General features: G+C 45.6%; 1 protein-coding gene and 1 long non-coding RNA gene across 2 annotated transcripts in view; both read left to right on the forward strand.

Moving 5' to 3' along the window:
- Positions 1–6884: 6884 nt before the first annotated feature.
- On the forward strand, positions 6885–40455 carry LOC118905697. The gene is made up of 4 exons (XR_005022323.1): positions 6885–6954; positions 35047–35160; positions 39921–39989; positions 40379–40455. It is a non-coding gene; the product is annotated as an uncharacterized LOC118905697 (long non-coding RNA).
- A 4881-nt stretch (positions 40456–45336) lies between these two features.
- Positions 45337–72089, forward strand: part of TBC1D8 (TBC1 domain family member 8) — a 134389-nt gene continuing 107636 nt past the window's right edge. Inside the window, 1 exon segment of the mRNA XM_036872412.1 lies at positions 45337–45642. Coding sequence (XP_036728307.1) covers positions 45516–45642 — 127 coding nt within the window. The 5' untranslated portion in view covers positions 45337–45515.

A 72089-nucleotide genomic window follows, 5' to 3' on the forward strand; every position in this document is an offset into this window, starting at 1 on the left:
ATAGAATAGAATAAAATAAATAAAATAAAATAAAAATTGTGGTACAGTTGATGTACCTTCCATTTCCTCTTAAAAATTTTACACAGTAAAAAACTTTTATTTTTACCAGCCGTTTACAATGTTTAAAAACATGAATACGTTTTCTTTTTACAGCCCTCTTTTTGATTTTTTAAAACATTAGTTAGGGGCTTCCCTGGTGGCGCAGTTGTTAAGAATCCACCTGCCAATGCAGGGGACAGGGGTTCGAGCCCTGGTCCGGGAAGATCCCACATGCCAAGGAGCAACTAAGCCCGTGCGCCACAACTACTGAGCCTGCGCTCTAGAGCCCACGAGCCACAACTATTGAAGCCCACGTGCCTAGAGCCCATGCTCCGCAACAAGAGAAGCCACCGCAATGAGAAGCCCGCGCGCAGCAACAAAGAGTAGCCCCCGCTTGCTGCAACTAGAGAAAGCCCACGTGCAGCAACAAAGATCCAACACAGCCAGAAATAAAATAAATAAATTTTAAAAAAACCCCAAAACATTAGTTACCTTTCATTTTACCAAACTGGTAGTTGCACAAGAGGCCTGACAGTTCTAACAGGCTCATGGTGAAGGACAGCAGTCTCTGGTTGGCTCCTTCCCACAGGTTCTTCCCAGAAACAACCACGTTCAACTCTTTTAGCTGTTCCTTCTGGTATTCGGTAACCTCTTATCTTTCTAGATAATACATTTACACTGCCCCTTTTGGATTTATTACTTTTGGTAATAAATGCGAGGTGCCTGGTTGGCAATGTTCCGTGTGTTGCCACACACAGGTGTGAGGGGAAGCGAGCGTTCGCACGGCTCCAGAAGCAGAGACGACTGCAAGCTTGCACCCGCTGTCTCCTGGACACGGCCCTCGGTGCCTCTTTCCTTGGCTGACTTTAATCTGTACCCTCTCTCTGTAACAAACCATAACTGTGAGCAGAACAGCTTTTCTGAGTTCTATGAGTCCTTCTAGCAAACCACTGAACCGGAGAGTGGTCTTGGAGACCTCTGAATTGCAATTCTTCTTGTAGGTTAAAATTTAATAAAGGCAGAATAACCACCTTTAGTAGACAATGAACATGTGTCTAACTGCTACTTATAGAAATAGCTTTGAACATGATACCCTTTAGAGAAATCTGATGAACAAGCCTCAGTTTTTTAGATATGTGAAAGAATGTTGCTGGTATTCAAGGCTTACAGATCATTTACTACCTTCCTTCAGAGCCCAGTAGCTTCCTTTTTTTTTTTTTAAAGAAATCTCCATTTTAATTTTTATTTATTTATTTATTTATTTATGACTGTGTTGGGTGTTCGTTTCTGTGCGAGGGCTTTCTCTAGTTGCGGCAAGCGGGGGCCACTCTTCATCGCGGTGCGCGGGCCTCTCACTATCGCGGCCTCTCTTGTTGCGGAGCACAGGCTCCAGATGCGCAGGCTCAGTAGTTGTGCCTCACGGGCCTAGTTGCTCCGCGGCATGTGGGATCTTCCCAGACCAGGGCTCAAAGCCGTGTCCCCTGCATTGGCAGGCGGATTCTCAACCACTGCGCCACCAGGGAAGCCCAAAGCCCAGTAGCTTCTTGGTGCAGTTGGAATAAAACCCCAACTCGTTTCCCTAGTTTCCAAAGTCCAGCTTTGGGACCTGACCTGGCATCACTTGGCCCTCTCTCCGCCCCCCATGCTCTGTTCACCTCAGCCTTTCCTCTGTTCTTTAGAGAGACCAAACTCACTCCAACCGCAGGGCCTTTGCACTAGCTCCTTCTTGGCCTTTCATCCTCAGCTTCTCCCCAGAGATTTCTCTGGCCCCGAGGAAAGCAGCCGCCCCACCAGTTTCCATACCGTCAACCTCTTTTAATTCTGTGCGTAGTACTTATCATTCCTGATAGCGTTCTTCACTGTTTATTTATTGATTCATGCCTTTCTCCTCTCAAGAGAGTATACGTTCCACGAGAACAGGGATTTTGATTAAGTCTTAATTACGTTACTTTCCTAGGACCTAGAAGATTATCTGGCATATAATATGTGCTCAATAAATATTTGCTGAGTGACAGAAGGAAGGAATGAACAGTACTTGTCAGTACAGCCCTCGAGGAGTTAAACGTTTCTCTCATTCATTTTAGGTTGGTGGTTCTCAATCTTGGCTTTGCACTAGAATCACCCGAGGAGCTTTTAAAAAGTCCTGATGCCCAAGCCGCACCCAAGACCCAATCAAGTCAGAATCTCTGGGGGTGGGGCCCAGGCATCAGTATTTTTTTAAAAAGTTCGTGGAGTGTTTCCAAGGCTGTCAGCGCTGCTCCCAAAGCAGTCATGACTGAAGCAGTACATGTCATTTCCGCTAGATGGCATCAGAAACCGTTCAGAGGTCACCAACCAAGCCCCAAAGCCCAGGCCCTTTGCTAGATGAACCCATTATTTCACTTCCTTTTATTTTAAAATGAAGCAAACCCAGAAGACCCGCTGCAATTAAGAGTTACGGAATTACTCCCAATATAAACACCAACCCCAGTCTGATGAAACAAATATAAATCTATGGTATGTAAAATTATTTTTCTGAATGAATTTTAACTATTTCTCATCACTTTCCCTTAAAAAAATAAAACACTTCAGGCATACAAAGAATTATACAACATTACCATATTATGTATCTATATGCCTGTCACCCAGGCTAAGAAATCAGAAATAAATACAATTATCACCCCCAGGGTATGTTTCTTCTTTCCCTACCTCACCTCTCCTATTCATGCTAAATTTATGAATAAGCTCATATATCCATAGGATCTCTCAGTGCCATAGACACAGCAAAAAAATGTAAGCCTATATCTGGGTTTTGAAAGAATCTCTCTTCTCTTTTTACTAAACTGACTTGATTTTTTAAAAAATGGTATTGAAGTATAATTGATGTACAATATTATGTAAGTTACAGGTGTACAATGTAGCAATTCACAATTTTTTGAGGTTATATTTCATTTACAGTTATTATAAATTATTGGCTATATTCCCTGTATTGTACAATATATCCTTGTAGATTACTTTATACATAATAGTTTGTACTTCTTACTCCCCTATCTGTATCTTACCCCTTTGCCCTTCCCTCTCCCCACTGGTAACCACTAGTTTGTTCTCTGTATCTGTGAGTCTGCTTCTTTTTTGTTATATTCACTAGTTTGTTGTATTTTTTAGATTACACATATAAGTGATATCATTACAGTATTTGTCTTTGTCTGTCTGACTTAGCATAATGTCCTCCAAGTCCATCCACGTTGCTGCAAATGGCAAAATTTTGTCCTTTTTTATGGCTGAGTAGTATTCCATTGTGTATATATATATATATATATATATATATATATATATACATATATATACATATATATACACACACACACACACACACACACACACCCCCCACATCTTCTTTATCCATTCACCTGTTGATGGACACTTAGGTTGCTTCCATATGTAGGCAATTGTAAATAATGTTGCTATGAACATTGGGGTGCATGTATCTTTTCGAATTGGTGTTTCTGTATTTTTTGGATAAATACCCAGGAGTGGGAGTGCTGGGTCATATGGTAGCTCTACTTTTAGTTTTCTGAGGACCCTCCATACTGTTCTCCACAGAGGCTGCACCAACTTCCATCCCCACTGTGACCGAGCAGGACCCTAGTGGGCCTTCCCAGAACAGGACCCAACCCTCCCGTGTCCTTGCCTGCCTTTTGTCTGTAGAAAAACTTTAGTCAAAGAACAGATTTAATCAGAGAGGTGAGAACATGCAGAAAGAAAGGAAACCAGTCAAGCAAGACAAATAATAATAGTTTACCCATTAAACACAGTCAAGTGCCTTTAGTTCCTCCTCAAGGGCTATAGGAAATATTCTGAGCCATGTCCTTTCAGCTGTTTTGCAGATACTGAAACCTCCACCAGGTGGGAGAAGTTAACTGTCTGCTGCCCACAAGCACGCAGACCCCAGACTGACTGGAACCAGAAGGTTGAAGATGCCAACTCCCAATTACCTCACTACCAACCAATCAGAAGAGTGTCCACGAGCTGATCACACACCCCATGACCACCCCTTTCTCATCTTGTCTTTAAAACCCTTTCCCTGAAAGCCTTCAGAGAGTTTGGGTCTTTTAAGCACTAGCTGCCTTTACTCCTTGCTTGGCCCTGCAATAAATGTTGCACTTTTCTTCACCACGACCTGGTATCAGTACATTGGCTTTGCTGTGCTTGGGCAAGCGGACCCAAGTTTGGTTTGGTAACACCACCAACAGTGTACAAGTAACCTGACTTGATTTGAAATCCTTTTTTTTTTTAATTATTATTTATTTATTTATTTATTTATTTATTTATTTATTTTTGGCTGTGTTGGGTCTTCGTTTCTGTGCAAGGGCTTTCTCTAGTTGTGGCGAGCGGGGGCCGCTCTTCATCGCGGTGCGCGGGCCTGTCACTGTCGTGGCCTCTCTTGTTGCGGAGCACAGGCTCCAGACGCGCAGGCTCAGTAGTTGTGGCTCATGGGCCTAGTTGCTCCGTGGCATGTGGGATCTTCCCAGACCAGGGCTCGAACCCGTGTCCCCTGCATTGGCAGGCAGACTCTCAACCACTGCGCCACCAGGGAAGCCCTTGAAATCCTTTTTTTAAATAACAGTTTGAGATATAATTCACATGCCATACAATTCACCCACTTCAACTGTACAAGTCAACACTGTTGCTTATGGAATCCTTCTCTCTTAGGGTCTACTTTCTATAAGGGGCTCTGGGCTCTTCTTCAGAGATGTTCTCGGACTCCCTCTAAACTGACCATGTGTGAAGCTCCCACCTGCTTCTATGGCTTTCCTGGTGAGCCATCAACCTCCTTCCTCACACACACCTTCTCCCCATCCCCAGATGGGCAAAGAAAAAGGCCTGAAGGAACAGCTAGCAAGCTGTTGGGAGCTGGGGAGAACTTCAGTGGTATGCTTAATAAGGTTCTGTATTGTTTGAAAGTTTCACAAATGGTGTGTCTATTATTTTAATTTTTAAACAAGTTTTTAAGTCTTACCTCTCCCCAGCATTTGCCTGGTTCTCATCTCCCTACATGGAAAACGCCAGGAGGGTCCAGAGGAAGGCAGAGCAACCCCGTACTTCCTGGAGAGCAAGCTCTGCATCTTAGGTTTCCCATCATAAGAGGCTTAACGCCACCTCTCTCGTTCTCCTTCCTTCCATCACTCTGGGAATGAAGGCCCTCGGCAAGCTAAGTCATCTGCAGACAGTGATGTGCATTACTGCCCTCAGGTAGAGAAAATTTAAGTCACAGAATTCCTTTTAACAGAAAAATGTACCGAATGTAATAGAGACCAGTCCACTGGCCTTCAAAATACAGTAAACAAAAGCAGTGTTAATGTCCATCAAAGTTGCCGACAGCAGCTCTGAGTGCACCCACCGGAGCCTGGAGATGGCCCATCACTGACTGTGTGTCTGGCAGAGACCCTGCCGCTGAGTCCAGGTGGGAGGGGACCTCAGACACACCATTTCCAAGCTGGTGAGCCTGGTGAACCATGAACCGTGTTTACTTGAGTTTCCCTGGAAGAGCATCAACTGATCAAGAGCCGTGAAGGGCCTGAGATTTTGCCTTACAAGGTAGCTCCCACTGTTTCATGGCTCTGGTGGAGAAGGGGACTCCTGGGTCAGAGCTGGAGGATGGTTTACCACTCACAGCAATAGTAGCAGCATCTGTGCCAGTTCCCAGAGCCCCAGCTCCCAGGGCCACACAGAGACGGCCAGGTGACCCCTGTGCCACAGTGGGTTACACTGCAGGAGAAGGCCCCCGAACTCATGGAAAAACCACATCTTTTATAATAGACAACAAGCGTATCTGACCTTTATTACAGAGAGGGACAGCTTTAGTCACACCTACCCTTCCCCTCGCTGTTCATTATACTCAGATTCTTGGAAAGATGACCCAGAACAAAGGTAGTCAGTGCCTTGCTCTACAAGATTCGGGGAGAAGTGTCATACTTTAGCTGCTAAATAAAAATACCCTCTATTATTAGTTCTGAATTATGTGCATTTTAAATGATTTTTTAAAAAGATTTTACTTATTTTTCGGCTGTGTTGGGTCTTCGTTGCTGCACGCAGGCTTTCTCTAGTTGCGGTGAGCGGGGACTACTCTTCATTGCGGTGCACGGGCTTCTCATTGCAGTGGCTTCTCTTGTTGCGGAGCACGGGCTCTAGGCGCGTGGGCTTCAGTAGTTGTGGCACGCAGGCTCAGTAGTTGTGGCTCACGGGCTCTAGAGCGCAGGCTCAGTAGTTGTGGCGCATGGGCTTAGTTGCTCCGCGGCATGTGGGATCTTCCCGGTCCAGGGCTCGAACCCGTGTCCCCTGCGTTGGCAGGCGGATTCTTAACCGCTGCGCCACCAGGGAAGTCCCTGTGCATTTTAAATTGAGTGGGATCCTTAGGAAAATGTATCTTACAGAAAATTCAACTCCTCTGTATTTCTTTACTAGGCTACTTAGCCTCAAAGCGAAGTAAAAACTAAATTTCACTTTAGACATTTCCCTCCAGACTAGGAACTTACAGGAGAGAAACAGTAAGTAAATTACATTTCCCTAACCAGATAGGAGACTTTCATTTCTTGCTATGTTGCTACTAGAAGGGAGAAAAATAAATCTTAGCATATAAAAACTAAAAACTATTAAAGATGGATTTACATTTACCTTGTGACTAGGAAAATATCACCCCTTGATTAATTTCTCTTTTTCTGCTTTCCTGTGGGTACAACCCAAAGCATAAACTTTGTTTTTCTGAGCAGGGATGCAAATGAGGGTGTAGAGAGAGCCTGTGGGTGGAGTGGGGCAAGGAGTGTGCAGAAAGGGAGCGGAGGAGCTGGACCAGAAGAGGTACGTGACCGCCTTAGGAAGCGGAACTTCGGGTGAGAGACGTGAACAGCAGATTTTTCTGATGTTTTCAGGTGTGATGTAAGTGGAACCTTTGCCTTTTCCTCTCCTTGAAACTTTATCCACATTATTTGTGGACGCTTTTCAGTGGGTTTGGGGTTTTCACAAAGGTACAGCTGTACAACCTTGGCCTCAGGGTATAGGGTGACAGCCGAACTGGTCAGATCGGGTTACAGTAATTATTTTGGAACCCCAGAAGTATCCTACTGTGCAGTGATAGGGGGAATACCAGGTCGCCGAGCAGACACTCTGGAAAAGACTGCTCAGCCTCTAACAAGGAAACATGAGTATCTGCAACAAATGAGGGGCTGTTTGGGAAATATTTGTGGGAGAAAAGAAGCATGTGGAAGGGCCAGCTTCTGTCCTGAAGCTGCCCCTGCTGTAGACAGAATACCTTCCGCACTCACCAGTGCCACGCGGTGCGTGTTTTCTCTCCTTCCTCATAACCCTGAACACAATCCCCGTCACCAGCTCTTGGAAGCTCCCTCTTCTGTTTGCCTGGGGACCACCGGTTACATGAGTAACGAACACCAATCCTTGGTATGTTGCGAGCGTCTGCTTGCGGCCAGCAGCGCGCTCACGCTTACATGCGTGACCCTGCTTCATCCCCCCAGCCGCTCGGGTGGGTAGAAAACGAGACGCTTCTCACTCTCAGGTGAGTGGGCGGAACCGTGGAGACAGAAGAGGAAGAGGCTGCTCCGCTGCTCAAAGGTGGAGCCCGGAGAGAAACAGCGCCGCCCCTGACGCCGTGGCTGGAGCGCGGGGCAGCGAGGACCGCCAGAGAGGGATGGGGACGCTCGGAGAGAAGGAGAAGGACCGGCAGACAGGGTGGCGACCACGCCGGAGCCCCCACTGTGCATCGGGCTCAGCGGCGCCGCCGTCCTGGGCCGCGGGGAGGAAGCAGCCCCGCGGGGGGCGGGGGGCGTGGGGAATGGGGGAGGGGAAGTAGGCGACTTGCACAGGGTCACACAGCGGCAAAACCAGGTTTTGGCTCCCAGGCGGGCGCTCTTTGCCAGTTACCACGCTGCATCCAAAACCAGCTTTTTTTTTTTTTTTAAACTTATTTTATTTATTTATTTACTTATTTTTGGCTGCGTTGGGTCTTCGTTGCTGCGCGCGGGCTTTCTCTAGTTGCGGCGAGCGGGGGCTACTCTTCTTTGTGGTGGGCAGGCTTCTCGTTGTCGTGACTTCTCTTTTTTTTTTTTTTTTTTTAAAGAAATTCACGTTCTTTTATTTATTTATTTATTTATTTATGACTGTGTTGAGTCTTCGTTTCTGTGCGAGGGCTTTCTCTAGTTGCGGCAAGTGGGGACCACTCTTCATCGCGGTGCGCGGGCCTCTCACCATCGCGGCCTCTCTTGTTGCGGAGCACAGGCTCCAGACGCGCAGGCTCAGTAGCTGTGGCTCACGGGCCCAGTTGCTCCGTGGCATGTGGGATCTTCCCAGACCAGGGCTCGAACCCGTGTCCCCTGCATTGGCAGGCAGATTCTCAACCACTGCGCCACCAGGGAAGCCCGTCGTGACTTCTCTTGTTGCAGAGCACGGGCTCTAGGGGCGCAGGCTTCAGTAGTTGTGGCACTTGGACTCAGTAGTTGTAGCTCGCGGGCTCTAGAGCGCAGGCTCAGTAGCTGTGGCGCAAGGGCTTAGTTGCTCCGCGGCACGTAGGATCTCTCCGGACCAGGGCTCGAACCCGTGTCCCCTGCATTGGCCGGCGGATTCTTAACCGCTGCGCCACCAGGGAAGCCCCAAAACCAGCTCTGCCTCATGTCTGGGCGCCGAGGACCACCCAGCCTTGGGGGTCCACCCTCCGCAGCCCCCACTGTCAGGCAGGACCCAGGCTGGTCTTGGCCGCAGCCTGGGGCACGGGGCAGGCCGAGCCGCCTCGGACGGACAGATGGACAGACAGGCTGCGCCAGGCCTGCTTCCCACCCGGGAGGCCTTCCGGAGCACCGCAGGTGCCAGGCGCACACAGCATCTTTCTAAACCAGTTTATCACCTATTCCCAGGTTCCTTTTTCATCGCCTCACACCCAGCGGGTTTTACTCGCCTTTGCCACACCACTTGATGTTGGAAAGACTTTAAATACACTTTGATGAGGCATAATAGCACCCTGTGCGCTCAGTAGGGAGTTATTGATTTTTTGGTGTAAAATATTAACGTGTCTTTCAGGCTATTTCTGTCCTTGGACCGCAGAGCTCCGGATGTCTCCTGATGCCACACCAAGACCTAGGTTTTTTTCCTGGGAAAACATCAAATATTTACCACTAGCATCACCTGCCCTCCCCCTCCTCCTTTTTATTGCCTGTCTAAATGATAAAGGCTATAGGTGGGCAGTGTTCATGCATCGGCTGTGTCAGTTTTTCAGGACCCTGTCTGGTCTGTTCGTGAGCCAGATGCCCACGTTAGTAACCCGCTGGCCTGGTTCTCAGTGGAGCCTTCTAGAGTCATCAGCTTAATGGCTACTGTCAAATGTTTCTGATGAAATAAAAACGTAAAATGTTTTTGGCATGTGATCTTCCAAACATCCCTCGGTGTTTTCTAGAAGGACACATGAATGATGGCAGTGGAAGTGCAGGGAGGGAGTAGGTGATGCTCTTCCTGGCTCTGCGAAGAGGGCGGAGCTCAGAGGCAAGATGGAGCTGGTCCAGCAGTGAAGGTCAAAGTGCCCTCGGGGCTTTGGAGGTTTGTGCCCTCAACCGACATCATGCCCATTCTGAGGCCACATAGGCCAGTCAAGCAGTGCTTCCAAAAGCGTGTGTGGCCAGTACCACATGATGTGTCACTAAACTTTTCCTTCTAAGTGCACAGAGAGGCCAGAATGCATCTTGAGAAATGAGACTATTCTGGCCAAGGGAGTGTGGGCAACGTCTAGGTCCAGCCCATAAACATTTCCCACACAGCTTCTACACTCTCTCTCTTCCCTGACTATTTTGGAGGCGACGTGTTCCAGATGGTGTGGCTATAGTGTGGTGGAGGGCCCTGGGATTCACATTGCACTCTGACATGACTACTAATAGACTTGCATTGTGTTAGGTCATTAGGAGTTCCCTCTGATAGCCTATCCTTTCTTGACCATTCAAATGTGCACTTGTCCAAAAACGTGTTAAGTTCCTTGTCTGTAACAGTTTCTTGCTCAAATAATTTGAGGAACGTTGATTTAGACTTGTTTATTCATTGCCGAACTTCTCAGAGACTTTATTATCCTAACACGTATTGTGAGTCTTCCAGAGAGGCTTGGCAAGCCCTCTTGGACCCTAGGGCCCTTTTTCTGCAGGTGTCTTGTGGGAAGAACTTTCCAAAAAATTTACTTGGGGAAATACTGAATTAGAGAATTGAAAATGGTGAAGGTCTTTGGAAATTTCAAACAGGAAGAGTTGGCACCACTTTGCCCCACGGTGTGTGTTTTTGGAGGTTTCTGAGCTGATTCTCAGGGATTTGGATGCTGTCATCAATGCCATCTTTGAGGAGAAACATTGTAATTACAGCAATATACATTGCATAATGGTGTTTTCTAAAGTTTTCAAGGCCCTAGCCTGGAGCAGATCAAGTCAGCCAGCTGCCTGGGGCAAGAAGCTCTAAGTGGTACTAAAATATCATTTGAAGCACAAGCAAGAAAAGCAAAAAATAAACTGAAATTCATCCACATTAAAATCTATTGTGCTTCAAAGAACACTATCAAGAAAGTGAAAAGACAACCCACAGCATGAGAGAAAGTATTTGCAAATTATCTATCTGATAAGGGATTAGTATCCAGAATACATAAAGAACTCTTACAACTCAGCAGTCAAAAGATAACCCAAGTAAGAAATGAGAATCGTTTTTCTCCAAAGAAGATATACAAATGGCCAAGAAGCACAGAAAAAGATGCTCAAGTCATGAGGAAATGCAAATCAAAACCACAGTGAGATGCCACTTCACACACATTAGGGTGTCCGTGCTAAAGAGGATGGACGGTGACAAATGTTGGCAAGGATGTGGAGAAATCAGAGCCCTGCTGCATTGCTGGTGGGAATGTAAAACAGTAGAGCCGCTTTGGGAAACAGTTTGGCACTTCCTCAAAAAGCTAACCATAGAATTACCACATGACTCAGAAATGCTACTCCTAGGTATACACCCAAGAGAAATGAAAACATATGTCTAAGCCAACACTTGTACAGAAATGTTCATAACAGTCTTATTCATAATAGCCAAAAATTGGAAACAATCCAAATGTCCATCAACCAATGAATGGATAAATAAAATGTGGTATAGCCATACAATGAAATATTACTTAGCAATAAAAAGAAATGAAGTACTGATACATGCCACAACACGGATGAACCTGGAAATGTTATGGCAAGTGAAAGAAGTCACACAGACAAAAAGAAGCCGTATATTCTATAATTGCATTCACATGAAATGTCCAGAAGAGGCAAATGGATAGAGACGGAAAATAGATTAAAGGTTGCCAGGAGCTGGGGACAGGGAGCAATGGGGAATGGCTGTAAATGGCTATGGGCTTCAGGACTTCCCTGGTGGTCCAGTGGATAAGACTCCGCGCTCCCAATGCAGGGGGCCCAGGTTCGATCCCTGGTTGAGGAACTAGATCCCACATGCCGCAACTAAGGATTCCGTGTGCCGCAACTAATACCCGGCGCAGCCTAAATAAGTAAATATTAAAAAAAAAATGGGCATGGGCTTCTTTTTGAGGTATTTTTAAATCTTCTGGAATTAGATGGTAGTGGTAGTTGTACAGCCCTATGAATATACTAAAAATCATTCAGTTATACACTTTAGAAGGGTGAATTTTATGATTGGTGAATTACATCTCAATAATAATTTAAGAAATCATTAGAATAAATGGGAAGTAGGGTGCCCATCAATGCCAGCTTGCACACAGGACTCTTCACATAACTGGCAAAATGTAAAATATCCTCACTGGGGGAAAAAGCAAACAAAAAAAAACAATCAAACAGCCACCATTCCTCAGCAGTGCCAACATATTTCTACAGAGCACTTTTGTACCGTGCTGTATACAATCGTCCTGAACAGACCTGCACAGACCCAGCCCCGAACCTCAGACCAACCGGATGATGGTCACCTAAGATAATGCTAATGTCCTCTGCTGGTAACTGGACACGAGTGATTCCTTTTATTATCTACATTGTAAACTCTTGAATAGTTTCACCACACAATTGCCAGATTGAGAAAATAGCAAAAGAAAACTGGGGAACAAGAAGTTCAGAAAAGTAGGCCAGGGTTGGCCACATACAAGCCAGAAGAAAGCACATGAAAGATGATTTGAGCAGGTCTTTGTGAGTGTGAGTGATTTACGCTGCCCAGTTATAAATATCAGGGAAGACGGTGACATGAAAGACAATTCTAAAAAAATTCAGATGTTGTCGTTTAGGGCATGGTGATGTTTGGCTTGACCGGAGCCCTGTGCTCCTGGAAAAAAAGCAATGGAAAAAAACCCCCACCCCTTTGCATCCCGAAATCTCCCCCACCCCACTTTCTTGTGCTCTGGGAAACAGCTGACCTTAATTGCAAAGAACCTGGCTTCTCTATTTGACTTAGATAAGATCTGCTGTCCGCTCTCTGGATGCTACAGGCCTGGTGGATTACCTCCTGGTCCTCCTGCCTCTATAAAACCAGGCCCCCTTCCTTTACATCGAGACGTTCCTCATTAATTATGTTCTTTCTCTTGCAATAGCCCAAATAAAATCATCTCCTTAATTATCCGGTGCGTTTTTGTCTTTCACAGGCATAGAATAAATCCTTTCTTCTGAACATAAAGAAAGAGGTATACAGGTTTCCTTAGTAGACAATCTGTTCTTTCTGCCCCAACTAAGAAAATGTTGAAAAGATATTTAAAGAATGTCAGTTTGAAGGGATGCCAAATTATTCGCCAGCCAAGGGTAACCACAGCTAGCGTTTGTCTTGACCAGCTATCTCAGATCACAAGGACTGTGGAACGGACTTCTGTGAAAGAAAATTCACCCCCTGGTAGTGATAAACCAAGGGAGTTTTTGTTTTTCAAAGCAAAACCTCTCCAAGTGTACCCCAGTTGTACATTTCCAGAGTAACCATCCGTCTTCTGGCATCTGGGACTGGTTCTTCTCCATTTCCAGAGTTCTCCAAATGCCAAGCATCTAGCTTTTCCCAGTTTTTGGATATTAAGAAAAAAAATACATGTATAGAATTAATTTCATGCCAGATTATCAGAGTTTTCATCTTATTGCTATATCTTATTTCTAACTTCTTTTTATACCTTGACCACCGTAGGTACATTGCTATGCTTTCAGCTATTATAAATCATGGGTGAGAAATAAAATGGAAATACTCTGAGCTGATCACAATTCAGCAGAGCATTGCACTTTCTCACTGCAGCCTTGGTGAGCAGACTCACTCTTTGGTCTGTTCATGAGACACATGGCTGAATTGTCCTGATACATTCACCTAACCACTCCATTCCTGAATTCTTCCCAATGATCTATCTGCTGGGCAGCCTCAGGAGTTGGACACATACCACCAGCATTTCCTGGATTTGTTTTTATTTTTCCCGTGCTAAACCACAGGGTTTCAGCATGCTGTGTACCACTGAATATTCATGGTCATTTATTCTGTTATCTGTCAAAAGGGGATCCGGTTTTCTCCTGGGCGTTATCTTGATGGCCAGGGCAAAGCAATTTGGAGGTTGATTATTTCATCAAGGAAGCGGTTGAATCTGGAAAATCAGGGCTCAGAAAAACAGTGTGACTCATCTTAGAAACTGCCTGGGCTGTCCCCTCTTCTCGGGTCCAAGATACAACTTCAGGCTAGTCCAATAACCCCTGTTCTAAAGATTAGAGTAGAAAGATAACAGATTGCCACAGTTCTTGGGTCTGCAGCTTCTGTTTCGCTGGTGCTTTGGGGGCAGGAAGGCTGAACCCTCTCCCATCTGGTTACCTTTGTGCCCTGTGGCATGTTCATCATTAGGAAGTAGAGGGAAAAGCAGCCCTTGTCCGATGTCTCACCCACAAGGACCAAGAATGAGAGGGTATTTGCTGTAGCAGAAAGATAGCCGAGCAGGGAGACCCAAGCTCTAATCCTGGGCTGTTGCTCTGTGGTTGTGAGACTTGGTTCAGGCCATTGGGCCTGTTTTCCTTCATCTATAAAATGACACCAGATCAAATGACCTGTGAAGCCTCTTCCTCATCCATCCTAGCTTTTCCTCATCCATCCTAGCTTTTCCTCATCCATCCCTTTGGAGGTAAGGTAAAGAACTGAATTGATAGTGACCTAGCAGGGTTATTTCTAATAGCAGGACTCCTATGAAGGGTGTTTGCAGCAAGACGGTGCTTATCATTCTTCTGAGATATATAGAGCCCCTGCCAGACACTTGATAGAACAGTGATGAAAACAGAGATCCCTACCCTACCCTGCATGGAACCCAGCAGAAAGAGACAGATCCTAACTGACAAACATAATAACTACAAACTTATATAATAGGCAACAAATTACTTATTTGGATAATTACAGCAAAAGCGCTCTTCAAGTAGATACCCTAAACCTGTGGAGGTCGGTTTAAAGGCTTTGACATTTTATTGCTCTCTTTAATCAACAAACTAGATTGCCCTGTTGCGGAAAGGGAAAGGGGGGCGGCCAAGGGGCCCCGGATTCTTGCCTTCAGAGTTTCGTTTACAAGTAACAAAAACCAATTCAAGCTGGATTAAGCACAAAGGGGGACTTTATACCAAGGATCCAGGCGTGTGTCACGGAACCCCAAGCTGACCCAGGACTGAGACGGGGGTGCCTGGGGTGCACGCTTGTAGGAGGCAAGCAGGTTCGTGCAAGAGCAGGGCCACACCCAGGAGGAAGACCTTGGTCTAGTGTGTGAGACCTGGGCGCCTCGCCTGCCACGCCCTAGTCCGGCCTGGCTCAGCCTCCTCCAGGGGCCAAAAGCAGCCCTGGACGCTTCCAGGGGCCTGGCTGCCTTCCCGCCGCCCAGGCCGGGGTTCCCTCCGCCACACCACATCAGGAACATTCTGTCGGGTAGCCCATATTCCACGCTAAGTGCACGTTGCTACAAAAAATGTTAAAGACTTTACGATTTGGTGTTAGAAACATTAATATCGATCTGACTCCGTCATTTTCTCTTCACATTTTGGAGCTCCTAACGTTTCTTTCTAGGACTCAAACCATTTCAATGGCCCTGGAAGCGCATGCAGGCCCTGCCCCTCGCAGCTCACCCTAAACCCTCAGCCAAGCCGTTCTGATTGCTTCCTCTGGCCATTCAAGAGCCCCAGGTGAAATCAATCCGATGGTATCTGATGGCCAGACTTGATAAAGGGGCCAGGTAAGAACCCGAGCCGCCTTGGGGCCCCGGCTGGGAATCTCAAAGCAGACACACATTCGCCATTATCGCCACCTCTGAGGAGGCCAATTTCAGCAGAATCATTAAAAGTTGATGATTCTGCAAATGGCTTTTGTCTGCCGTGTTGTGTGGCGGGGGAAACGGGGAAGGGTAGTTTTTCTCCAAAACAGAATTAAGCACCAGCCAAAGAAAGGCCGTAAGATAATCCTGCACGTAAACTTAAACTGACTGTGAAATTCAAATTTAAGATTTTTCAGAAAAATTCCGGAGGAAAGGAGAGCTGGGGAAACTACTGAAATACTTGAAGGTCAGGAGATGGGGAAAGGAGGTCCAGGAGTACTTTCACAAGAAATCAGAGTGCAAAGACCAGGTCTTAGAAATATTTTTCCCCCAAAGAATTTAAACGCATTATGACAGTAATTTTAAGACATTGGACAGCATCGCTGGATGCATCTTTCTGTACCCAACTGGGCTGGGGTCCCACATCTCCTGCAAGGGGACAACACAGGCTGCAGAACCCAAAGGGCCCTAGATAAACAGAGAAGCAAACAACCTGGCGGAAGACACAGGCTCCTGGTAGACAGAACAGGTGGCAGAGCTGCGCTGAGCTGGAGCCCACGTTTCTGGATTCCCAGCCCCGAGTCTGCCCTTCCCACCCTTTTACATAAACATACGCTGACTCATTGGGGAAAACTCTAGGTCATTTCTACAATCTGAATCCTATTTGTAAATGCCTCGCTCACATGGATAGTTTAGAAAGCTAGTACTTAGATTTTGCTGTATTTCTTTTCCATAAAAGAAAAGCTTAACGATCAGTGAGTTGTGTTTGTTGAACTACTTCTTTCTGGTCGTTTGTTGCAAACCCACAAATGATCAGCATAACCACGGGACCTGGCAAAAATGACTTATGGGCAGTTTCACATCATCAAAACTTCTCGCTATTACAGAACAGAAAAAAACATCCGTGAGGTCAAAGAAGAGGGAACGGCCTCCATCTCTCAATGATACTGGAGGGGGCATTTCTAACGAGTAGGTCAGTAGGTTGGAGCCACGTGAAGTGCCTGCCTTCCCTGTTTCTTTCCACTGCTTTCCTGAGCAGGCCAGATCGTGTCCCCTCCTCTCCCAGATAAAGCCATCACTGACCATCCTCCCCAGCGTGGAGACTCTGGGGTCAGGAGTTTCTCGGCTCAGCATGGGGGATGCTGCCGGAATAAGGTGGGTCTGGTCCTTCCTCGGCCCCAGCAGCCTGTCACTGTGGCCTCCCGTACAGGTGCAGTGGTGAGGACCACGGGGCTCTTCTCAGACTCCTGGTCACCATGGCAGCCCCTCAGCTCACAGTACTGTGACCTCCGCAGAGGCTGGAGGCGGAGCTGGGGAAGTACCTGCCCCACCTGTGCCCGTGGGGCTGAACAGCTGTGCAAGTGAACAGCTCAGGCTGGGACTTGAACCCACTGTCTTTGAGACCACACACCTGGTCTCAGGACTTAGTGAAGTTCAGGTTCTTGATGTCTCAGCCCAGAAGGAATTCAGCAAGAGGCAAAGTGATAGGTAAGAAGTGGATTTATTTAGGGGATTCCCTGGTGGTCCACTGGGTAAAAGACTCCGTGCTCCCAGTGCGGCCGGGGGTGGGGGGGGGACCTGGGTTCGATCCCTGGTCAGGGAACCAGATCCCACAAGCATGCCGCAAATAAGAAGCCCGCATGCCATAGCTAAAGATCCCACATGCCTCAACTAAGACCTGGCGCAGCCAAAATAAATTTAAAAAAAAGAAAAAAAAGAAGTGGATTTATTTAGAGAGATACACATTCCGTAGACAGAATGCAGACCGTCTCAAAAGGCGAGAGCAGCCCCAGGGTATGGGGTCATCTTGGAAAGAGAGAGTGGCCCTGGGAGAAGCACACTCCACAGGCAGACTGTGGGCCATCTCAGAAGGCGAGAGGTCCTGAAGCATGGGGTGGCTAGTTTTTATGGGCTGGGTGACTTGATAGGCTCATGAGTGGGAGGATTATTCCAACTATTTTGGGGAAGGGGCAGAAATTTCCAGGAATTGGGCCACCGCCCACTTTTTGGCCTTTTATGGTGAGCCTCAGAACTGTCATGGCACCTGTGGGTGTGTCGTTTAGCTAATGTATTTTTGTTGTTGTTGTTGTTTTTTGTTTTTTTTAACATCTTTATTGGAGTGTAATTGCTTTACAATGGTGTGTTAGTTTCTGCTTTATAACAAAGTGAATCAGTTATACATATACATATGTTCCCATATCTCTTCCCTCTTGCATCTCCCTCCCTCCCACCCTCCCTATCCCACCCCTCTAGGTGGTCACAAAGCACCGAACTGATCTCCCTGTGCTATGCGGTTGCTTCCCACTAGCTATCTATTTTACGTTTGGTAGTGTATATATGTCCATGCCACTCTCTCACCTTGTCACATCTTACCCTTCCCCCTCCCCACATCCTCAAATCCATTCTCTAGTAGGTCTGTGTCTTTATTCCCGTCTTACCACTAGGTTCTTCATGACCTTTTTTTTTTTTTCCTTAGATTCCATATATATGTGCTGGCATACTGTATTTGTTTTTCTCTTTCTGACTTACTTCACTCTGTATGACAGACTCTAACTCCATCCACCTCACTACAAATAACTCAATTTCGTTTCTCTTTATGGCTGAGTAATATTCCATTGTATATATGTGCCACATCTTCTTTATCCATTCATCTGATGATGGACACTTAGGTTGCTTCCATGTCCTGGCTATTGTAAATAGAGCTGCAATGAACATTTTGGTACATGACTCTTTTTGAATTATGGTTTTCTCAGGGTATATGCCCAGTAGTGGGATTGCTGGGTCATATGGTAGTTCTCCAAATAGCCAAAGCAATCTTGAGAATGAAAAATGGAGCTGGAGGAATCAGGTGCCCTGACTTCAGACTATACTACAAAGCTACAGTAATCAAGACAGTATGGTACTGGCACAAAAACAGAAATATAGATCAATGGAACAGGATAGAAAGCCCAGAGATAAACCCATGCACATATGGTCACCTTATCTTTGATAAAGGAGGCAAGCATACACAGTAGAGAAAAGACAGCCTCTTCAATAAGTGGTGCTGGGAAAACTGGACAGGTACATGTAAAAGTATGAAATTAGAACACTCCCTAACACTATGCACAAAAATAAACTCAAAATGGATTAAAGACCTAAATGTAAGGCCAGACACTATCAAACTCTTAGAGGAAAACATAGGCTGAACACTCTATGACATAAATCACAGCAAGATCCTTTTTGACCCAGCTCCTAGAGAAATGGAAATAAAAACAAAAATAAACAAATGGGACCTAATGAAACTTAAAAGCTTTTGCACAGCAAAGGAAAGCATAAACAAGACCAAAAGACAACCCTCAGAATGGGAGAAAATATTTGCAAATGAAGCAACTGACAAAGGATTAATCTCCAAAATTTACAAGTAGCTCATGCAGCTCAATAACAAAAAAACAACCCAATCCAAAAATGGGCAGAAGACCTAAATAGACATTTCTCCAAAGAAGATACACAGATTGCCAACAAACACATGAAAGAATGCTCAACATCATTAATCATTAGAGAAATGCAAATCAAAACTACAATGAGGTATCATCTCACACCGGTCAGAATGGCCATCATCAAAAAATCTAGAAACAATAAATGCTGGAGAGGGTGTGGAGAAAAGGGAACACTCTTGCACTGTTGGTGGGAATGTAAATTGATACAGCCACTATGGAGACCAGTATGGAGGTTCCTTCTTTTTTTTTTTGGCTGCGTTGGGTCTTCGTTGCTGCACGCGGGCTTTCTCTAGTTGTGGTGAGTGGGGGCTACTCTTTATTGCGGTATGCGGGCTTCTCATTGCGGTGGCTTCTCTTGTTGCAGAGCACGGGCTCTAGGCACATGGGCTCAGTAGTTGTGGTGCACAGGCTTTAGTAGTTGTGGCACACGGGCTCAGTAGTTGTGGCTTGCGGGCTCTAGAGCGCAGGCTCAGTAGTTGTGGAGCACGGGCTTAGTTGCTCCGCGGCATGTGGGATCTTCCCGGACCAGGGCTCGAACCCGTGTCCCCTGCACTGGCAGGTGGATTCTTAACCACTGCGCCACCAGGGCAGCCCCCTAGCTAATGTATTACAATGAGCATATAATGAGGCTCAAAGTCTACTGGATGCCAAACCTTCCGCCACCTTGGGCCTGGCAGGTTCTAACCAGTATTTGTTGTGTCCTCAACAGCTATGTCAATCTTTTAAAGGTTGTGCCCTGCCCCCTTCCCTCCTGTTTCAGTTGGGCAGGAGGGACATCCTGACGGTTTATGGCTTCCTGAAGAGGGAGACCACCACCCCTGACAGACTGGAAAGTACCCCATGTTTCAGACCTCTGGGAAGTCAGGCTGCCCTTCCCTCCCTCTTGTTTCTCCAAGTGCACCAGGAGCCAAGGGAACTGAGACCAGAGGGGGAAGTGAGGAGGACGCCGAGGGGGAACTTGGTGGCTTGACAGCCCTGCCCGTGAAGCTTTCCTAATCCTATTGTTTGTGCCTCAGTGTCTGAGCACTTGACTCTGGGGGAAAGAGCCTTGGCTTTTCAGATGGCAGCATCCTATAGGGGGAGAGAGAGGGCCCCAGGGGGCTTAGAAACTGTCACTCATTCACTGGTTCATGTGTCAAACACCCGTAGTGGGTGGCCACTGGGCAAGGCACCGGGGAGAGGAGTGTCCAGCACACAGGCCTGCCTTCTGGAGCCGACAGGACAGCGAGAGCCACGTGGTAGAGCTATGGGATACCTGGGAAGGCGTCCATAACGCGAGGATGAGTAGGACATCGCCAGATGTAGAGGAGATGAGGGTTGGGTTACCGAGTTAAGTCCTATGGACCCGGCTTGGCCCCCAGCCTGGCCAGGCTCTCTGGTTCCTGTTCCATTCGGCTTCGAGCAGCCAATAACGAAGCCGAAGCTGAGATCAACGCAGCACAAGCTGTATTCAGTGGCCAAAGACTGGAGAAGCGGAAACTAAGTTCCCAGATCAATTTCTCTCCCACGTGGGGAGAGGGATTTAATCTTAAAGACAAAGAGAGGAGGAGTGAGGCTGATGATGGGGAGGCCTATGCATTAGTCTATGGGGAAGGGGTGGGGCTTCTCACGAGGGAGTGGGGTGTCACCCTCTTTTTATCCTTTCTTGGTCCTTAATGTCTGGTCCTGGCCGCTGGCAGGTGTGTCATTTAATATGCAAATATGGTAAAGTCAGAGTATAATGAGACTCAGGGTCTGTTGGAGGTCAGATTCATCACCATCTTGGTCCCAGCTGCTTCCATCTGTTTTTTTGTTTGTAGCTTCCTTTCTTATCTCTGGACCCTTTAACTTAAAGATTTATGTCCACTCCTGCTACAGGGGTGGGGCGTGGGGCGAGAAGGGTTTTGAGCAAACACCTGGAGCAGCGCTGGCCACAGCTGGGGAGAGGTGGGCATTTCTGGCTGAGGAAGCAGCAGGGTGAGGGCCGGCCGGGCACGTGTGTGCAGGCCTCCGCGTCCCGGTGTGGCCTCCACGCCGCCTTTACCTCCCAGCGAGGAGGCCGCTGTGACAGTCCAGATCAGAAAGGACGAGGACCTCACATGGCAGAGAGGGGAGGGGGTTAGGAGGAGGGTAAACCACAGAAGTGAGCAACGAAAAGGATGCCCTTGACTTGACTAAAAGGCTAACCTGTTGTGACCAAGGGGCCCTGACATGCCGTGGATCAGGGGAGAAACGCCTTTCTCTCCAATAGTCCTACGCAGGGTCAGCAGGGGCTCTGCCTCACTCAGGGGCCTGGGCTGAGGTCGCCTGCCACTTCCACCTGGCTTCCAAAGAGGCCCTGGGTGGTACCATCCAGCTAGAGGTCAGGGGACAAAGGGCATGGAGAAGAGCTCAGGGCGGCTTTACAGACCAGGCCTGGGTGGCGCTGTCACTTCTTCTCACTTCTGCTGGTGAGCACTTAGCTTCACGGCCACTCCAGGCTACGCGGGAGGCTGAGAAAGGCGCTCTAGCCTTGAGTCCAGGAGGAAAGAAGACTGGATTTTGGTGGACAGCCAACAGTCTCTGCCCCTGGAGATGATGACGGCTTGAAAAATGGGGGCATCTGAGAGGAAAACCGGGTCCCAGCGTTCAGCTCACCTCCCACATGTCCAGGACCCCTCAGATTCCTCAAGCCTCCCTAGAGGACCAGACTTTACCTCCGAGAGGACCGCCCCTGCCTCATCTCCCAGGGATGCTAGAGCAGTGAATCAAAGCTCTGGGGCCACGTTTGAAGTTTATTTCTTTGGATCAACTGTGAGCTTCCTGTGGCTCTGCTTTTTTTTTTTTCAGACTGATTTTTTTTTTTTTAATTGAAATACAGTTGATGTACAATATCGTGTTAGGTATACAGCACAGTGATTCAGTTATACATATATATGTACATATGTACATACATATACATATGTACATATATACATATGTATATGTATATATATGTATACAGTATATATACTGTATAGCTCCCTGTGCTATACAGTAGGTTCTTGTTGTTAATCTATCTTATATACAGTAGTGCGTATCTGTTAATCCCAAGCTCCTAATTTATCCCTCCCCCACCCCCTTTCCCCTTTGATAACCATAAGTTTGTTTTCTATGTCTGTTTCTGTTCTGTAAATAAGTTCATTTATATCATTTTTTAAGATTCCACATATAAGTGATATCATATGATATTTATCTTTCTCTGACTTCAGCTAGTATGATAATCTCTAGGTCTACCCAAGTTGCTGCAAATGGCATTATTTCCTTCTTTTTTATGGCTAAGTAATATTCCACTGTATATATATCACATCTTCTTTCTCCATTCATCTGCTGAGGGATATCTATGTTGCTTCCATGTCTTGGCTATTGTAAATAGTGTTGTTATGAACATTGGGGTGCATTTATCTTTTCCAATTAGAATTTTCTCTGGGTATATGTCTGTGGCTCTACTTTTTTTTTTTTTTAAATAAAGTTATTTATTTAATTTATTTATTTATGGCTGTGTTGGGTCTTTGTTGCTGCACGCGGGCTTTCTCTAGTTGTGGCTAGTGGGGGCTACTCTTCGTTGCGATGCGTGGGCTTCTCATTGCGGTGGCTTCTCTTGTTGTGGAGCACAGGCTCTAGGTGCGTGGGCTTCAGTAGTTGTGGCACACAGGCTCAGCAGTTGTGGTTCACGGCCTCTAGAGCGCAGGCTCAGTAGTTATGGCACATGGGCTTAGTTGCTCCACGGCATGTGGGATCTTCCCGGACCAGGGATCGAACCCATGTCCCCTGCATTGGCAGGCGGATTCTTAACCACTGTGCCACCAGGGAAGCCCTGTGGCTCTGCTTTTAAAGCCATGTACTTCTTCTGTGAGGGTGTTGGGATCAATTTTGCTAGATGTCCAGTTAAAGAAACAACACTCAACAGATAGCTTTCCCATGAGTAATACTAAAATGTTATTTTTGCGATTGTCCAAGAAGACAATGCCCATCCTCATAGTAATGAAAACTACAAATATACTCGCTACACAAGAGTTCCCAGGAACATCCTGGGCAGGACTCCTTAGAGGGATGGGCCAGGGGACAAGACCAACACATACATCTCATTTGAGGTGGCACTAGGAAAAAATCTTGACACTTCAAGCCTAGAGCATTTTTTTTTAAAGGGAGTTTCTGCTTTTCCCTTACCCACAAGATTGCCTGGCCTTTTCCTGAAGGAAAGTTGTTGGAGATGAATTTTGAGTGCCAAAATTTTGGTGAATGTATCAAAATAATGACACCTTGGACAGGCATGGGGTCACATCTAGATGTTATTTCCAAATTGCACATTATTGAGGGGCATGTGACCTTTCAGTTTAGAATATGGGTAAGTGGCTGCATTTATAGTACCGACACCTGGGATCCAATATAAAACTCCAGTAAATCCAGTCTGACTCTTTTAAGGTAGTCAGCCCTCATATATCAGAAGAAAGCCCAGGTTGTGGATTGTCTAACTTTGTTTCTCTCCTCTCTCCTTGTTAGGATGTTTTGTGGTTTCTTTGTAATCAACACACCTGGGGTAGGGATGGGGACCAAGAAAGGCCAGACTGCAGACACTCAGCTCTGATTAGAAGCGTTGTTCATCAATAGCGAATTATGAGGATGAGGAGGCTGGATCCAATGATTTAAATCGAGTCCTTGCACTGCCCTCTGTACCTTGAGCCTGATCTGATACATGAGTTACAGCCAGGATCAGACAAGGTGTTTCAGAGAAAACAAGAGCTTTTGCTCTATCACAGTGCACCTTGCCCTGCTCACTGTTGCATACCTCCTGCCCTTCTCTCTATCAGATCACGCTCTAGAGACCTGATCTGAGGGGCAAATACACATGGGCATAAAGCACTTAGTAAATGACCCATCCCTGAGGTAATAGCTTTTTAACCCTAATGTCTCAAGCCAAAAGAATGAACCTCTTATTCCAGCAGTTGGGGTCTGAATGTAGCAAGTTCTATCAGGGAAAGGGTATAAATGACCAAGGAGGGTGTCCTTTAAGTCAGTGGTCCCCAACATTTTTGGCACCAGGGACTGGCTTCATGGAAGACAATTTTTCCACGGACTGTGGTGGGGTGGGGGGATGGTTTCGGGATGATTCAAGCGCATTACATTTATTGTGCACTTTATTTCTATTATTATTACACAGTAATATATAATGAAATAATTATACAACTCACCATAATGCTGACAGGAGGTGGAGCTCAGGCGGTAATGCAAGCAATGGGGAGCGGCTGTAAATGCAGATGAAGCTTCGCTGACTCACCCGCCGCTCACCTCCTGCTGTGCGGCCTGGTTCCTAACAGGCCACTGACCGGTAGCGGTCTGTGGCCCGAGGGTTGGGGAGCCCTGCTTTAAGTCCTTGAAAACGGGCTACACGGATGGCAGCCTTCTCTCCTATGCCTGAGGTCAGCCTCGGCTGTTATTAACAATCACCAGGACAATCCAGCGTTAATGCAAATCCCAGAAAGTCCCTGACTTCTGCAGGCATGTTTCTGTGTTTAGGCAATATTTTTCCCATAATCTTTTTTTCCAGAAAGAAGCTTGGGATGCAACATAATAGATGGTGCAGTTGGTGTGCACAAAGCTAAGGGGAAAGGCCTCCATTGGAAGCAGTGGTTAAGCAAACAGACAGCTGGTCTCCTTCTTTATTCCTTTTCCCTTGTCTTTTGTTCACTTTCGAGAGGTTGGTTCGAGCTTGTTTATATGTGTCTTGAGTAAGGTATTCAGGCAAAGGTGTGGGCAGAAAGGAAAGGAAAATGAAAGTGAAGTGATGAAAAGCTAATGGGGAGATTTGGTAGGGAAGTTTTAATGATCACCACTATAAGGGAACTGTTTTTCTTTTAAAACTGTAACTGTTTCTCATAAACATTCAGCAATATAACTCCATTAAAAAATGTTTATGCAAATTCCATTTAGGATAGCATCTAAAACAATAAAATACTTAGGAATAAGTTTCACAAAAGAAGTGCAAGATTTGTATACTGAAAACTACAAAGATTGTTCAAAGAAATTAAAGATGGAAATAAGGGGAAGGACATCTCATGTTTATGGATTGGAAAACTTACTATTAAGGTGGCAATAGTACCCAAAGTGACCTACTGATTCAAGGCAATCCCTATCAAAATCCCAGCTGTTTTTTTGCAGAAACTGACAAGCTGATCTCAAATTCCTTCATAAATGCAAGAGACCCAAAGTAGCAAAAACAATCTTAAAAAAAAAAGAGTAAAGTTGGAGGACTCACACTTTCCTATTTCAAGATCTACTACATACCTACAATGATCAAGACTGTGTAGTACTCGTGTAAAAGTAGCCATATAAATCCATGGAATAGAACTGAAAGTCCCAAAATAAATTCTTACTTTTATAGTCAATTGATTTTCAACAAGCGTGTCAAGTCAATTCAATGGGGAAAGAATAGTCTTTACCACCACTAGTTCTGGGACAATTGGATATCTACATGCAAAAGAATGAAGCTGGACACCTAACCCACACCATATGCAAAAATTAACTAAAAATGGAGCCAAACCATAAATCTAAGTGTTAAAATTATAGAACTCTTAGAAGCCCACAGAGATATAAATATTTATGACCTTTGATTAGGCAGTGGTTTCTTATATATGACACCAATAGTATAAGCAACAAAAAAGAGAAAATAGGTAAACTGGACATCATAAAAATTCATTAAAAAATCCCCAAAAAACTTTTGTCCTTCAAAGGACGTCATGAAAAAAGTGAAAAGACACTCACAATGGGAGAAAACTTTTGCAAATCATACCTCCGATAAGGGGCTTTGTTATGGACTGAATTGTGTTCTCCAATATTTCATATATTTTTAAAAATTTTATTTTAAAAAAAGCATAGTTGATTTACAATGTTGTGTTTAATTTCTGCTGTTCAGCAAGGTGACTCAGTTCTACATATATATACAATTTTTCTTATTCCTTTCAATTATGGTTTATCACAGGATATAGTTCCCTGTGATATACAGTAGGACCATATACAGATGGACAGTTGTTTATACATCCTATATATAATAGTTTGCCTCTGCTAATCTCAAACTCCCACAAAAATTCATATTTTGAAGCCCAAACCCCCAGTGTGACTGTATTTGAGATGGGGCCTTTAAAGAGGTAATTAAGGTTAAATGAGATCAGAAGGGTGGGCCCTAATCCAGCATGATTGATGTTTTCATAAGAAGAGGAAGAGACACCAGACATGTGTATCCACAGAAGAAAGGGCACATGAGGACACTGTCTGCAAGCCAAGGAGAGAGGTCTCACCAGAAACCAACCCAGCTGGCATCCTGATCTTGGACTCCCAGCCTCCAGAACTGTGAGAAAATAAATTCCTATTGTTTAAGCCACCCATTTTACGGTATCCTGTTTTGGCCGCCTGAGCAGACTAAAACAGACTTCGACCTAGAGTATATAGAACGATTACAACTCAAATATAAAGACAGGGACTTCCCTGGCGGTCCAGTGGTTAAGACTTCGCCTTCCAATGCAAGGGGTGCGGGTTCGATCCCTGGTTGGGGAGCTAAGATCCCACATGCCTTGTGGCCAAAAAACCAAAACATAAAACAGAAGCAATATTGTAACAAATTCAATAAAGACTTAAAAAAAAAAAAGGTCCACATCAAAAAAAAGAAGAAGAAAGAAATAAAAAGACAGCCTAATTTAAAAATGGGCAATGGCTCTGAATAGATAGTTGTCTAAAGAAAATATACAAATGACCAAGAAGCACTTGAAAAGAGGCTCAACCTCATTAGCCATTAGGAAAATGTAAATCAAAACCAGGAGATACCACTTCACAATGACTAGGATAGCTACAATCAAAAAGACAATAAAATAGATAGCTAGTGGGAAGCAGCTGCATCGCACAGGGAGATCAGCTCGGTGCTGTGTGACCACCTAGAGGGGTGGGATAGGGAGGGTGGGAGGGAGACGCAAGAGGGAGGGGATATGGGGATATATGTATATGTATATGTATATGATTCACTTTGTTATACAGCAGAAACTAACAAAACATTGTAAAGCAATTATACTCCAATAAAGATGTTAAAAAGAAAAAGACAATAAGTGTTAGATGCAGAGAAATTGGAACTGTCATACACTGTTGGTAGAGATGTAAAATAATGCGGCTGAGCAGTTTGGCAGTTCCTGAAAAAGTTAAACAGAGTTTCCATTTGACCCAGCAATTCTACTCCTAGGTATATACCAAGAGAACTGAAAACATATGTCCACGAAAAAAAACTTGTACGTGAATGTGCATAGAAGCAATATTCATGATAGCTAAAAAGCGGAAACAACCCAAATGTCCATAAACTGATGAATGGATAAACAAAATGTGGTCAATCCATATGATGGAATAACATTCAGCCATAGACAGGAATGAAGTACTGACACGTGCTGCAACGTGGATGAGTCTTGGAAACATCACGCTAATTGAAAGAAGCCAGACACAAAAGGCATCATATTGTATGATTCCATTTTTATGAAATGTCTGGAATAGGCAAATCTATAGAAAGCAGATTGGTGTTTGCCAGGGGCTGGGAGGAATGGGGAATGGGAATTACTCTAACGGGTACTGGTTTTCTTTTAGCATATCTGATTAAAATGTTCTGGAATTAGATAGCACTAAAGGTTGTACAACCTTGTGAATCTACTAAAAACCACTGGATTGTATACTTTAATTTTTTTTTTTTTTTGCCACACCACACGGCATGTGGGATCTTAGTTCCCCCACCAGGGATTGAACCTGTGCAGTGGAAGCACGGAGTCTTAACCACTGGACCCAGGGAAGTCCCTGGATTGTATACTTTTTTTTTAAATTTAATTTTATTTATTATTTTTAAATTTTTTGGCTGCATTGGGTCTTCGTTGCTGTGTGCAGGCTTTCCCTAGTTGCGGTGAGTGGGGTCTACTCTTCGTTGCGGTGCACAGGCTTCTCATTGCGGTGGCTTCTCTTGTTTGCGGAGCACGGGCTCTAGGCTCACAGGCTTCAGTAGTTGTGGCTCGTGAGCTCTAGAGCACAGGCTTAGTAGTTGCGGTGCACGGGCTTAGCTGCTCCGCGGCATGTGGGATCTTCCCGGACCAGGAATTGAACCCATGTCCCCTGCATTAGCAGGTGGATTCTTAACCACTGCACCACCAGGGAAGTCCCCTGGATTGTATGCTTTTTAAAATATTTATTTATTTATCTATCTATCTATTTATTTATTTGGCTGCGCTGGGTCTTAGTTGTGGCACGCGGGATCTTCGTTGCCGTGTGCGAGATCTAGTTCACTAACCAGGGATCAAATCCAGGCCCCCTGCATTGGGAGTGCGGAGTCTTAACCACTGGACCACTAGAGAAGTCCCTGGATTGTATACTTTAACAGGTAAATTTTATGATGTGTGAATTACATCTCATAAAGCTGTTTTTAAAAAACTAAAAACACTTATGCAGACATATAAATTAAAGGAATTTTCAAAATGTAAATACAGTAGCCAACATATTATTTTGTCCAGGTTAAAATACTTTGGAAAATCTCCAGGCCAGTTAATTTCATTTTTGTTTTTGTTGTTGTTGTTGTTTTTGCTTCCCTGGTCTTTCTCCCCCTTCCCTGTGAGTTCTGTAGGATGATGGTTCCTTCCCAATTTTCTCCTTTGTCTAGAACTGCACCCAGAGGTGTGTCCTCAGCAAACAGCATGTGCTCCTCCTTCCCCTCCTCCATGCGTTCTGAAGAGGGCAGAGGTCAGAGGGCGGTACTGGCCTATAAGGTCTGATGCTCACCTCGTCTGCAGGCCTGAGCATGTGGCCCACTGCTCCTTTTTGTAGAGATTACATCACATGGTCTCAGCCTTCAAAGAATTCACATTCAGGGACTTCCCTGGTGGCGCAGTGGTTAAGAATCCACCTGCCAACACAGGGGACACAGGTTCGATCCCTGGTTGGGGAAGATCGCACATGCTGTGGAGCAACTAAGCCCATGTGCCACAACTACTGAGCCCAAGTGCCACAACTACTGAAGCCCGCACACCTAGAGCCTGTGCTCCACAACAAGAGAAGCCACCGCAATGAGAAGCCTGAGCACCGCAACGAAGAGTAGCCCCCGCTCGCCGCAACTAGAGAAAGCCCACACGCAGCAATGAAGACTCAACGCAGCCAAAAGAAAAAAAAACAAACAAAAAAACTTACATTCAGAGGCATGTAAAATCTGAATGATAACGTGCATTTGAGGACACAGGACTGAAGGCAGGGTGGATGCGAGATGTATTTTTCAATGTGTATCCTTTTGTACTGTTTTTACCATGTGTTATGGATGGAAGTGTGTAGCCCCGAAATTCATACGTTGAAGTCCTGACCCCTGCTACACCTCAGAATGTGACTGTATTTGGAGACAGCACTTTTAAAGAGGTAATTAAGGTTAAATGACATCATATGATTGGGCCCTAACCCAATATGACTGGCGTCCTTATAAGAAAAGGAAGGGACACCAGGGATGCGAGCCCACAGGGAAAGGGCCATTTGAGGACAGAGCGGGAAGGCGGCCACCTGCAACTCAAGGGAGAAATCTCACCAGAAACCAAACTTCCAAGCACCTTGATCTTGGACTTCCAGCCCCAGAACCGTGAGAAAAAAAATTTATGTTGGTTAAGCTGAAACCGCACAACTCAGATTGTGACTTGAACCCATGGGCCGGGACGCAAACCTGGCCAGAACCCAGATTGGGACCTGAACCCACTGTCTTTTCATTGAGATCGCACACCTGGCCTCAGGACTTAATGAAGCTCAGGTTCTTGATGTCTCATTGCAGAAAGAATTCAGTGAGAGACAAAGTGATAGGTAAGAAGTGGATTTATTTAGAGAGAGACACATGCCAGAGACAGAATGCGGTCTGTCTCAGAAGGCGAGAGGCCCTGAAATATGGGGTGGTTAGTTCTTATGGACTGGGTAATTTCATAGGCTAATGAGTGGGGGGGATTATTCCAACTATTTCAGGGAAGGGGCGGAGATTTCCAGGAATTGGGCCACCACCCACTTTTTGGCCTTTTATGGTCAGCCTCTGAACTGTCATGGCACCTGTGGGTGTGTCATTTAGCTGATGTATAATATTAGAGTGAGTGTATAGTGAGGCTCATAGTATACTGGAAGTCGAACCTTCTGCCATCTTGGACCTAGTTGGTTCTAACCAGTTTTTGCTGTATCCTCAAGGGCTATGTCATTGTTTTAAAGGTTGTATTCTGACCCCTTCGCTCCTGTTTCAAAGCCACCTGTCTGTGGTATCTTGTTACAGCAGCCCTAGCAAAGCAGTACACTTTGTATGTTTTTTCAATCTTTGTTTATCCCATAAGAATAATTACGGTAATACAAAGGAACTTGCAATCTAATTCAAAAACACAATGCTATAGACTGAATGTTTCTGTTGCCCCCACCCCCCTATTCATATGTTGACACCTATTCCCCAATGTGTTGCTTTTAGGAGGTGGGGCCTTTGGGAGGTGATCAGGTCATGAAGGTAGAGCCCTCATGAATGGGATTAGTGACCTTACAAAAGAGACCCCAGGAAACCCCCTTGCTCTTTCTGCCAAGTGAGAACACAGTGAAAAGACTGCCATCTACGAAGCAGGACTCCAATCCTCCAAATCTGTAGGCATCATTATCTTGGACTGCCCAGCCTCCAGAGCTGGGAGAAATAGCGTTTCTGTTGTTAATTAGCCTCCCAGTCTATGGTATTTTTGTTAGAGCAGCCCGAATAGACTAAGATACACGAAAAGATAATGAATGAACGGAATGAGGTAATACATTGTCAGTGAGCAAGTGAGTGGATGGAGGAATAGCCATCTCCTTCTCCTGCCCTCAAGCTCTCCCTCCTCCACAGGCCTTCCTCAGCCAGGCCTCCTGGCTCTGCCCACTCTGTGCCTTCCTCTCCCCGTCCTGCCTTTCAAAGTCCCAGCTCCAGGGGCACCTGCTTGGGGAAAAGCTTTTCCTACCAACCAGAGCATAATTTTGTTTTCCTCTAGACTCTAAGAGAAATCACTGCCTCCAAGCTTCATTTTGAAAAAGATTTTGTCTTAGTCCCATTTATTTTGTCATGTCTGTGAAGACTGGGCCCACCCTATGAGTCTAGAAGGCTCTCCCTGGAAAATACTTGTGTTTGGTTGACTGAGTCTAGCAGTTACCTCCGATCAGAAGACCAAAGAAGATAAAACCCCATCAGTTCCATCTACTTAGTTGCTTTTAAAAGAAATGTCTTGATTTTTGTAAGTATGGGTTTGAAGGGCTCGTTCCATGAATAGGAATTTTATTTTTTATTTATTTATTTTTCCCATATTAAATTTTAATAGATATTGCCAAATTGGTCTCCAAAGTGACTTCATCCATTTGTAATCTCACCAGCTATGTATGAGAGGACCTATCTCCCTACACTTGACGTTGACACATGGGAATGTTTGCCAATCTGATGGGAATAAACATGTCAAGTTAATTTGCATTTCACTTTTTTACTAATATGTTGAGCGTCTTTTAACATGTGTCTTAATCCTTTATAATTTCAGAAGAGGAGCTTTTAAAGTGTTTCTACAGGTTTCATTTTAGTCTTTGCTAAAGTATAACTTTCCAAAAGGTAACATCATTACTCTCATGCAAATATAAAATGAAAATGTCAAAGATTTAGTCAACTCAGTTAATGAGGGAACAATTAAGCTGTTGTGACTAATCAGATGCTACAAGCATTTGCCAAACGAGGCCTATATCGGCAAGTTAATACATTGCTAGTTTAGATACAGAACTGGATAATGTCCAACAGGGCCATAAGCCATAGCCTTTGGGGTTGTCTGTTCCATGGGAGAGAAATTAATTTGCATTTCCACTAGAGAAAAATCTACAAGTTAACCTCTGTTCCTATGGACTTATAAAACAAGGAAATGCCAAGGCTAGTGTGCTGAAAAGAAGGAACCCCTGGTAATCTCTTTGGCTCATTTCCAAGCATCTAAAACAATGCCCAGTCCCTTGGGATAGGGTTTGTGGGTGCACTAACCTAAGAAATGGGAATCAGTGCTGCCAGAGGTGCTTCCTTGTCGTTACTAGGTGACGGGGAGGAATCTGTGGATTTTGGTTGCTTATCTTCCCATGTTCTCAGCAATGGAAATAGATCATTTAAGGTTGGCTATTTGTCTTGGTAAACTGAGGATATTATTGGCCTCAGCCATCAGGAATTAAATTAATCATTCCTATCTCTAAATGTGATTTTCCTAAATTCATTCTACCCATTCTCTAACTCCTGCTCATTCCTTAAAATTAAAACAAACTATATTTAACAGAATACATAATTTTATAAGACATATCTTTCTTTAAACTTATAACAACATCCCCCCATGCTCCATCCCCCCACCCGTCATGGCTACTCCCCAGAGACAACCTCTTTCAACTCTTTTTGCACTTTCTTCTGCTATTTACATCGCTATTTTAATTTTTATTTTATTTTTAATTTTTTTTGCAATATAATTTGTAATTTATTTCCTAACCTCAAATAAAAACAAAACAAAAACACAGCCCAGATATTTCCTCAGGGAAACCCCTCCATATTTTTTAAAAGATCACAGTGAAATTTGCAGATGAGTAAAGGAATACAAAAATGATGTGAGAAAATAAATCTGGCAACAAATGAAAATAACAGATAATCTCTAGAAATAAATTAAGATTATATACATTGAGTACAGCTCAACAGGGTTTGAAGATTTCATGAAATAATCAATGAGTTCATTTACTTGAAACAAGGTGACCTTTACACCAGGGTAGACTTGTTCACCCGCCTCTGGTAGTCTCTAATCTCAGATTACAACTGCACTCCTGTGGTATGAATCCAGTGTATATTATGAAACAAAAATGAGATGGTGCCCATGAGCTCTGTGGACACCCAGACATCCCTATTTTTAAATAATAGGCTTATATTACTAATTCTTTATTTTTAATGTATATATTATCAATTCACTTCCTATCATGAAAGATGAGAAGTTTTTCTACCCTTCCCTTTCCACAATACTCTACACTGGCCCCACGTCCTCCCACCACAGCCATATTATATTTCATTAAAATCAGCACTAAGTGATTATGTTATTTTGATTAAATTAATACTAAATTATAATATAAGCATGTTATTTTAATATATAATCAAGAGGGACTTCCCTGGTGGCGCAGTGGTTAAGAATCCGCCTGCCAATGCAGGGGACACGGGTTCGAGCCCTGGTCCGGGAAGATCCCACATGCCGCGGAGCAACTAGGCCCGTGTGCCACAACTACTGAGCCTGCGCTCTGGAGCCCGCAAGCCATAACTACTGAAGCCCACACGCCTAGAGCCCGTGCTCCGCAAGAGGAGCCACCGCAATGAGAAGCCCGCGCCCTGCAACGAAGAGTAGACCCTGCTCACCGCAACTAGAGGAAGTCCGCGCACAGCAACGAAGACCCAACGCAGCCAAAAATAAATAAATAAAATTAAAAAAATATATATGTATATAATCAAGAATATATTAATCATATATATTATATATTATTATATATAGTATGTTATTTTAATTAAATTAATCACAGCCAAGCCATAATTATATATGATTACATCTCTCTCTTTGTAAAACTTAATCCCCCTTGTGTTAAACATTTCTTCATTTAAAAAATTAGCCTAAGGAGAAAAGGGCGGTGGGAGGAATTGGGAGATTGGGATTGGCACATATACACTATTGATACTATGTATAACATAGAAACTAATGAGAACCTGCTGTATAGCACAGGGAACTCTACTGAACACACTGTGGTGACATAAATGGGAAGGAAATCCAATAAAAAGGGGATATATGTATAGTTGATTCATTTTGCTGCACAGTAGAAACTAACACAACATTGTAAAGCAACTATACTCCAATAAAAATTAATTTTAAAAAATTGGCTTAGTTTTCTAGGTGTTCAATGTAAATTCTTTCTCAAACCCTCTGCCAGAGTCATCAAGTTCCTCTCAACCCAGTTCCTTTCAATCAGATGGTCCTTAGGTTCATAAGTGTCCTGCTGCCTCAGGCTGCTTGCACCATGCAGGACTGCTGTGCTGGGACCAACTTGACCCTTGTCTGGAGAGTTCCCTTTGACTCCCCTCTGTTGAGTTTTCTACTTCCGGGCTCCCATTTCCTCCCTCTTTTCACAATTTTCAGTATTTCCTGATAAAGTATATTTGGCAAGCAAAGCTTTTGAAATATCTGAGCATGTCTTTACTGGATTAACACACTATACTTGATTCATAGTTTGGCTGGGTATAATATTCCTAGTCTAAAATCATTCTCTCAGATTTCTGAAGGTTTTGTTCCACTGTCTGCCAGCTTCCAGTGTTGTGGTTGAGGAGTGTGATGTTGCTCTGATTCCTCCTCTTTTGTTTGTGATCTGTTTCTCCTCCTTGGAAGGTTTTAGGGTCTTATTTTTACCCTGGGTCCTCTGAAATAGCAGGAGTATGTGCCTCAGCAAAGGTCTTTTTTTGCTTGTTGGCCTATACCTTTTAAATGGAATCCTTAAATTTTAGCTTTCATTGAAAGTGGGGCCTTGTTAACATCAATAGTGGTGATGAAGTGAAAGAGGGGGATTCATAATGTAATCTAGTGAGTAACAATCAGAAATCATGCCAGGATATGAGAAGGACCCCTACTCTTATTGGTCCAGTGGTGGATGAATATGCAAAGAAAACATTTTTAAGCCAAGTCCTGGGAACTCAGCAAGAACAGTATAATTTGTACCTTGGGAGGATTCTAGTTTATGGAGATTCTTCTAATTTATCAAAAGCCTCTTTCTACTAAGAAGCTTATTATTGAAATAGAAGGCAGAGTATGTATCAGATGTAGATCAGCAATCTTTCAGAGCTCATTAGAGTGTTTCAAGGCTTTGTCCTTTGATTTAATACTATTGTGGTGTAAATGAAAGGACCATCTATTTTGTGGGGGTTATTAGTATAGGTTCTCTGTCTCATAAAGAAATGAAACAAACCAGTTGCAAAGTAGGGAAAGAATCTGGAACAGGACATGGCTCCTTTGTACATTTCCTAACTGTGTAATTTTCGTTGGCACATGTGCAGACTCACAAGCACTGCCATTTGATACAATTTCTCCAATTATAACTTTTTTTGAAATGCAAAAAGAGCTAAGAACATAAGATTTACTTTTCCTTCCCTAGTTCTCCTGTCTCTTTTGGCTTCATTCTTGTGCCTTGTTTTTCCAGGGAGAAGAGTCTGATCTGGTTGAGGCTGCACAGTCCCCACGAGGGGAATTTCTAACGAGATGGACGTGAGCTGTATTTGGTTGGACTCTTTCCAAACATGTTAACATTCTTTATGTAAGTACAGACATAGGGGGAAAAATGCAAGCAGAGGTTAGATGAACTGTCCTAGAGTCTAGAAGGGGATGCCAGGACCCTCCCGCTGCACCAGTCCCTGAAGAGGGTGCTTTTAATGGCTACATTCTTTTTTTTTTTTTTTTTTAACTGCTGCTTTTATTTTATTTTATTTATTTATTTATTTGGCCACGCAGCGCAGCATGAGGGATCTTAGTTCCCTGAACAGGGATCGAACCCAAGCTCCCTGCAGCAGAAGCATGGAGTCTTAACCACTGGACCGCCAGTGAAGTCCTGATGGCTGTATTCTAACTAAGCCACAGATCCGTAGAGTCCTGTGATTCTTGGAGGGCAGACAGTGGTTGTAGCGTTGGCAGTAACTTACCTTGGAAAAATATATATATATGTATATTTTAATCCTCACTCTAGATACAGCATCAGACACCCTAATTCTAAGCACAAATACACACTCCAGGGGTGGCTAGGGAGCATATAATCAAATGCCCGCACTCCAGCTGTCTTTCTCTCTAATCCACAACAGAGAATTTGTTAATTGGTCCAATGGGTGTTAGAAAAGTGATTTTATTGTTGACATTCGTTTCATTTGAGAGATGGGTTGGCTAAAACTTAGCAAGCCCTTCACCTCTCATCCCTGGAATGGTATCTAAGGCTTGAACTGAATGGTCCTATGTCCAGCTTCTGACTCAGAGGATTCTGGTTGACTGATGCCAACTAGGAAATTACTTCTGGGACACGGTTGTGTTTTTGTCTTGACATTAACATATAATGCCAGGTGCGGTGAGACCTGAGACTTAGGGAGCTTAAAAAACACAGTGTAGGGGCTTCCCTGCTGGCACAGTGGTTAAGAATCCGCCTGCCAATGCAGGGGACACAGGTTCGAGCCCTGGTCCGGGAAGATCCCACATGCCGCAGGGCAACTAAGCCCGTGCGCCACAACTACTGAGCCTGCGCTCTAGAGCCCGCGCGCCACAACTACTGAAGCCCGAGTGCCTGGAGCCCATGCTCTGCAACAAGAGAAGCCACCGCAATGAGAAGCCCACGCACCGCAACGAAGAGTAGCCCTCGCTCGCCACAACTAGAGAAAGCCCGCGCACAGCAACGAAGACACAACACAGCCAAAAAAACCCAGAAAACAAAAAACCCCCCAAAACACAGTGTAGGACTATATTGGGCTTTCTTTTTATGTTCAATACATGTTTGCGTTTGGTCTGTGACTTGCTTCCATTCAAACAAATTACCTTTTGTTAAGTGTATGGGGCTGGGGGTGGGGGGTGGGGCGACCTTCAGCCCTGACTTATCTCAAACCAGTGGTGGCTACTGACATTTACCAAAAAAGAATCTACCAGTTACATATGACTACGCTGACTAAGGTCTGTTTTCAATAGTGGTTCATGTGGATAGGTCATGATTTGTGACTTACTAACCTCCTTTCCTGGATTTAAAAGTGAAAAATGAGTACAGTGGCCTCTGCTGTTCTATGCTCCCCTGTGCTTGAGAGAATGTCTTCACCACCTGAAAGCACCTTCAGAACTGCAGGCAGAGAAAAGGGATGTTGCCCGTGTGGCCAGGGCCAGGGTGGGATTAACCCAGAGGTGATTATAACACTTGCCATTTGGAAGATGCACATGGGGCAAGCCCTGTGGTAGATGTGAGACTTAGCTTACCTCATTTAGGCCTTGTAACATCTCAGTGAGACGCGCATATTCCAATCAAGAAATGGAAACTGTAAGAGGTTAAGGAACTTGCCTGTGGTCTCACGACTGGGAAGTGGGGAAGCAGAATTTGGAATCCAGGTCTGCCTTCTTTGAAGCCCATGGAACTCGGGTGATGGCTCTAATCTTCATCGAAAGTAATGGTAAGGAAAAAAAAAGTGATGTTACTCTTCTATGAATCAGACTGAAATCAACTAAGTGCACATTAACAGAGAAAGTGTTTGTTTGTGATTCAGAAAAGCCTAGGAACAAATGCTGGTTCTGCCACCTACCAGATGCGTGCTATTGGCAAGTACTAAATTTTTCTATGGGCCTGATTTTCCTCATCTGTAAAATGGGACTGATTTTACTTTCTTTTCAAATTTATTGTGAAACATGAGTGATATTGGAAATACAGCAAGCACTGTACTTAATGCATAGCGGTCCTCCTTCTGTGTTCTTTCTCCCTTGGGGGAATGTCCCCTTGGTAAGATATGGAGGCAGATATTAAATTCATTCATCTTTGCATCCCAGGAATTTCAGACAGCGCTAGCCTGTTGAACATTCTCACTGAATGTTTTTTGACTTAACTGATCTAGAACTTGTTCTGTGACTGATTGTGAGCAGGGCTTTGAGCCCACGAGGCGGAAGGCAGTGTTATAGGAATATGCGGACAAGCACAGGGGGCACTTTCACTGCATGTTAAGATCAAATGGGCAGTCAGGAGTGGAAACAGAATCCATGCCCTAAAGGACAGGGCCACCCTTCACAGGATTCCTGATCTAAGAGGAAACAAAGTCGTGATTTGGAGAAGTCATAAAACTAAATATGTGAGCCAACAGTCAAGCCAAATAGGAGGACCTGAAGTACTGTTCAAAAGAAAATCAATAATTTCACAAACATATATTGTTTAGGATTAAAAATTTTAAACTATTACATTTAGTATCTAATAGGAAACTAATGGAGGATTATAGATAACAAAACTGACAATTTCATGAAGAATTAAATAGCATGGTTGTGAACAGAAACCAAACATGTTCTCTTAGGATTTCCTCAGTGCTTCAGGTCTAAGTCTTGAAATATTCAGTTTTTCATTTCCAATTCCTCTTTTGTTTTCAGTTTATATCCATTGCATGTGTGAAGGGAAGATCAAGGGGAAAGAGAGGAGGTCAGAAGGAAACTGACATGGCAGTCTTGGCAGGGACATAGGAGTCAGGGCTGGGGGTCTAGAGAGGATTCCCAGCCCAGAGCCAACCCCAAGTACAAGCAATGATGACATAGACGGACTTGTACATGCAGCTTCCCTCCACTCCTGGAGAAGAGGCTTTTAGTGTTTCTTAGCAAACCTGTGGCCAATTTGGTCAGCCACCTGACAAAACCCTAGCTCTAAACATAACCTAACCCTAAATCTAAGCAAATCGTGGTGATGAAGTTTTGATGAGTGGTGTGCTTTCATTTCTTAATGCCCATCATTGCACAGCAGGGCACGCTTCTGTGCCAGTGTTCCCATGTTTTGTCAGACGGCCAGTCAGAGCGGAGGGGACGGCCACTGGGGTTTGGGTGCTCTCAGAGCAGAGACATGTGTCAGAGACCAGGTCTGCATCTACAGATATGCTTTGCCAAGGGTGTTAGACTAAGGAACTAGCATCTTTTCTTAAGGCCAGGGAGTATATTTAGTGGGGTGTTTGTATCCTGTGTAGGGGAGCACAAGTATCTTTGAAGTTCCTCTTCTCTTAACGTCTCTCTCCATTTTCCATCTTTCTACTATAGGGAAATAATTTCAGCATCTAGCAATCACGTCCCCCTTCTTCTAATTGCTAAAGTATAATTTTCAAAAAGTTAAAAGCATACTTCTTATTGCAAACATAAAATGAACACAGACCAACAATTTTATTCAACTCATTAATTAATGATGAAACCAGTAAGATGTTAAGACTAGTTCAAAGGAGAATTTGAAATAGGTATAGATGCAGATATTAGTCAAGAACGCTGAAGTGAATTTGCTACCATGCAAAACTGATTAATATCCTAGAAGGGATATCTCAATGGACTGAAGTTTATTTGCATTGCTTTGGACAAGAATTGTTTGTATTACTATCCATTTTCTACAAGTTGTCTTTTAAAGTGTACGATTCAGTGGTTTTCAGTATATTCACAATGTTGGGCCAGCATCACCCCATTTTCCAAAACATTTTCATCACTCCAAAGGAAACCCTGTACCCATAAAGCAGTTACTCTTAATTTCTCCCATTCATCCCTCCCCTCAGCCCATGGCAGCCACTAATCCACTTTCCATTTCTATGGATTTGCCTATTCCGGACATTTCATATAAATGGAATCATATAATATGCGCTTCTTCGTGTCTGGTTTTCGTTTTGTATAGTGGTTTTCAAGATTCATCCATGTTGCATTGAGGCATATGCCAGTACTTCATTCATGGCTGAATAATACTCTGTTGTTTGGATATAACAGATTTTGTGTACCTATTCATCAGTTGTTGGACATTTGGGTTGTTTCCACTTTTTAACTATTATGAGTAATGTTGCTATGAACCTTCATGTAAATTTTTGTGTGAACATAGGTTTTCCTTCTTTTTAAAATATTATTTATTTATTTATTTATTGGCTGCATTGGGTCTTAGTGGGCTCTTCGTTGTGGTGCGCAGGCTTCTCTCTAGTTGTGCTGAGTGGGCTCCAGAGCACGGGCTCAGTAGTTGTGGCGTGCGGGATTAGTAATACCCCGTGGCATGGGGGATCTTAGTTCCCCAACCAGGGATTGAACCGGCATCCCCTGCATTGCAAGACGGATTCTTAACCACTGGACCACTCGGGGAATCCAGAACATAGGTCTTCAATGTTTTCATTCTCTTGGGTATATATACCTAGGAGTAGAATTGCTGGGTCAATAGTAACTTCATGTTTAACTTTTTGAGGAACTTTCAAACTGTTTCTCAAAGTGGCTACACCATTTACATTTTCAACAGCAATGTATGACAGTTCCTGTGTCACCAACACTTGTTATTGTCTATGTTTTTTCTTCTTTTAATTACAGCCGTCCTAGTGAGTGCAATGCGGTATCTCACTGTAGCTTTGATGTGCATTTCCCTGATGGCTAATGATGGTGAGCATCTTTTCATGTGCTTATTGTCTATTTGCATATCTTCTTGGGAGAAATCTCTGGCTGTTTTCTTTTAATATTCCAGGTCACCAATGCACTTTGTGTGATCGACTGCTATACCCATGGGTGGAGTTCTCAGTTTCAGGTACTGTATTGTTCCATTCTAGGATTTCTATTTGACCTCTGTGTGTGTGTGTGTATACATATATATATATATATATATATATATATATATATATATATCCACTTCTTTGCTGAAATTCTCTATATTTTCATTGCAATTCTTGAACTTATTATTTACCTATATTCTACTCTGTATCTGGTAACTCCAATATCTGACTATTTCATGAATTTGTTACTAATAGATTTTGTTCTTTTCTCTTCATTTTTAGTCATGTGGTCTTGTTTCCTCTTATGCCTGGTAATGTATTGATGCTGAATATGGAGTATGAAAGACCATGGAAAAAAAGTGAGTCTTTGGATGGTGTTATCATCTGTTGGGAGAATTTACTTTTGCTCCTGGTGGGTCATTAGGGTTGGGGGAAACGTTTGAATCAGGCATTGGGATGCTTGTGGGCTGGGCAGTTCTAGTCTTTGTGAAGGCTTGTCTTCCTCTGGCTCTTCTCTACTCTGAGGATGTAACGCTTTGGGGATCCTAACTCCAGTTTTTATCTCTCTGGCCCTGTAAATGTCCAGAAGGTGTGCTTGGCTTCTTAGTCTCCAAGCTGTCACTTGGAATCTGCAAATACTTAGAGGGGAAGAACTTGATCATATGTCTGGCTCACCTCCTCAGATTCTTGCCACCTCAAGTCCTTGCTGCCACAGTAGTTCTCTCATGACTTGAAGAAACAGATTTAAAAACAATACTTTGTCCAGCTTTTATGGCGGTTTTCGGCAGGAGGATTGGTCTTTAACTGCCATTACTAGAAGAAGTTTCCCACATTTCTCAATGTCTTGATGAAGATGCATGTTGTGGTTGTAGGGTGGTGGTCTTGATGGCCAGGGGTATGCTATGCTTGTGGGGTGTTGGTTGAGTAGGTTGCATATAATATATCAACTCAAACATTATAATCTCCTAAGCCTTCAAACCCTTTCCTTAGTCTACAATATGCCAGAGAAGTTTTAGCATCTCATCCTCATTGAATTTAGGCCATTGTTAAATCCAGGCTTCAATAAACCAAGGAATCAAACCTTAGAGCCACTCAGATGTGCTGAATATAATGCATTACATCAGGAGTCCTGAGTGAGTGTATATACGTTTGTAAATCTTGCTGAATCCAACCTTACATTTCATCCCTCTTGGTGTAACAGTGTAGATTCCATTCCCATACATGACCCTCAGCTTCCTCTCAATACACATGGGCAAGATATTCCAACTTCCTTGGTGTATAATCTACCTCCACCTCGTCCCCAGCAGACCTTGCAATTTTCTTCTGGGCTCAGCTGGGAGTTTATTCTTGCTATGGGCCTGGAGCCAATGAGGTGCAGTGTGGGCAGCTTTTGAGAACGGGCATCCAAATAGGAGACAAAGGCCCCAGGTGAAAGGTCTTCTTGTGAGTGATTGCTAATTTCCTTAAACAGGGGAAGAGGGGCTGCTTCTGTAGGCAGGGGAGGCTTGCGGTTGGGGAGCTCAGCTTTTTAAAAAAATTTAATAATACATTAGTATTGTTTTTTCAGCATCTCTAGAATCTACAATTATGTTTTTTATTTGCATTTATGAAGCTCTATTTTGAATCTTCCCCCCTTCCCTCTTTCTTTCTCTATTGATTAGTCTTTCTAGAGACTGTATTAATTTTTCAATATCCAACTTTTGGGTTTATCTGTTTTCTCTATTACACATTAAAAAAAAAAAAATATATATATATATATATTTATTTATTTTGGCTGCACCGGGTCTTAGTTGCGGCATGTGGGATCTTCATTGAGGCGTGTGGGATCTTTGTTGCAGCATGCAGGATCTTTAGTTGTGGCACGTGGGATCTTTTAGTTGTGGCATGAGGACTACTTAGTTGCGTCATGCGAACTCTTAGTTGCGGCATGCACGCGGGATCTAGTTCCTTGACCAGGGATCGAACCCGGGCTGCCTGCATTGGGAGTGCAGAATCTTACCCACTGGACCACCATGGAAGTCCCTCTATTACACATTTGTTTTAATAACTTTTGTTGATAATGTTTTGGATAATTTTGTCAATTTATGTTCTAATTCTGTTGTTCTCTGTCTCCTCTTCATTTCTTTGAGTTTCTGCATTCAACTTTTTACAAAATTGAGATGTAATTGACATAATACACTGTGTAAGCTTATGGTGTACAACATACTGACGTGATACATTTATACTGCAATATGATGGCCATTGTAGCGTTAGCTAACACCTCTATGGCATCACGTAATTATCACTTTGTGTCCACACAAATATTCCCATCACAATCTATGGTCCTGCTCCTTCTTGGTCAGTGTTCTAATCTTAGCAAGAGAATTTGCTGAGGTTGAACACTTAAACTTCGCAATAAAGGGAAAAGAATCTGAAAAAGAATGGACATATCTATCTGTGCTGTACACCTGAAACTAATACAATATCATAAATCAACTATACTTCAGTAAACAAAAGAAAAAAAAACCCAACTTTGCAAAAACTTTGTAACCTGAACAATTATATTTAGGATCTGAGGATGACCCTTGTGTGTCCTGCAGCTGTACCCTATAAAGGATTCTCTGAATGTCACCATATCTGTATCTTGAGATTGAAATTTAAAACTTCATGCTTATTTAAAAAAAAAAACTCTTCAGGGCAGTCAGAAACAGCCATCTCGCTCTACACTCTTTGTAATTAACATCATTGTCATAGCAATCAGTGTTTAACAGCAGCAATGGCCCTCCACGCCTTGTCCTCTATCTGCCCGTCCCACTACCACCAGTGCTCACTTGAGTAATCCTGTGGCCGCTCTATGTCACAGATTACCACACCCCTTTTGCTCCCAATGCATGCACAGATAGGTGAGTAGCCCAGCCAGAATTCCATATTGAGGAACTGTGTGTGCTGGGGACCCTCCTGGCATCAGTCAAGGTCCTGGCAGGAAACAGAACCCAACTCAAGAGACCTGCTACTGAGCAGGGGTGGGCAAGATTAGAGAGCCAACTGTATGAGTTTGCTAGGGCTGCCATAACACAGTACCACGAACTGCGTGGCTTAACAGCAGACATTGTCTCACGCTTCCGGAAATCCCAGATCGAGGTTGGTTCCTTCTGAGGGAAGGATCTGTTCCAGCCCTCTCTCCTAGCTTCTGGTAGTTCTTTGGCTTGTGATAGCCTAACTGCAATCTTCACATGTAATCTTCACATGCCGTTCTCCCTTTGTGCCTGTCTGTGTCCAAATTTCCCATTTTATAAGGACACCAGTCATACTGGATTAGGGTCCACCCTAATGAGCTCACTGTAACTTAATTACACCTTCAATGACCCTATTTCCAAATAAGGTCACATTCTGAGATACTAGGGATTAGGGCTTCAACATATGGGTAAAATATGGGTGAGTGTATATGTGGATTGTTTCACTTCCAAGAACTTCGGTACATTTAGTAATAATAGCTGACATTTATTGAGTGTTTATGTTTGTTCTAAGCACTTGAATATATTATACACTGGATAGTACCTATAAAGGAGGTGCTATGATTATCCCAATTTTAGAGCTGAGTAGACTGAGACTCCCTGAGTTTCCTATCTTACCCAAGGTCAAGGTTGCACAGTGAACTAGTAAGAGGAATGGGATTTGATCTAGGGCAGTCTGTCCCTAGAGGTATGCCCTAAACCACAAAGACATATGTGCTGATCCACTCACCAGAACTGCCCTCCCGACTTGACCTTGTGCCAAACACATTCATTTTCCAAGCCCCAGTCAAACCACAGCTGTTCTGTGGGGCTTTCTCAGTCCCCTCCCAGAGGAACTGACCGTTCATTCTGTGCACCCCACTGTCCCCAGCATGACGCCCATGACACTTTGTGCCTGCTTTCCTACCTGAGAGTCCTTCAGGGCAGGGAACCCTGTTCCACTCATGTCCGCAGCTCCAGGGCCTGGCAGTGCATCTGACCGAGGGGGCTGGGTGCCGGCGACTATTTCTGGAAGGAATATTTTCTAGCCATCCCTGCTCACCCTGAGTGCTCTGCGGCACCCAAGGCCCCCTGAGAACAGCTGACTCCCTCCCTCAGTTGTGCTCAGGGGATATCTGTCTATGGCCTGCAGTTCTGGACCACAGCTGCCCCTGTCCCCTGGGTGGGCAGTCCTGTTTGTCCTGGGCACAGGGCTCTTACCTGGCTTCTCACCTGCTGGGTCAGATCTGGGTTTCTGATCCTCTACAAACAGATTCCTTGGCCTCCAGTGAAGCAGTTCTACTCAGTTCCCAGGAATCTTGTGGGAGCTTTACTTCAGTTTTGTCCTAATTAAGTCACATGTTGTCAGGCGTCCCTTTGTCAAAACCCGAGGGTCATGTTGGAGTTTCTTTCCCTCTCTTTCTAGGACGTTGGATTTAACTGCTTCCTTGAGGAGACGCCTCGGAGCCCCCCTCAGCTGTTCAAGGCCAGCGTCCACGTGTCTATTTCTACCACGCTTTGAGGAAATACTCACTTTTAAAGCCCTACCTGCATATTCGCTCTAGCTTTTCTTTACTATCACCTACTCCATACTTCCCAGCTTTTCCATTCTCTGAGAGCCAACGTGCCTGGTTTCGTTCCTGGGTAGGGGACCTGCAGGGGAACCCTAATATCGGCATCTTCTGTGCCCACGAGGGACGTCCAGTGTTGAGTTTGGTGTGAACCTCGCCGCAGGGTCCTACAACATCGCAGCTTCTTCAGCAGCTCCGAGGGATCCCTCGTGAGATCACGGAAAACGTACGCTCAGCGTTTAAAAAAATCGGAAAATAATTTTTAGCTTTTAACGCTGTTTTTTGGTTATTTGTAAAAACGTTTCTTGTTATTTTAAGTGCCGTGTTATTCCAAACACACCTGGATTTCCTGGGGTGCATTCTGTCCCCCCAAAGATAAATGCCCTAGGTCGGCAACCTGCAGCTGGGACAACAAGATGTCTTTTTCACCATCGCCTCCTCCTCCTCCTGCTGCTCTCCGGGCTGCCTCCCCGCAGGGGCGTTGGAGAGGAGAGGGGCCGCGGCGCCCCCCGCGAGCGCAGGGGGAGAGGCGGGGAGCCCGGCAGCCGGGATTGGACTTCCTCCCTCCACTCCGGAACTGCGCTGGAGCCGCCGGGACTCGGAAACCCTGGCGGCGCCGCAGGAGCCGGCGGGGTGGGCGGGGCGCGGCGACCCGTGGGCGGGCCCGGGGCGGGGCCTGCGCGCGGGCTGCGCGGGCCGCGAGGGGCGAGCTGCGCCCGCCGCGCTCCCCGGACTCCCGAGCGCAGGGCGCCGGCTGGTTGCGCTCCCCACCGCTGCCGCCGCCGCCGCCGCCGCCTCCTCCTCCTCCCAAGCGGGCTCGGCCCGGCGGCCGGGGCGATGTGAGCCGGGGCCCGCGGGCGCGGCCGGACCTCCGCGATGTGGCTCAAGCCCGAGGAGGTGTTGCTGAAGAACGCCTTGAAGCTCTGGGTGACTCAGAAGAGCAGCTGCTACTTCATCCTGCAGCGGCGCCGCGGGCACGGCGAGGGGGGCGGCCGGCTCACGGGTAAGGGGCGCGCCGGGGCGGGCGGGCGCATCGGCCGGGCCCGGACCTCGCTCCCCGCCGGGCCCGCGGCCCCAGTCCGGGGCTGCGGCGCAGGTGGCGGTTTTGTGGGAGACGCCAGGCCGGCCCTGCCTCGGGCTTGTTTTCCTTTCTCCTGCCTCTCCTGCAAGCTCCCGTCGAGGTGGTGGCAGAAGGGACTTGCGGGCTCGTGCATTTTCCCGGGCGGGGCAGGTGCCTTCGCCGCCTGGCCCGGTGACCGCCCGGAGGCCAGGCTTGGCTCGGGAAGCGAAGGAGAGACGCCGGCTGGAGCGAGGGCCGCCCGGGGAGGAGCGGGGCCGCCGTGCGGGGCCAGGTGACAGTGGGTGCGTCCCGGCCATCTGGACGCGCCCGAGGCTCCAGGTGGTGTCACGGCTGGGGACACACGGCCGGCCCATGGCGGGGCGCAGCTCGGGAGGCTCTGGCAATCCGGGACTGTCGGGCGGGTGAACGGGTCGGGCCGGGCGGGCCTGGGACGGTCTCCACGCCCGGAGGAGAAACGCAGGTGGTACGAATTCCGAGCTCGTGATCTTAATAGCAGAACTGAGCAGGTCAGTTCCCCGCCCCCATCCCTTCACTTTCCTCCTAGGAATGAAAGGAGGAAGAAAACTCAGGCTTGTAAAATTTACTAAAAAAAAAAAAAAAAAAAAAGCATTTTTTTCCCTCTGAAAGTTATGGTCCAAAACTCTTTGAAAATCAGGCCTTTGGATAACTTGCATAAGCTGGGACACCTGTTTAAAAGGTCAACAGAGGAACAATATGAGCCTTTTCCAGTTGTATCTAGGGAAGCTATATGGAATTTCAGATTTTGGAATCTGAAATAAGAGGGACTTTAGATCTTCCCATTTTGTCCCTCCTTATACCGAGGAGGAGGAGACCAAGGCCGGGGAGAGGGTGGTCAAGGGGACGAGCTTGGGTCCCTGGGCTCATTGTTGGTGACTGCTGCCTGTTTATTCTGGGGGAGGCCCTCCTGGAGTAAAGTCTATGGGGAAATGCGATTCATATGTCCTGAAAGGGCAGAACCAAGTGCCAGGGCATTACCCTTCCCATACTTTAGATCGGGGAGGCTGGAAAGCAGGCAGTTGGATTCGGTAGGGAGGGTAGACTTCACTGAGCCTCAAGGAGTCAGCCGGAGTTGGTGGGATTTCTGGATGGAAGGGGCAGTGGGGTGACCTATGGTCATGGTGATCAGTGGGAACAGGTGGGCAGCAGGTGGGCCTGCTCTGCGGGCTGTTTGAAACTCTGAGTGGGGGAGTTAGTGTAGGAGGTTGGGTGGGCCTTCTGGGCCCCTGGGCAGCACAGTGGCACTTAGTGCCTGGGCTCTTGGGAAATGGAGGTTGGTGGCGCCCTGTGGGGCTCATCAGAGGCGAAGAGGCCGGAGGAGGGGTTCGTCTCCCCAGTCCTTTGAAGGCTGTGTATCTTAATCTTTGGTGCATTAAACACAGCACTTGGCCTATAAATGGTCTCCTTTAGTAGAGGGTGAGGACAGGGCTTGAAGATTTGTGAAACAGGAAACAAGGAACGTCGGTCCAGCAAACGTTCATTGACTTAGTTCAGCGCACACTGACTGTGGGATGCTCGTCCTGTGGCTACTTGGGGAAGGACTTCAGGTTATTCACCATCCAGCAGGGGAGGTGGGTCCAGACCTGGAGGGCAAAGCCTCAGATCCCGTGCCTGATGGAGGTTCAGGATGGCTTCCCTTCTGGAGAGCCTGCTTTGAGGTCCAGTCTGTCTGAGGTGAACTCAAAATGATGCCCCCCCCCCCCCCCCGCTGCATTCCAAAATCAAGCAGGGCTGTAGCACCTGTGCCTTTGGGCTTTACTTTGGTTTGGGCTTGCTGTGAATATGCACAGTTTTCTTATTTTTTTTTTTAATTTATTTTTTGGCTGTGTTGGGTCTTCGTTGCTGCGCGCGGGCTTTCTCTAGTTGTGGCGAGCGAGGGCTACTCTTCGTTGCGGTGCGCGGGCTTCTCCTTGCGGTGGCTTCTCTTGTTGCGGAGCACGGGCTCTAGGCACGTGGGCTCAGTAGTTGTGGCTCGCGGGCTCTAGAGCGCAGGCTCAGTAGTTGTGACGCACGGGCTTAGTTGCTCCACGGCATATGGGATCTTCCCAGACCAGAGCTTGAACCTGTGTCTCCTGCATTGGCAGGCGGATTCTTAACCACTGTGCCACCAGGGAAGCCCAATTTTCTTATTCTTGAAGGCAGTAAGATTGGCCGAAAAAGGGAGGAAAATTCCCCACAAAGAGACCCCTGGCACTTTGCTTTATTTCTTGGAGACTCAGAACCTCCTGCTGATTGCGAAAGGGTGGCATCCCCTACGGCAGCTGAACACTCCACCTTTGGACATTTAGCCGGGGAGCCAATGGCTGTACCAGTTAGGCAACCCTGTTACCACATCCTCCGATGGCTGGTCTTACTGGGGCCCTTACGAGTGTTGTAAAATCAAAACTGATGTGACACAGAGGCCAGCTCCATGTTGGTGGCGGTTTTCAGAAAACGTAGAATTCTAATATGGCAGATATTTAGCAATTTATTTCAAAGATTTAAAGCTTAAACTGAGTTTATCTATGAAATCAAAGGGTGTGCATTCTGACTGCTTTTAGGCTTTTCTTTGGAGAGAAGCAAGTAGAGGATGATTAAGAGGGCTGGAGATAAAATGTAAAGGAGCAATAAAAGGAAGTGTCTCTTTTTGTATTGCGATGCTGAGTTTGAGATTAGGTAGTAGGGGCTTAAAAATGTGAGGTCTCCATTGGCGTTTAAAGTAATCTGACATGTTGAAAACTTGCCCACCCTCAGAAATAGAAGGTTTTGTTTCATTGAGGATTGTAATTCGTCTTCCTGCTTACACACACACACACACACACACGCTCCCTATACACATGTCCAGGTTTATTTTCTCCGTATCCCTTTCTAATATACAAAATACTTATTTTGTTCATTGTTTCCCTTACTAAATTGTCTGGTCTATGAGGGCAGGTATTTTACCTGTGATGGTGCCTAGCACTGCGTATATGCTCAGGTAACATTTGTAGGATGAATAGATGGTTGAGTCCATGCATGAAAGGTGGAGCCCACTTTTTTTTCTCAAAAGTTGGGTGGGTGTGGAGGCCCAGCGTTCAGACTGAGCTGATCACATGGGCCAGGAAACGTGCCCTCTCTCTCCTCGGCTTCCTGTGTACCTGCAGGCTGACCCACCGGAAAGCTGGAGAGGGTGGGTGGGAATTGAAAGCTCCTGTCTATTTTTGTAGCTTCTCCTTTGAGGGCAAAGGAGCGGGGCACCAGCCTCTCAGGTGGCTTCAATTACCAGCCCCAGGGACCTTCGAGAAGGAGATCTTGGGCTGGGGAGGGGGCAGGCGGTGCTGGAAGGCAGTGACCTTCGCTTCCAGTTTGAACATGGTGTGGCTGAACACAGTATTGTAAGATGTTTCCACAACTCCCCTGACAGAGTGATTTTTGCTGCCCTGGAAGGGAGGAAGTGAAGTTATACAGTGTTCCCTTGGATACGGTTTCCAGCCTGTGGGAATATTTCTTATAAAAGTGCAGCTCTGGGAGAACAGAGTGGGTACAGTTAGCCTTTGGGAGGTGGTGGGCAGAAGGACACCCAACATCACTGCCCACCCCCACCCTCCCGCACCCCGGGGTCTCTGATGCACTTAAAATGAGCAGCATGAATGAAACTTTAAAGACCGATGGGCTTCCCTGGTGGTGCAGTGGTTAAGAATCCGCCTGCCAATGCAGGGGACACGGGTTCGAGCCCTGGTCCAGGAAGATCCCCCGTGCCGCGGAGCAACTAAGCCCGTGCGCCACAACTACTGAGCCTGCGCTCTAGAGCCCGCGAGCCACGTGCGCCACAACTACTGAAGCCCGTGCGCCTAGAGCCCGTGCTCCGCAACAAGAGAAGCCACTGCAGTGAGAAGCCCCCGCTCGCCACAACTAGAGAAAGCCCGCGTGCAGCAACAAAGACCCAATGCAGCCAAAAATAAATTAACAAAATAAAAATAAAAAAATAAAGACCGAATATCACCACCCAGATGTGCCCCTCTGAAGGATTTTATTTTTCAGTGTTTTATTATGCACATTCCTGTATAATCTTGCAGTTCTTTCCCCAAAGAGGCTGGCAGTTTAAGAGTAATAATTTGAATCACATATTGATGTTTTCTACTTTTCAGAGTGTTTCCCTTTGGCCCCTGTTCCTGTCACCGCATTTGTAGCAGTTATGGGCTAACCGATTTCCTAACTGGGTCAAGGGAGGAAGTTAGGAGTGGGAGTGGAAAATATGGGCTTTGGAGTCAAGATAAGTTGGTTGGGTACAAATCTGGGCCAGTTTATTTGGCTTCTTTGAGCCTTCCTTATAACTCTGCCTTCAGGCACGGACAAAAACTAACTTTAGAGGGTTAGAAGCTGTTTTCCACCATGGCTAGCCCATCTTTCCCATCAGCAATGCACAAGGCTTCCGATTATAATAAGGGTTAGAATGAAAATAAACAATATACATGAAGGGCTTAGTTGTGCTCGTCACCTGGTAGGTTTGAAGAAAAGCAAAGCAGAGTAACATTTAAAAAACCGAAGAACAAGAGCGCTTCTTAGAACACGAAGTGTCGTAAAATAGTTTGCATTGTAGTGAAGGATGTAAGCAACATTTATCTATTAGCGCAGGATTTACTAAGTGTAATTAGAAGATTAAATATTTAAATAGCAATTTGTGCCAGCAGGATTTGGATACAGAGGGTCTTTGACCACATTAAATCCTAGTAGATAAAGGGAACTGAGTGTGAGTGGCCGGCTGTGCCCAGGGTGAGTCGTCTCCTGCCTTTGGAACAGGAGACTGGGGGAGTCTCATCTAGGAATTCCCGTGGGGTTCCCAGAGCTTGCTCAGAATGACTCTGCTCCATGGCTGGAATGGTGAAGCCCAGCCCCAGCGTGGCCTTTCTTGGCTAGTCCGCCTGACGTCAGCTGGAGTCCTGCTCAGGTAGCTGAAGTTGGTGGTGGATTTCATCCCTGCCACCAACAAAAACCCCTTTGGTTCAACAGGGCGGCCGTTGCATTGTGCAGACTCCCCACATATTGGCTCTAGAGTCTTACATACTTTGGTCTTGTTTTCCAGAAGCACAACAAGGGAGAAATCACAAACAACGGAAGTACTTTGATTCCAGGGGCATAAATCAGAAGGTTTATATAAGTAAAATAACTGGTGTTATCTCTAAGGGCTGATAAGCCTTTAACAAAAGCTTTGGGGTCCCCAACAGATGCATTTAATGAGAACATAATAAGGGCCATGCATTTGTAATTAGATAACCAAACAAGGCCTGGGCTGTGTCACTCCAGGAAATAATATGAGGTACAAATGTGTGGGTAGGGAAGGCTGTTTCAGCCTAACTGGGGCTCTTTAGGAAGAGCTGAAAACGATTGGGAGGCTTGGAACGTTTAAAGAATTCATTTACTTGAGCCATATTCTGGCAGCATTGGATCAAGGAGGGATTTATTTAAAATGAAAGTAGTAAATCTGATCATATTTCCAGCACAGATTTTTTTTTCCCCTCCTTATTTTGTAAAGCTTTAATCAATTGCATTAAAAAGCAGCCCTGGACGTATTTTCACGGCTCCTGGGGTCTCGCATGAGCTACCCCTGCACCACCTCTAAGGCTCTTTCTCCCCTGCCTTCTGCACTTGAGCAAAGACCCTCCAGTGTCGGTCACTTTCCTCTCCCGGGCCTTCACGGGCTGTCCCCTCTGCCTGGGGCGCTCCCACCTGCCCTTCCAGTCTCAGCCTAAGCTCCACTGCTTGGACATGGACCCCCTGCCCCCATCCTCTTGTCCCACCCTCTGCTTTTCCTTTAGAACACTGACCACTGTTTGTCGTGATGTGGCTCTTTGTGGCTTTATCTGTTTCGAGCAAACCAGACCTTGAGCTCCAGAAGGGAGGTCCCAGGTCTGCGTCCCTCACCACTGTGCCGCCTGCCCTGGAATCCTTGCTGTCGCTGGAGCACTGTTGATATGTATTTAGTGAATACACGGATGCCCACGTAGAATTGAGAGCTGTGAGCCTTTGAGGTTGAGAAATGTTTCGCATGATCCTGAAAATGGAAGTTATGAAGAAAACAGGAATAAATAATACAGAGGGTTGTTATTGTTATTTCTCACACCCGCCCTATGTGCTTGTAAGGATTAGTGGTGGTTTGTCAGCTGCGCCAGCCCAGCTGTTAGAACTCCCCGTTGGTAACCTTTATGGAAATGATCCTGTACAGACCCAGAATGATTTTCCCAGCACATCACCAGCCAACTAACACAGCTCTACAAATCTGAGTCATTAATATTCTTGAACATTTGGTGGGTGTGTTGTAACCATTAGATTTTATTATTTTTCTGCTTCCTTTTTTTTTTTTTTTTTTAACTTTAAAAAAAGAGAAAGAGAAATCAACAACAAAATAAACAGCCCCCAGTAAGGGGCTGTTTGTATGTTTTTTTCTTAAACTTTTTACAAGGGGAATCATACTTTATGTATTTTTTCCGAAGCTTATTTTTCTGCCCCCCCATTATAGTTACAGTTTTATGTGTATAATTATGTTTCTCTAACATTGAACCATGCTGATGCATGTAACCATGTTTGTTTATTTTCATTGATGGGTAGTGACCCATTGAATGAATATACCATTATCGATCGATTCATTCATTCATTCTCCTGTCAGTTGATATTTGGGTTTCTAGTTGCTGTTGTTTTGCTGTTACAAATAGTGCTGCTGTGAACATTGTCAGAGATGTTACTTTTGGCCAATCTAGTAGGTATTAAAATAGTATCTGAGAACCCCCGAGATGGTGTTTCCCTCATAGGGGTAAGAATCTTTTTATGTGTTTAGTAAGTATTTGTTTTGCCTTTTGAGAAAGGTTTGTGTCTTTTTCTTATCTTAGGAGCTGTGTGTGTGTGTCTGTGTATGTGTGCACGCACATGTGTCTATGTGTTCTGTATTCTTTTTCAATTATATGTATTGAAAAATCTCTCACTCCATGCCTGGGCTTTGTATTTTTGTTGTGGGTCTTTTGAAGGACCAAATTCTTAATTTTCACGCAGCCAGATGTACCATTCTTGTCCTCTAATAGTTTGTACTTTTTGTTACTTGTTTAAGAAGAAATCTTTAGAAGGGAATCTCCGGGATGATGGTGAAGGGAGAGCCTTAGATGAGAGTCTGGTCCTCAGTCCAGATAGGAGCAGGGCGGAGGCTCCAGGACAACTCCTAGGAGAAGAGAAACTGATAGAGCAGGGACACGCTTGCACTTGCACGTGTTGGAGGAACATCCTATCACCAGGGGAGAGCTTGTGGGTGAATTCTTGACACATAGAAAGCTGAATCAGCCAAGAATTCCAGGACAGTTGTCAACTCCAGGGAACATAAAAAGCTGTGTAGGTTAGGAAAGGTTTCATCCTTTTACTACAAAGCTCAGCTTGCACTAACGTTTACGTCGTTACAAGAATGTAAATATCGACTCGGGGTCTAACCCAGGCTGCTGCCTAATTGAGGAGTGAGTGGCAGGTGGGGTTGCTGAGTGAATGGGGGATACATCCTCCACTTCTGGAAATTGCCAGCCGATGCCCGCATGGAAAACTGAAGAAGTAGTCGTACCAGCATGTTCCCGGAGAAGTGGAGGTGAATGCGAAAAGAACCAGTAAAGAACTGGGAGTGGTTGCCCTCGGGGAGCTGGGAAGTGGGAGCAGGGAGGGGCTGCTGGGTTTCTCATGGACCTTGTCCAGTTAGATGCTTCTTTCCATGCACATGTAAACTGGATAAAATACAGAATGTAAACTTTGGGAGAGCTTGGCATTTTTTCTGGGTAATGGGGATCCCGTGGGTAACGGGGTCAGGAGAGGCATTGAAGCAGAGTCGTGTTAGTGCCTCACGGCCGTGATTCCTGAACTGCCCTGCTTCACATATTTGTCCTCTCAGTAAACTATATTTAGCCTTCAAAGTGTCTCGAATATGTGGGGTATGTCAATTTCACAGAGGCTTAAAACCTATTTTCAGAAATGCATCTAATCTAGCCAGGTACTTTTATTTGAAATTAAAATATATCTATTCTGGATGATTGTTTTCCTCCAGAGAAGAAATCAGGTTAGAGTTATACACGTACGATACATTTATAATTTTTGTCCCTTTCCTATAGGTAGGGTACTATAACTGGATCCCATTCCTTCTGGGGTCTCAGTTCCTTAACCTGCACAACAGTGATAATATAGCAACAACAGCAGTTTTTGCTTTGTGGAAGTGTTTATATTTCAAACTGTTATATTTTATAGACATGTTGGCAAAATCCACTTAATTATTTGTATGTAAAGAAGAAGAAAAAGCCCAAAGAATATTGCATCCAACAATGCCAGGCCCTTTGTTCTCATGAAGCGTACGGTCTGGAGGGGGCAAGGTGCTCGTGGTTGGTGGGGGTGGCAGTATTAAACCATGAAATACAGAATTATCAATGGTGGTCAATGTAGGGGGTGTGAGAGGGAATAACACGGAAGCTAATTTAGCTTGAGGTGTCAGGGAGCATTTCTCTGAGGACCTGTGATCTCAGCTGAGACCTGCAGGGTGTATAGGATGGTGCTGGCGTGCTGCAGAGTGAGAGAAAGAGCCTTCTGAGTGGCAGAAACAGCATGTGCAAAAGCCCTGCGGCCTCTGAGAGCCTGCTTTGGATAAGTTAGCTTTGACGGGCCGTGAGCTGTCCAGTAAGGCCTGGACAGAGGAGGAAACCACAGAGGGGGGTGAGGAGTGGCTTGGGAGGGGAGGAAATCAGAGTGGATTTTTCCAGAAGGCAAGAGAAGAGTGTATTTAAGAAGGAGGGAGGGAAGAGGGATCACCTATGCAACGTCGTGTGGAACAGGCTCGTAAGACGTTGGCAACCTCAACGAGAGCAGTTTGGGTGCCGGTTGGCGTGGTGTGGGAGTGGGCTGTAGGCTGCTGGCGGGTGGTGAGGAGGTAGGCACCGCGTGTGGGTACAGCTTTGTTAAGGTGGAGTTTGGTTGGTTTTTGTTGTTGTCACCGTTACAAATTTATCATTTGTCAACAGAGTGCTGAATGATGGATCTGTAGGTATTGTGGGCTTGCGGAAGGGCAGCTGGGCCTTGAGATGGGCAATGGGTAGGATTTGAAGAGGTCAAGGACGTAGGTAAGGCATCCAGGGGAGGGAGACCTCAGGAGCATTTCCCAAGGAATTTTGTTTTGGAAATGAGGTTAAGTACTCAGGACTGAACAACAACAACAAAAATGCCTCAAAGGATCTGTAACTGACCACCAAGAGAGTTTAACTAATTTAGATGGAACCCAAGGATGTTGGCTCAGCCCTGAACAGTGATTGCTTCACCTGGCAAAAGAAACCCTTTGAGGAGACCGTGGCAACTTAAAAAATTGGGTAATGTTACTTGTTTGGCATTTGGTGCCACGCCCCTTGTACCCTCTTGTCTGGGGTAAGTGCTGGTGGGAATCTGATCTGGCTTCACTAAGTGTTTTGACCAGACTTTATTTCTCAGATTCATAAAGCTAAACAGTCTTTTGTTGTAAATCATGTTATCAGGATTCAAAAAATAGAATTTATTGCTAGATGGAAAATGCAGATTATTTCAGTGAATTACAAAGGCTCCCCAGGAAGTTTGGCTTCCCTGAATGATTGAGTCCATCTAACAGGGTTCTAAATTGTGGCCCAATGATGGGATGTAGGAATGTTTTCGTGAGGAAATTTGGTAACATTCTTAAAATGGGACGGGCCTAGTGATGCAAGGTGTGGAAGGAACCTCTGGAGTTTCTCACTTGAGAAGCAGTATTTACATGACAGAAACACTTTGTTTAAAAAAAAAAAGGCAGAAAAGGTTAACGCACCTTAGATAGAGATTAGATATTTCATCTACTACTGGAGCATAGAGAGCCAAGGTGGATTCTGAGTTTCTGTTATGTTGCTGTTTTGCTGTTATAATTTAAAATAAATGTAAAATGTAAGCAAGGCCTTAAGATTACTTTCAGAATATATAGCTCACGATCTTGCATCTGTCAAGGATTCAGTCACAGCAAGGATTTGGCTGGAGAGACTAGATTTGGGTAAACCCAGTGTAACAAAACCGTGTGTGTGTGTGTGTGTGTGTGTGTGTGTGTACATACGTGCGCCTGTGTTTTTCATCCCCATATAATAGAACTGTCTCTCAATGTGGGGATTAGGTTCCGAAATCAACATGAAGGACAAAAATTGCTTGCGGTTAAACTTACCCTGAAACCAGCAGGGTCACCTGTCTTGGTAATCTGCTCCTGGTACAAGGAGTTTCTGCGAGGTGGAGGCCTCAGTGGAACTGGGAGATTCCAGCCCCCCAAGGGGCTCACACCAGGGCATGTGCTCCTTGAGGTGTGGGCTGTCCAGGTGAATTTATTGTCCCTTCTGCGTTTTTTGGTCCACGCAGGCGGTTGAATCTGATACATTAGAGTGAGATTCGTGTCTGCTGTACCACCACTTGCCGGTTGAAGTCAAGTCCCTGAGCCAGCTCCGTGGCAAGGTGAGGCTAATAGAGATGGCACTACAGCTTGATGTATTAACCTGGGAATTGCTGTTAGGTGAGGTTGATGATGGTGGCGTGTCCGAGAGCTACAGCTCTGAAGTCTGATGCTCAGGTGGCTTGCCGTGAAAAGGTCTGCGTTAAGCGGATGTTGTTTTGTCTTTCAGCCTCTTGCTTGTCTTCATTTATCCAAATAAAACATTGAGATTTGAGGAGAAGAGAGGTTGGAAAGCCTCTTGTGGAACTGGAAGGTTCTCTTTGATGGGATGCGTGTCCCACTGTAAGAGCTGCTTTCCTTGTTTGATTTTTAACTTTCTGTATGACCCGGCAGGCTGGATTTGAGCACTGTATATTAATAGCCAAAAGTTAAGTTAGAGTCATATAATGGTAAGCGTATTTACTTTTTTTGAATTAAAATCTACAGAAACCCACACTGTAGGCAAAGCCAGAGATTTGATTGTATTGATGGTGCCTGAAATCTTACTAAGACTCAAGACCAGGGTCTCCATAGGTGAGCATCCGTTTATAGCAGAAAGATCATTAGAAAGTCTGTGTGTGGGGGAGGGAGGGAGGGAAGATGGGAAGATGGAAATGTGGGAAGCCGGGAAGACAGGAGGGGGAGAGAGAAGGAGAGGGAGGGAGAACCTCAGAGAGAGACTTGAGTGGCTGATGTGCTCACACAAAAAGAGATCCTAATCGCAGAAGCTTTGGGAAGACGTGCTCTAATATGCTACATGTATAATATTGTGATATGCATTCCTGAAAAGTTTTATTTAGAATCAGACTTGTATAAATTAGACAGTTTCCCCATTACTTAAGCCTCAGAGAGATCTCCATTTTAAGAACAGAGTAAATTATTAAAAATGTGGGAGACGCAAGAGGGAAGAGATATGGGAACGTATGTATAACTGATTCACTTTGTTATAAAGCGGAAACTAACACACCATTGTAAAGCAATTATACTCCAATAAAGATGTTAAAAAAAATGTATAGAAAAATCTATAAATTTGAATCAGATCGTAGTATTTCAGATGTTAGAATATTTTTATTACAAGCTATAAACAACTTTTTGGATCAAAACTGTCAAAAACAAAAAAAGGGAGATGGGGGCTTCTGTCTTCAAAACATCAGTCCTAAAAGACAAAGGAAGGCTGTGGATTAAAGGAAACTGAGCAGACATGATAACTAAATGTGATACCCAGCCCTAGAGAGGGTCCTGGGCTGGAGGGGAAAATGCTCTAATGGGTGTTTGTTATTGGGTAACATAACACAACTGGAATACAAAGAGTAGATAAAAGCATAGCATGTGTTAAATTGAGTGACATTGGTAACTAGGCTATTGTGTTAAGAGAATATCTGTATTCAATATCCCATCACATCATACCATAGCACATCACATCATGTCATATATCATAGCGCACCATATCACATCATATTGGTCATATCATATCACATCTCATGAGAAAAAGAGAGGGTGAGAGAGAGCAGTGTTAGAGCAGATGGTGTGAGCTGTTAACAGTTGGTGAATCTGTTTCTAGGCAAAGGGTATATGGGTGTTCTCGGTCCTATTTTAATTCCTGAAGCTTTTCCTTAAGCTTGCAGTTATTTCCAAATAAAAAGTTAAACAAACAAATACGTTTGAGTGTCAGCCCGGAAGCACTTGTCCACTTTGACTGAGGTATTTTGAGCCTGCGATAACAAAATGTAAAGTAGAGCTTTAAAAAAACCTTTATTTAGGAAATTTCTGCAGGAAAAATAACTTTGTTGTGGTGCGAACTAACCACCCTCTGCTTTTCTCATTGAAACAACCATTTTTGTACGCTGGTTTCTAAAGAGTTGAGGTTTCTTGGGGTCCCGGTGGCCAGGTGCAGCAGGGCAGGTGGTGATTCCACACCACCCTAAGCTTGAAGTGACTTTGACATACGACTTTTTAATGTCGTGTGTGCGTGTTTCAGTGTTAGGTCAGGCCTTGGTTGTGGTCAGTAAACAGTTGAATTTTAAGAGCATGAAGCTCTTGGAAAACAAGTTCATTGAATAGGTATTTACGGTGCTGCTGGGCGCCTAGCTCTCTTCCAGGCAGTGAACATGACAAAGTCCTGCCCTTGTGGAATGTACTCTACTCTTGTAATTAATCTAGAGCAGCTCTACTCTAGTGATTACTTAGTCTGGCAATTAACCTAGAACAACTCTGCTCTCGTGACTACTCTAGCAATCAATCTAGAACAACTCAGCTCTCGTAATTACTTTCTTATTCTAGTAATTAACCTAGGACTGGAATTCTCAAGTGTGCACGCAAATCCCTTTGAATATGTCAGCCTGGGCATCATTTTAAGCTTACTTCATTAAAACATTTTGTGATGTTTCTACCACACTGTAAGAGGTTGGGTTTTGTGGTCTTTGCCCTTAAAAACTGAAATATTTAGTCCAGGCAGTTAGGGCCTTTGAACCAAATCTTTGAGGTTCTTGCCTGCTTTGGGCACATTATTTATAAGCTCCATGTTGGGGCCAAAAGACTTGAAGTAGCTCCTGCCTCCTTGAAGCCTTTTTGCCTCCTTCTCGTCACTGCGGACCGGCACGTGGAGCACCTACCGTGAGCACAGCTGGCCCGGGGTTCCGCCCTGGGCCTCGGGTGTGGGTGTGTCTGGGGGCCCAGCCTTCCTGCGCTCTGTGAGGTGTTGACACCGTTGGCTTCCCTGGTGCTTTGGGGTGCCCTGGTCCCTCTACCCTTTTGTGAATCAGCTCCGCAACCTTCCGTAGGTGACTGGGATGAAGTGGACTCATTTTCCTATTTAAAAATAACCTCCGGGCTTCCCTGGTGGCGCGGTGGTTAAGAATCCGCCTGCGTATGCTGGGGACACAGGTTCGAGCCCTGGTCCGGGAAGATCCTACATGCCGCGGAGCAACTAAGCCTGTGCGCCACAACTACTGAGCCTGTGCTCTAGAGCCCGTGAGCCACAACTACCGAGCCCGCGTACCACAACTACTGAAGCCTGCGTGCCTAGAGCCCGTGCTCCGCAACAAGAGAAGCCACCGCAATGAGAAGCCCGTGCACCACAACGAAGAGTAGCCCCCACTCACCACAACTAGACAAAGCCCGCGCGCAGCAACGAAGACCCAACACAGCCAAAAATAAATAGAAAAAAAAAATGCTAAAAAAATAATAATAATAAAAAAATAAGAATAACCTCCGCAGCTGTGGGTTCAAGTCTTCCCATCACGAGGACAACCTCATCTCTCTGCTGGGACACCTGCTGGTCGGACCCGGAGGGTCACAGGGGGACGATGTTGGGATGGGATTTCGGAGACCACCGGCCCGTATTCCTTTACTACAGATCAGGAGCCGTCTGATCCGAGGCAGAGATGCTCTGGCTCTGTTGTCACTTGACTGAGTTTAGCCCTTTCTAGAAAGATAAGGGGGCCCCTGAGACTCAGTTCCCACCTTCCCCCAGCTCAGCTCCTCCAGACCTGCTCCCCTCCTCTTGGGCTGGGCTGGTGTCTCTCAAGACCCTTGCTTTGCCTTGTTCCTTTAAAAATGGTTTAAGTCTGGACTTCCCTGGTGGTGCAGTGGTTAAGAATCTGCCTGCCAATGCAGGGGACACGGGTTTGAGCCTTGGTCTGGGAAAACCCCACATGCTGTGGAGCAGCTAAGCCCATGCGCCACAACTACTGAGCCTGCGCTCTAGAGCTCACGAGCCACAACTACTGAAGCCTGTGCGCCTAGAGCCCGTGCTCCACAACAAGAGAAGCCACCGCAGTGAGAAGCCCGTGCACTGCAACAAAGAGTAGCCCCCGCTCGCCGCAACTAGAGAAAGCCTGCATGCAGCAACGAAGACCCAACGCAGCCAAAAAATAAATAAAATTTAAAAAAAAATGGTTTAAGTAACAGAATTAAAAAAAAAAATTGTGGTAGAATATGCATAACATAAAGCTTTCCATGTCAGTGATTTTTTTTTTTTAAAACATCTTTATTGGAGTATAATTGCTTTACAATTGTGTGTTAGTTTCTGCTTTATAACAAAGTGAATCAGTTATACATATGTTCCCATATCTCTTCCCTCTTGCATCTCCCTCCCTCCCACCCTCCCTATCCCACCCCTCTAGGTGGTCACACAGCACGGAGCTGATCTCCCTGTGCTATGCGGCTGCTTCCCACTAGCTATCTATTTTACATTTGGTAGTGTATATATGTCCATGACACTCTCTCACCCTGTCACATCTCACCCCTCCCCCTCGCCATATCCTCAAGTCCATTCTCTAGTAGGTCTGTGTCTTTATTCCCGTCTTGCCACTACGTTCTTCATGACCTTTTTTTTTTTTTCTTTAGCTTCCATATATATGTGTTAGCATACTGTATTTGTTTTTCTCTTTCTGACTTACTTCACTCTGTATGACAGACTCTAACTCCATCCACCTCATTACAAATACCTCCATTTCATTTCTTTTTATGGCTGAGTAATATTCCATTGTATATATATGCCACATCTTCTTTATCCATTCATCCGCATGTCAGTGATTTTTAAGTGTACAGTTAAGTGGCATTAAGGACATTCACATTGTTGTGCAACCATCATCACTGTGTGGCTCTGGAATTTTCTTCTTCTTCTTCCCAGACTGAAACTCTGTCCCCATTAACACTGACTCCCATTCCTCCCTCCCCCAGCCCCTGGCACCAGCATTCTGCTTTCTGTCTCTATGAATCTGACTCTTCTAGTTCCCTTGTATAAGTGAAATCATGCAGTATTTGTCTTTTCGTGACTGGCTTATTTCACTGAGCATAATGTCCTCAGGGTTCATCCACACTGCAGCCTGTGTCAGATTCCTTCCCTTTGAAGGCTGAATAATATTCCATTGTGTGTATAGACCGCGTCTCGCTTACCTGTTCATCCATCGAAGGACACTGAGCTGCTTCTGCCTTTTGCCTGTCGTGAATAATGCTGCTGGGAACATAGGTGTGCAAATATTTGTTCAAGTCCCTGCTTTTAGTTCTTCTGGGTGTATACCCAGAAGTGGAATCGCTGGGTCATATGGTAATTCCATATTTAATTTTTTGAGGAGACACGATTTTTGCATCTGATTCTCCGTCTCTCTGGGCCTCTGTGGACTTGACTGTATGGCTGGGACCGTACTCAGTTTGCTGGGGTCCCCAGCTTCCTGAGCACCCTCAGCCTGGTTCTAGAGACCCTCGCTTCTCTTCCCGTTAAGGTTGAGGGGAGACCTGAAGAGAACTGAAGCTAGTTTAGAGGAGCATGGCAGTCCATTGAAGAAGAAGATGAAGAAGAATTAGAATTTGACTTCGGGGCATCTTCACGTTTATTGTTTGGTTGTTTGTTTTGGATTTCATGTTGTTTTGTGTTTTATAATTAAGCCATAGAGTGGAATAGTTAAAGTTAATTTGGTTTTGGTGGATTGTTCTAATATGTCCTCAATTACATCTATATCTCATTTCCTTCATCATTGTTGGCAAAAAGAATAGGACTATGAGGAGGTAGGAAAGGGAAGAAGCCTTGTTCTTATTCCTTGTATGACCTTGGGCCTTAGTTTACTCTTCTGTAAAATGGGCTAATACTACCTACCTAACACAAATTGTTGTAATTGGGGGAAAATGCATCTGAAATACTAGGACAGTGCTTGACAGCCACTGGGCTTAGTATTAGTCTGTCCTCCCCTGCTTGTTATGGAATAATTGGAATCTGTATGTGGAGGGTGTGGTGGTCCTCAACTTTTTTTTTTTTTGAAGTATAGTTGATTTACAGCGTTATGTGAGTTTCAGGTGTACAGCAAAGTGATTCAGTTTTTATGTTTTTTTTTTTTTTTTTAAAACAATTTTTTTTGTTTTGTTTCGTTTTAATTAATTTATTTTTGGCTGCGTTGGGTCTTCATTGCTGTGCGCGGGCTTTCTCTAGTTGCGGCGAGTGGGGGCTACTCTTTGTTGTGGTGCACAGGCTTCTCATTGTGGTGGCTTCTCGTTGTGGAGCACAGGCTCTAGGCGCGCGGGCTTCAGTAGTTGTGGCACACAGGCTTGGTTGCTCCGTGGCATGTGGGATCTTCCCAGACCAGGACTCAAACCCGTGTCCCCTGCATTGGCAGGCGGATTCTTAACCACTGCGCCACCAGGGAAGTCCCTTTATGTATTTTTATATTTATATATTTTTCAGATTCTCTTCCCTTCTAGGGAATAACTTCTAGGTTATTACAAAATATTGAGTATAGTTCCCTGTGCTATACAGTGTGTCCTTGTTGTTTACCTATTTTATATATAGTAGTGTGTACATGTTAATCCCAACTTCCTAATTTATATTCCCCCACCCCGCCTCCACTTTTCCCCTTTGGTAACTGTAAGTTTGTTTTCTTTTTAAAATATTTATTTACTTTTGGCTGCATTGGATCTTAGCTGTGGCATGCAGGATCTTTCGTTGCGGTGCGCAGGCTTCTCTCTAGTTGGGGCTGTGGGCTCAGTAGTTGTGGCACCTGGGCTCCAAAGTGCACAGGCTCACTAGTTGCGGCGTGTGAGCTTAGTTGCCTCGCGGCATGTGCGATCTTAGTTCCCCGACCAGGGATCGAACCCTCGTCCCCTGCATTGGAAGGTGGATTCCAACCCCTGGACCACCAGGGAAGTCCCCATAAGTTTGTTTTCTATGTCTGTGTGTCTGTTTCTGTTTTGTAAATAAGTTCATTTGTATCTTTTTCTTTAGATTCCACATATAAGTGATATCATATGATACTTGTCTTTCTCTGTCTGACTTACTTAGTATGATAATCTCTAGGTCCATCCATGTTGCTGCAAATGGAATTATTTTGTTCTTTTTTATGGCTGAGTAGTATTCCATTGTATACATGTACCACCTCTTCTTTATCCATTCATCTGTCAGTGGACATTTAGGTTGCTTCCATGTCTTGGCTATTGTAAATAGTGCTGCCATGAACATTGGGGTGCATGTATGTTTTTGAATTATGGTTTTCTCCGTATGTATGCCCAGGAGTGGGATTGCTGGATCATACGGTAGGTCTCTTTTTAGTTTTTTAAGGACCCTCCATACTGTTCTCCAAAGTGGTCCTTGACTTTTGCAGGGTAAGACAGCAGCAGTGGGTAGAGCCTGGAGCAGGATCAGGAGCTGGGTTCCAGTCTCACACAGGCAACTAACTCCCTGTGCTCTGTGACCCCGAGTCGCCCACCCAGCTTCCTCCAGGCTCAGATTCTTCACCTGTCAAATGAGGAAGCTGGACCCTCTCCGCTCTGTGGTTCCTTGTGGATCAGCGATTCCAGAGGCTTCTGTTTAAGCCTGATCCTCTTCTTTTTTTTTTGAGATATAATTGACATATAACATGATATTAGTTCCAGGTGTACAGCATAATGATTTGATATTTGTATATATTGTGAAATGGTCACCACAGTGAGTCTAGTGAACATCCATCACCTCCCAGAGTTAACAGTTTTTTTTTTTGTGATGAGAACTTTTAAGATCTACTGTCTTTGCAACTTTCAAACATGCAATACAGTCTTATTAACTATAGTCACCAGGACTTATTAACTGTAGTCACATCCCCAGGACTTATTTATTCTATAACAGGAAGTTTGAACCCTTTGACCCCCTTCACCCATTTCACCCCTTGCCCCCCACACCCTGCCTAGTCTTCTCCTGACTGCAGAGTTTTTTCTTTTCTACAAAATCAAGTCCGTTCTCTGTAGTTGGTAGACATATCCCCTGGGGGGTGGGTGGGTGGTGTGAAGTGAGCTGAGAATTTCTGGCATTTCAAGCTCTGCTGCTTCGGGGCTGGGGGTGGGGGGGTGGGGCGGGGGATCCAGAATTTCCTGTTAGCAGCTTGGGTGCCAAGTTTCTGGCTCTAGCCCAGAATTCCAAATACCTGTGAAGAGTTAACCCCTGGGCCGTTGTGTCCCTGGGGCTAGCCACATGTAGCAAGGGAATGGGGGAGTCCTTCCCAGCAGGGAGAGGAGAGAAAGAAAAGGGATGGGGAGAAGGTAGAAGGGGTTGTGGATATAATTTTCACTTGCTCAGGAGAGTGAAGCTGTCTTCAAGGAATTGGACAGGGGAGCTCTCTCGCTCTGCCCACTTCAAGATTTGGCCGTTGTCTACAGTTGCGCTGTTCTGTCTGTATTACTTACGGTTATCAGTCTTCATTTTCTCCAAGAAAGAACAGCCAGCTGGTAATGCCTTTTTCTTCCCATCTTCCTATTTAAAAAAAAAAAAAAAAAAAAAAAGATTGCTTGTTAGCTCAGTAATAATACTGTAGTATTTTTGTGTACTGTATTGCACTTTTCATCGACAGCCCTGGCACCTTTTCTTTTTATGAAGCTGATCAGTCAGCAACACTGAAGAAGTATTTATGGAAAGTCCGTATGTGCCCAGCGGAGATGCTTGTGGTAGAGAATTCTTACCTTCCAGGCATTATGACCTGATAGGGTCTTAAGGGGAAGAGGATGGAGTTCCAGTCTGTTACCTGTAATTAACGTAGTTATTTAAGTAATGTAATTAAGGCCAGTAATTAAAACGTCTGATGGGTGAAGGAAGAGCTATGAATTCACAGTTTGGGGATGTCTCTGAATTTAATACTCTAGTACTGGTTCTCCTGCCTGACGCTGGCGTTAGGGGAAAGGGACAGTTTTTAAACAGTGGGTTCAGATACCCTTAAACCTCTGGGCTCTCTATCCTGAAAGCTTCTATAGCTTATCTCTGCAAGCCATTTCACACTATTATTAGGTGTAAAGACAGGAAACATTGCCTAACATGACTTATTTCTAATCTTTTTTTCCTCATTTTTAAAATTGAAGTATAGTTGATTTACAATATTTCAGGTATACAGTAAAGTGATTCAGTTATATTCTTTTTCAGATTCTTTTCCATTATAGCTTATTACAAGATAGTGAATATAGTTCCCTGTGCTATACAGTAGGACCTTGTTGTTTATCTAGACTTATTTCTAATCTTGAGGGCTTGTGGTTTGGGAGGTTGATCTCTGGAAGTAAAGGCATGGGCTGACCCAGGACTTTCTTTGGAACAGAAATAAGAATTTTTAAAATAAATGAAACTGGAACAGATTAGAATCTACCAGGATGTATGGAAATAAAACTTCTGGAAGGAAGCTTTGTTTCTTTTCTTTTTTGAATGTCTGTGTGTATATTTCCTCAAGTTCCTGACTTTGCAAGTGTTTAGTAAATCTGTCAAAACGGTAGTGTTCAGGTCTGGATGCAAAGGACACGGGAAATGGAGTGTTTTCTACAGTGTCTCTTGAACGGCTGTCTTGACTACTCCTGGCAGGGAGCGGCTGTGAATAGCAGGTTCAGGAATGCGGGGCTGTGTTTTCAGAATCTGAACTCTGGCCCCGGGTGCCCCGGGCGGGGGGCGGGGGGGGGGGGGAACTCCGGAGGCGCTGGGTTGCCAACTGCACTTGTTGGCGGGGAGAGATGCCGGCCAGAGGAGTGGCCGGAAGGCTTCTGGATTGTTTGGATAATGAATGCATCTGTCATGGGAGAGCGCTTGTCTTTTAAATAGGCATAAAAATATCATTTGCTCAGAGGAAATGGATTCGCACACAAATGTCATGAACCTGTTCCTTGGTGATCTTGTATTGTTTGTCCATGAGATGGTTTGCAGATTGAGGAGCTTAGTTCTAAGGCACTCGAGGCAAGGGCTCTGAGTCTGCTCGCAAGGCCTTTTGGGGGAGTATTTGTCCTGTTCTGCTGCTGTGGGGAAGCTGTACCACGTCTCCAAGGGCTTGGAAGAGGACTCGTGCCCACTCAGCCCTTCGTGACACTCTGGATCCGCCCCCCCCCACCTCCCGACCCTTCCTGCCACCAAGCTTCCTCATAATAATCTGCGAGTACTCCTGGCAGCTGGTAGGGTCTAGGCTGTGTACCCAAAAAGGGACCATGTCCTCAAGAAGGTTGGGGGAAAAAAGTTATATTGAGGCTGGGCCTCAAATTCAGTCCTGCCTTTGGTGAGTTCTCTTGGGGAATAACCCTAGCTCACCTCCGATCCACCGCTTACTTAAAACCCTGGCCAAATCTATTCACTCACTTGCGCCAACCTAATATATATCGAATTAACGTGAAGTTTTTCCTTAAATTTGAAGAGTTGTTTTTTAATGTATTTTTGGATTTGGGGAATAGAAATATGGTAGTTTTTTTTACCTCGGTTAGCCTGCAAACAACCCTTATAGGACTCTCTAGAAATTGTTTTTAGGAAATTTGAAAGCATTTCTCATAGAGTCTTGAAACAGCAAATGAACTTTTCTTAGACACACAGCACTTAAAAGCTGTATTTAGGTAACGATGAAAATACTTTTTAAAATGTGTGTAAAGAAAGGGAAAAGGTTTGAATTGTACTGCTCTTCTTGGAGATTGCTTTGCAGTGAATCCTCCCCTGCTTGTCTCCTGCTGCTTCTGGCAGCTTCGGAAGGTGCGTTTGTCAGGTTCTAGAAGGAGAGGGGGCCCTGGCTGTGGAGGGGAAGGTTTTCTCTGGCTTGCGGAGGGCTTAACACTTCAGGGCTAACTCCATGAGCACCTGGCCGAACCTAAACAACCAGCTGTCTGTTAAGCCAGTGAACCCTCCCCTCCTTTATAAGGTAGAGCGGCAGCGGGGACAGTATAATAATACGACACGGGAAGGGCAATGTGATCACTCTTAGGAATAGCGGTTAGAATCACAGCATGAAAAGCATCTCAACACCACAGAGCTTTCACAGATTGTTACAGGACAGGTTGAGACTGAGGGACATAACTCACCAGGCTTTGCATGCTTGAGAGACCCCCGTCCAGAGCACCGGCTCCCCAGCAGCTTTGGGGTCATGCAGACTCTGGACACGGCTGGAATGTCGCTGACCACATCAGACTCGGGGACAGCCGGATCCCTGTTTTAGGGTCGCACACTGCTGGCTCGCGTGCCCTTTGTACCTTCTGTCGGTCCTTGACTCTCCTGCTCTTGTTTTATGGCTTCTTAAGGCCTTGACCGCATGTGTTCTGGTGGACACAGGTGCTGCCTTGATGTTCTCCTGTGCCCCTCAACCTTTTTTTCCTTTTTTAGCTGCACTGTGTGGCATGTGGGATCTTAGTTCCCCAACCAGGGATCGAGCCCATGTCCCCTGCAATGGAAGCGTGGTATCCTAACCACTGGACCTCCAGGGAAGTCCCCCTACCCTTTTACTTGTAGCCACAACTACCCAGGTCGCATTGCTGCATGACCTGCTCCGCCTGATGGCTTGTCTGACAAATGCCACCGTATAAGTATGTATACCTTCCTGGCTGTAGCAAAACACGTTACACACTGACCAGTGTTCGCACCTGCTGGGAAGGGCTTGTGACAGGCTGGTGTGACAACACACTGGCTGAAAGCACAGGTGGACCCATCTTCGAAATTCGGGGGTACTATTTTATTTAAATACTGATTTTAAGCCTTGAACAATTAGAATCTTGACTGGTCTGGAAGTTCATCTTGGTTCCACGAGCGATTATGTAATGCGCCATCACAAGAGCTGGCTCTCCTTGGGAGGAAAACGTCATAAAACAGTCAGTAGAGTAGTATTAAAAAGACCATTTCCCGTCATGATTTAGCTCTTTAAGTTAGAAAACAAAACACTAGAAACATTTTTTTTTGTAATGATGCTTTCTCCCATGATCTTATAAATCAACGCTAATGGTAGAAAATTGGAAGAAGAGGAAAAAGAAGAAACAGCTCTTAATCCCACAGTTAGCCTTTTTGTATTGATTTTCCAGCTTTATCTGTGAATTTTGTTGATATTTTCGAGTTCATAGTGTATATGCAGTTTTGTATCTTGTTTTTCACTTAATGGAATGACAGCATTGGAAGATGTGCCACCCATGCATTTTGTGGGTTTGTGTCATGATTTGCAGCCTCTCACCTGAGTCCTGCATTTGCACCTACCTCCTGTGCGTGCCCCTGACGTGCCACCTCACCCCCCAGGCTGCCTGGGGACCCCGACACAGTGGCCTTATGTCAGCATCGGCATTGAAGAACATTGCTGAGCCCTAGCTCAGGCCTGTCTGTGAGTGGGTGAGACCCTCGTGTTTGGACGAGGAAGTTGGGACTGGAGAGGTGTTCTGTGCCACCTGCCTGCATCTCGGCTTTCCCTGACACTTAGGGTTAGATTGTGCCAACCTGTTAAAACAACGACTTGCTCACCGTCATCCAGTTAGAGAGCAAGCCACAGCTTATGGCTGCGTTGGGTCTTCGTTGCTGCGGGCGGGCTTTCTCTAGTTGCGGCGAAGGGGGGCCACTCTTCGTTGCGGTGCGCGGGCCTCTCATTGTGGTGGCTTCTCTTGTTGCGGAGCATGGGCTCTAGGCGCGTGGGCTTCAGTAGTTGTGGCACACGGGCTCAGTAGTTGTGGCTCGCGGGCTCTAGAGCGCAGGCTCAGTAGTTGTGGCGCACGAGCTTAGTTGCTCCACGGCATGTGGGATCTTCCCGGACCAGGGCTCGAACCCATGTCCCCTGCATTGGCAGGTGGATTCCCAACCATTGCACCACCAGGGAAATCCAATATGGATGTATTGATGAACGTGGGCCCTGTTTCCTGTTGGATGGTCCTAAGCAGACATACCACCTGTCTGCTAGGTTTTTTGTCTCCATCTTTTAGGATGTGAGTGATGCCGAGTGTAGCTTTGTAAAGTGCACGTGGTGCCTCCCTGTCAGTCATCTCCTTGGCGGTGACAGTCACGGGCAATGTTGAGAACTTCCCAAGCTGCAGGGGCCTCGATTTCATGTGTAGTCCTATCAGATGGAATTCAGTCCTGCAGAGACAACCTGAGATTGGCAGGTTTGCTTGGTTGATTAAGAGAATCAAGTTCCTGGGTCGGTGGTGGAAGTTCAGCCTGGGTCCTCCTGGCCCAGCGGGACCCGTCAGTGGTAGGTGCTGTGTGTGGGCTGCCCTCAGACCCTGGACTCCTGAGGACCTGGGGGTGTAGGCCACGGCTCCTCAGGGGCTCTCCCCGGGTTCAGGATCTCTGTGATGGCCTGGGCTCTGCGTGAGGACGTTTCCTGAGGACACTTTCCCTCCTCTGGTGAAGTGACCAGCCCAGGGCTGTGCCAGGGTGGACTCTGCAGGGCCTGTCCCACTCCTGCAGGGACTCCTGCCATGCATTTCTTTTTCAACCAATGCTGCTGGTGCCAGGGCCCGTGTGGCTGCTCTGCTCTCCCTGCTGGGAACACGAGTTGGTCCTTGGAGAAGCACAGGCTGCCAGTCTAAGCATTGTGGGTAAGAGAGGCTGGTCTGGGAGGACTTCCCTGGTTGCGAGTCCCGGCTGTGTGACCTGGTGCTAGCTGTATAACCTCTCTGAGCCTCGGGGATAAAACCATGCGCACCTTTAAGGTCGTGAGGCTTAAACAGGGGTAATGAGAGGGATGAGTTCATGGCAGTCCCTGGCACCTGCTCTATGTGTGATGTATGCTAGCTGATGACATTTGTGACCGTGTCCACAGTGGGGGGGGGGGTGTTAGGGGGAGACTGAAATGACTTGACTTGTGTCAAATAGGCATAGCTGATAACAATTTATAAAGGCCCGAATACGGTTCAATATTTCTGGGCTGCTGAATTTCAAAAGGGCCAAGAAGTTAAAAAACAAAACCAAAAAAAACCCTTCAGTGGATTGCTGACATTTAACTGTAGTAATAGGGTTTAGCTTCTAAGCTTTAAGGCCTAACTGCCCCATTTAGAAGTTCTCCAGACCCGTGAGCGTGTATGTGTACACACACCCTCTGAACGCCTTCTTTCCCAGGCCTTATGCCCCCAGCCCGTGCCCTTGCAGGTGGCCGTGAGCAAGCTCTTGTTAGGGTCACACGTGAATCAGCTGCCCATCATGTCCTTGGGTCCGTCCAGAGCTTTCCTGGGACTTGGTTTCTTATCCAGCCTGACCCTGAGATCGGCATCTTGCCTGGGTCTTCTGTGCTTTTGTGTTTAGTTACTTTACCAAGGAGACTGGTTTCCTTTTAACTGTGGCTTAGTTTATTCCTTTTCTTTTTTTTTTATTGAGATATAACATGGTGTAAGTTTAAGGTATACAGCGTGGGTTGATTTGGTACACTTATGTGTTACAGTGTGATTACCACTGTGGCGTTAGCTCACACCTCTATCACTTCATATAATTATCATTTCTTTTTTGTGCCGAGAACAATGAAGATCTGGTCTCTCAGCAGCTTTGAAATCTATAATACAGTGCTGTTGACTGTAATCACTATGCTGTGCATTAGATCTCCAGCACTTATTTATCTACTAGTTGCAAGTTCGTACCCTTAAACAGCATCTCCTCAATTCCCACACTCCCAGACCCTGGTAACCTCCATTCTACTTTCTGTTTTTATGAGTTTGGCTTTTTCAGATGTAAGTGCGATCATACGGTATTTATCTTTCTCTGACTTATCTCAGCACAATGCCCTCAAGGTCCATCCATGTTGCAAATGACAGGATTTCCTTCTTTCTCAAGTCATATTCCATTGTGTGTGTGTGTGTGTGTGTGTGTGTGTGTGTATGTATGCCCCACATCTTTTTTATCCATTTATCTATTGATAGACACTTTGGTTGTTTCCATGTCTTGGCCCTTGTGGGTTGGTTTATTCTCACCTGTACTTCATGCCTTCTTAGGGAGATTTTAGTGGGCAGCTCCATCATATAACGAAGGCCCCTGCTTAATTGTTCAAATAATAGGATAGAACCAGTGATTCAAGATCCTGGAGAACTTCCAGCGGCCCCCATGCCAGGCCGAGCCACGGATTCCTTGTGTCTCTGGCATAGGATTTTGAAAGCTCCGCAGGACTCCAGTGCTCAGGCAGGATTGAGAACCAGCGGAGTGACCCTCCACTTTCTGGGATGTGCAGGTTGGATGGTCAGGGTGACCCTCGGCATGTGTGGGTGGGTTTTCGTGTCCCCCCGGTCCTGGTCTGAGGAGCAGTCTTTCAGATGAGAGAGCCTCCCTGCTGCTGGCCGCCCTGCCCCTCCCCGACTCCAGCCCCTGACCTTGGTGTTGGCTATGGCAGGAGTCGGAGACCCTCCCTGAACAGTGAGGACGGACCCCTGAACGAAGGCACGAGGGAGGCTGAGGGCAACCAGGAGGCCGGGAGGCCGGGATTCCACACCTGCTCATGTGGATTATTTGGCCTGTTCCCTGGAGAGGGACACCTTCAGAATGTCACCTCGTTTTATCTGGACCTTCCCTTGACCAGGGAGAGGGATTCTGATCCTCATTTTACGGATAAGAAAACTAAGGCTCGATGGAATGAGTGATGCGTCCAAAGAAACGGCTGGTGTCCTTTTAAGGCCCTGCCGTAGAACAATTGTCGGGATGGAGGCCGTGCGGGATGGATAGAGAAGAAGGGGTGCGGCCGGTGTGTCCTGCTTTTCAGTAACTTTCAAGGTGAAAGTAACCAGAGGAATGAAGTAGCATCTCCAGGCCAACAGGGTCAGGAGCCTCAGGGAGCCAGAGAAAGTCCTAGAGTGGCGTGTCTCAGTCTCGCCTGCACGGCAGAATCACAGGGGGGCTTGTCACAGTGTGGGGACCCGGGCAGCACCGTGGACCAACCATCCCAGACTCGCGGATGGGGGTGCAGGCATCGGGATTTTGGAGGCTCCCCAGGCAACTCTGCATTGAAGCTCGAGTTTGGGAGGGAAGTCCCACCTCCCAGAGATGATGAAAGGGGTCCTTTAGTGCAGCCAGGTCCAGGAGGAAAGGGGTGAGGACCGTGAATGGAGGGGCTCATTTGTCTTCTGAGGCTGGCAGGAGGTGGGGACCAGGTGCCTGACAGGAAGTCACCTGCCACTCGAGGGCTTTGCATCCCCCCTTCCTGGCTCCCCTGTCCCTTGGGGCCGTGGGGAGCACCAAGGGGACCTGCAGGTTTGGCCGAGTGCAGGGTGTGGACCAGCTGCTGGGAAACAC

The sequence above is a fragment of the Balaenoptera musculus genome, chromosome 13 (genome assembly GCF_009873245.2).
Source record: "Balaenoptera musculus isolate JJ_BM4_2016_0621 chromosome 13, mBalMus1.pri.v3, whole genome shotgun sequence".
NCBI classification, from domain to species: Eukaryota; Metazoa; Chordata; class Mammalia; order Artiodactyla; family Balaenopteridae; genus Balaenoptera; species Balaenoptera musculus.